The sequence below is a fragment of the Cetorhinus maximus genome, chromosome 6 (assembly GCF_964194155.1).
Source record: "Cetorhinus maximus chromosome 6, sCetMax3.hap1.1, whole genome shotgun sequence".
NCBI classification, from domain to species: Eukaryota; Metazoa; Chordata; class Chondrichthyes; order Lamniformes; family Cetorhinidae; genus Cetorhinus; species Cetorhinus maximus.
The window spans coordinates 991,491-1,045,453 of record NC_135884.1 but is presented as its reverse complement, the minus strand read 5'-3'; the positions used below and the strand labels follow the sequence as shown (position 1 = coordinate 1,045,453).

At 44.5% G+C, this 53,963-nt stretch overlaps 1 protein-coding gene across 1 annotated transcript; it reads left to right on the top strand.

The window, feature by feature from the left end:
* Positions 1-17,283: 17,283 nt before the first annotated feature.
* On the top strand, positions 17,284-47,743 carry LOC144681438 (transcriptional regulator QRICH1-like). Its single transcript, XM_078543026.1, has 7 exons — positions 17,284-17,356; positions 20,681-20,835; positions 28,310-28,424; positions 29,159-29,267; positions 31,916-32,067; positions 42,260-42,350; positions 46,921-47,743. The coding sequence occupies exons 1-7, from the start codon at positions 17,284-17,286 to the stop codon at positions 47,108-47,110; spliced, it is 885 nt and encodes a 294-aa protein (XP_078399152.1). The 3' UTR covers positions 47,111-47,743.
* The last annotated feature ends 6,220 nt before the right edge of the window (positions 47,744-53,963 follow it).

The following is a 53,963-nucleotide window of genomic DNA, read 5'->3' as shown; positions in this document are numbered from 1 at the left end:
GAGAATAGCGCAGATGAATACGTGGCTTAAGAGTTGGTGCAGGAGGGAGGGTTTTAGATTCCTGGATCACTGGGACCATTTCTGGGGAAGGTGGGACCTGTACAAGTGGGACAGTCTACATCTGAACCAGAGCGGGACTAACATCCTTGCGGGCGGGTTTGCTAGTGCTGTTGGGAGGAGTTTAAACTAATTCGGCAGGGGGAGGGGACACAGAATGTTAGCAGAATAGGGACACATCATAATACAGTAAAACAATCAAGTCAGGGTGGGTATAGCTGCATTAAGTTTCAAGGGAGTAAGGCAAGGCTGGATGGCCTCTACTTTAATGCCAGGGGCATTACAGGTAAAATGGATGAGTTAAGGGTGAGGATTGACACGTGGAATTGTGATATAGTAGCTATCATTGAAACGTGGTTGAGGGAGGAGCAGGATTGGCAGCTCAACATTCCGGGATATAGAATGTTCAGGTGAGACAGGGGAGGGGATAAAAGAGGAGGAGGCGTTGCATTATTAGTTAAAGAGTCAGTTACTGCAGTAAGGAGAGATGATACCTTGGAGGGGACATTGAATGAAGCTTTGTGAGTGGAGCTTAGGAATAAAAAAGGGGCAGCAGCATTGTTAGGTGTTTATTATAGATCCCCAGATAGTCAGTGGGAAATTAGGGAGCAAATATGTGCACTATTTGTGGAAGTGTGTAAAAACAATAACAATAGGGTAATTATATTAGGTGATTTCAACTTTCCCAACATTAATTGGGATTGACATAGTGTTAAGGGCTTGGATGGAGTGGATTTCTTGAAATTTGTATAAGATAACATTTTAGGTCAATATGTAGAGGGTCCAACAAGGGACGGCACAGTGCTGGACCTAATTCTGGGGAATGAAGCCGGACAGGTGGCTGAGGTGGTGGTGGGGAGCATTTTAGCGATAGCGACCACAACATGGTACAGATTAAAATTAAAATAAAAATACCTGGAAAAACTCAGCAGGTCTGACAGCATCTGCGGAGAGGAACACAGTTAACGTTTCTAGTCCGTATGACTCTTCAACAGAACAGAATGGTACAGTTTAAGTTTGTTATGGACAAAGACATAGATAAGTTGCAAAAGAATGTTTTGGGTTGGGGGAGAGTGGATTTTAGTAAAATAAGTCAGGATCTGGCCAAGGTAAACTGGGAACAGCTACTTGTGGGGAAATCGACAGAGGAGCAATGGGTTCAAAAAGGAAATGGGGAGGGTACAGACTCAACATGTTCCCTCTAGGGTGATAGGAAGCAGTAACAAGCCCAGAGAACCATGGCTGACCAGAGATATTCAGGTTACGATGAGAAGAAAAAGAGGCTTTTAGCAGGTACAAGGGAAGCAAATCAGTGGAGGCATTAGTGGAGTACAGAAAGTGCAGGGTGGAGTTTAAGAAAGCAATTAGGAGAGCAAAGAGGGGATATGAGAAAGCTCTGGCTGGTAAAAGTAGGGGAAATCCCAAGATATTCTATAAGTATATCCATGGGAAGAGGATAACCAGGGAAAGAGTAGGGACCAAGGGGGCAATCTATGGGTGGAGCCAGAGGACATTGCTGGAGTGTTGAATGAATACTTCACGTCCGTCTTCACCCAAGAGAATGAGGATGAAGGAATGGAACTCGGGGAGAGAGACTGCCAGGTTCTTAAGCAAATTGATATCAGGAGTGATAAGGTATTGGAGGTGTTGGCAGGCTTAAAAGTGGACAAATATCCAGGTCCAGATGACTTGTGTCCCAGACTGCTGAGGGAGGCAAGGGAGGTGATTGCAGGAGCTCTGACCCAATTTTTAAATTCCTCTCTGGCCACAGGGGAGGCGCCAGAGGATTGGAGAACAGCTAATGTGGTTCTGCTATTTAACAAGGGTTGTAGGGATAAGCCAGGGAACTACAGGCCAGTGAGTAGGGAAACTATTGGAGAAACTTCTGAAGGAGAGTATCTATCTCCACTTGGAGAGGCAAGGTTTGATCAGGGATAGTCAGCATGGCTTTGTCAGAGGGAGGTCATGCCTAACAAATTTGATTGAATTTTTTGAGGAGGTGACCAGCTGTGTAGATGAGGGTAGTGCTGTTGATGTAGTTTATATGGATTTCAGCAAAGCCTTTGACAAGGTCCCACATGGGAGACTTATAAAGAAGGCAAAGGCACATGGGATACAGGGTAATTTGATAAGGTGGATTCAAAATTGGCTTAGTTGTAGGAGGCAGAGGGTGTTGACAGAAAGCTGCTTTAGTGACTGGAAGCCAGTGTCCAGTGGCATACCACAGGGATCTGTCCTGGGTCCCCTATTATTTGTCATTTATATAAATGACATAGATGACTATGTGGGGGGTAGGATTAGTAAGTTTGCAGATGACACTAAGATTGGCCGGGTGGTTAACAGTGAGGTTGAATGTCTTGGGCTACAGGAAGATATAGACGGGATGGTCAAATGGGCAGATAAGTGGCAGATGGAATTTAACCCTGAAAAGTGTGAGGTGATACACTTTGGAAGGAGTAATTTGACAAGGAAGTATTCAATGAACAGCATGGCACTAGGAAGTTCTGAGGACCTTGGCGTGTGTGTCCATAGATCTCTGAAGGCGGAGGGGCATGTTAGTGGGGTGGTGAAAAAGGCATATGGGACACTTGCCTTTATCAATCGAGGCATAGATTACAAAAGTAGGGAGGTCATGTTGAAGTTGTATAGAACCTTGGTGAGGCCACAGCTGGAGTACTGTGTGCAGTTCTGGTTGCCACATTATAGGAAGGATGTGATTGTACTGGAGGGGGTGCAGAGGAGATTCACCAAGATGTTGCCTGGGATGAAACATTTAAGTTATGAAGAGAGGTTGGATAGACTTGGGTTGTTTCCGTTGGAGCAGAGAAGACTGAGGGGAGACCTGATCGAGGTATACAAGATTATGAGGGGCATGGACAGGGTGGATAGGGAGCAGCTGTTCCCCTTAGTTGAAGTGTCAATCACAAGGGGACATAAGTTCAAGGTGAGGGGCAGGAGGTTTAGGGGGGGATGTGAGGAAAAACCTTTTTACCAGAAGGTGGTGACGGTCTGGAACACGCTGCCTGGGAGAGTGGTGGTGGCGGGTTGCCTCACATCCCTTAAAAAGTACCTGGATGAGCACTTGGCATGTCATAACATTCAAGGCTATGGGCCAAGTGCTGGTAAATGGGATTAGGTAGGTAGGTCAGGTGTTTCTCACGTGTCGGTGCAGACTCGATGGGCCGAAGGGCCTCTTCTGCACTGTGATTCTGTGAAAAATACTGAGCCAGAAGTGCCGAGTGGATGATCCATCTCAGCCTCCTCCGGAGGTCCCCAGCATCACAGATGCCAGTCTTCAGCCAATTCGATTCACTCCACGTCATATCCAGAAATGGCTGAAGGCACTGGATACTGCAAAGGCTATGGGCCCTGACAATATTCCGGCAATAGTACTGAAGACTTGTGCTCCAGAACGTGCTGTGCCCCTAGCCAAGCTGGTCCAGTACAGCTACAACACTGGCATCTACCCGGCTGTGGATAATTGCCCAGGTATGTCCTGTACACAAAAAGCAGGACAAATCCAACCTGGCCAATTACCGCCCCATCAGTCTACTCTCCATCATCAGTAAAGTAATGGAAAGTGTAATCAACAGTGCTATCGAGTGGCACTTGCTTAACAATAAGCTGCTTACTGATGCTCAGTTTGGGTTCTGCCAGGGTCACTCAGCTCCTGACCTTGGTCCAAATATGGACAAATGAGCTGAAGTCCAGAGTGAGGTGAGAGTGACTGCCCTTGACATCAAGGCAGCATTTGACCATCTCCAACAAGAGAGAAACCATTGCCCCTTGATATTCAATGGCATTGCGATCGCTAAATCCCTAACTATCAACATCCTGGGGGTTACCATTAACCAGAAACTGAACTGGACTAGCCATGTAAATACATATGGCTACAAGAACAGGTCAGGGGCTAGGAATCCTGTGGCAAGTAATTCCCCTCCTGACTCCCCAAAGCCTGTCCACCATCTACAAGGCATAAGTCAGGAGTGTGATGGAATACTTTCCACTTGCTTGGATGAGTGCAACTCCCACAGCACTGAAGAAGCTTGACACCGTCCAGGACAAAGCAGCCTGCTTGATTGGCACCACATCCACAAACATTCACTCCCTCCGCTACTGACTCACAGTAGCAGCAGTGTGTATCATCTACAAGATGCACTGCAGGAACTCACCAAGGCTCCTTAGGCAGCACCTTCCAAACCCACGACCACCACCATCTAGAAGGACAAGGGCAGCAGATAGATGGGAACACCACCACCTAGAAGTCCCCCTCCAAACCACACACCATCCTGACTTGGAAATATATCACCGTTCCTTCACTGTCACTGGGTCAAAATCCTGGAACTCCCTCCCTAACAGCACTGTGGGTGTACCCACACCACATGGACTGCAGCGGTTCAAGAAGGCAGCTCACCACCACCTTCCCAAGGGCAATTAAGGATGGGCAATAAGTGCTGGCTTAGCCAGCAACGCCCACATCCCATAAAATTAATTTCAAAAACTAGGCTATTAAACTAACAATGTTTCAAAGTAAGAGCCTAACTCATAAGCTAAAAAGTTTAGCAGAATTTACCACCTGATCCAACTCACTCAATCCACATCTTAGGCATTTGTCTCATGACCCTGCCTCCATCTATTGAATTTAAATTCCACCAGCTGCTGTAGTGGGATGTGAACCCAAGTCCCCAGAGCCTTTGGATTACTAATCCAGTGAAATTACCACTGCTCCACCATCTTCCTATGCTGTTGATAAGGGAAGGGGGGTGGGGGGAATTCAGCAATGGTAATGCAATTGAATGTCAAGGGGCAATGGCTAGATTCTCTCTTGTTGGAGATGGTCATTGCCTGACACTTGTTTGGCGTGAATGTTACTTGTCAGTTGTCAGCCCAAACCTGGATATTGTTCAGTTCTTGCTGCATTTGGACCTGGACTGTTTCAGTATCTGAGGAGTCGCGAATGGTGCTGAACATTGTGCAATCATCAGCGAACATCCCCACTTCTGACCTTATGATGGAAGGAAGGTCATTGATGAAGCAGCTGAAGATGGTTGGGCCGAGGACACTACCCTGAGGAACTCCTGCAGTGATGTCCTGGAGCTGAGATGACTGATCCCCAACACCACAACTATCTTCCTTTGTGCTGGGCATGACTCAAACCAGCGGAGATTTTTCCCCCTGATTCCCATTGACTCCAGTTTTGCTAGGGCTCCCTGATGCCACACTCGGTCAAATGCTGCCTTGAAGTCAAGGACAGTCAGCCTTGAGTGTTGTTGGAGCTGCACTCATCCAGGCAAGTGGGGAGTATTCCATCACACTCCTGACTCGTGCCTTGTAGATGGTGGACAGGCTTTGGGGAGTCTGGAGGTGAGTTACTCTCCGCAGGATTCCCAGTCCCAGTCTCTGATCTGCTGGAATTTCTGATTTTTGTTGTTGCATAGGCTGAGAATTTCTCACATTCCTCCTGATTTTTCTGTTCAATTTTTGAATGCTTTTTCTTAATTTATCAATCCCAGTGGTGAGTCAACAAATTGGGACTGGCCCATCTGTCCTGGTGGTTTGTGTTTAATTTAAAATCTTGTAACAGTACGGATTGTTTGAGCCCTTTTCCCAGGTCAGTCCTTCCTTGGTCACGCAGGTTAAATGATTAAATGTAGATTTCCGTTTTCTGAATGTTTATTTCCAATTAGATGCAGTTTTCAGCAGTAAACTGGCTTCTTTTATTGACTGGATGTGTGTTGTTGTGTATGGGACAACTCAACCTGTTTAAATATTAATCACTTAGTCATGGTTTAACTGCCTAAATGGAGAACAGACAATATGCCCATCACTTTCTCCTGACCATTTTGAAGGTTGATAAACTTGTCCCTTTGCAAACCAAACCCCAGGACAAGGTTCCAAACTGCAGCTATGTCCAGAGGATGCTGGAGACTCACTTTGAAGGTCAGGGAGCAGAAGCCAGGATTCACCGGTGATGCATTGTTCAAGGTCTACACACTCCATGACAAGGTGATTGGCAAAGCAAATCAGGCTTTTGAGCTAAGCAGGAGGATAGGAGGTTTTATTTTAATTTATGTAGATGTTAGGACTTGGAACATTTGCGCAGAGACAATGGTGGGAGCAGAATCTAGAATATCTTTCAAATGGCCAAAGGAAAAATATTTAGGAAAAATCAATTTTCCCAGGTTGTGGGGAAAGCTCCAGCTGAAACACAAATAGGCCATTCGGCCCCTCGGCCATGCTCCACCATCACGATCACGACTGATCCTGGATTTCAACTCCATTTCCCGCCCGCTCCCCGTACCCCTTAATTCCCTGAGACCAAAAATCTGTCTATCCCAACCTTAAATATATTCAACGATGGAGCTTCCATAACCCTCTGGGGTAGAGAATTCCAAGGATTCACAACTCTTTGAGTGAAGTAATTTCTCCTCATCTCAGCCCTGAATGATCGGCCTCTTATCCTGAGACTGTGCCCCCGTGTTTTAGATTCCCCGACCAGTGGAAACAATCTCTCTATCGAACCCCCTCAGAATTTTGTATGTTTCAATGAGATCGCCTCTCCTTCTAAACTCCAGAGAATATAAACCCAATTCACTCAGCCTCTCAGCATAGGACAGCCCCCTCATCCCAGGGACCAATATAGTGAACCTTCACTGTACAGCCTCCAATACAAGTATGTCCTTCCTTAAATGTGGAAACCAAAACTGTGCACAATATTCCAGATGTGGTCTCACCAAAACCTTGTACAACTGTAGCAAAACTTATTAGATACACTGAATCAGGCTCTACAGTCTCAAACGAGAAACATTCCAGGAGATGACAAACGTTTCAAAGACACTCTGAAACTCTCCGTGAAGCGCGGCAGCATTGACATTAATGACTGGGAGCTGTTTGCCACCAATCATTCAAAATAGCAACAACTTGCCCCTGAAGCTACATCACACTTTAAATCACAATGTCTTAATGATGAGGCAGAGAGGTAGCGGAGGAGAAAAGGAATCAAATCCTGCACTCGGGAGCCCACTAACCCATGGGACGTCCTGCCCCATGTACCCAAAGATCTGTGGGTTGAGAGTCGGCCTGTTCAGTCACAAGACGACCGCGGCAGAAACTCACAACCCTGAGTAGATGTTATCCTCAAATCGAGGGACAGACAATAACAACATGATAGCGGTCAGCCTCTGATTGGATATATTGTCTCGGCCTCTGGTCAGATACACTGTCTGGGGCCTGATTGGTTACAGTATCTCGGGCTCTGATTGGTCACAGTCTCTCGGGCTTTGATTGGATACACTGTCTTGGGCTATTTTTTATTCATTCACGGGATGTGGGCTTCGCTGACTGGGCCAGCATTTACTGCCCATCCCTAGTTGCCCTTGAGAAGGTGGTGGTGAGCTGCCTTCTTGAACCGCTGCAGTCCATGTGGTGTAGGTACACCCACAGTGCTGTTAGGGAGGGAGTTCCAGGATTTTGACCCAGCGACAGTGAAGGAACGGCGATATATTTCCAAATCAGGATGGTGAGTGGTTTGGAGGGGAACTTCCAGGTGGTGGTGTTCCCATCTATCTGCTGCCCTTGTCCTTCTAGATGGTCATGGTCGTGGGTTTGGAAGGGGCTGTCGAAGGAGCCTTGGGAGTTCCTGGCTCTGATTGGATACACTGTCTCGGGTTCTGATTGGATACACTGTCTCGGGCTCTGATTGGATACACTGTCTCGGGCTCTGATTGGAAACACTGTCTCGGGCTCTGATTGGATACACTGACTCGGGTTCTGATTGGATACACTGTCTCGGGCTCTGATTGGATACACTGTCTCGGGTTCTGATTGGATACACTGTCTCGGGTTCTGATTGGATACACTGTCTCGGGCTCTGATTGGATACACTGTCTCGGGCTCTGATTGGATACACTGTCTCGGGCTCTGATTGGATACACTGTCTCGGGTTCTGATTGGATACAGTGTCTCGGGTTCTGATTGGATACAGTGTCTCGGGTTCTGATTGGATACACTGTCTCGGGCTCTGATTGGATACACTGTCTCGGGTTCTGATTGGATACACTGTCTCGGGTTCTGATTGGATACACTGTCTCGGGTTCTGATTGGATACAGTGTCTCGGGTTCTGATTGGATACACTGTCTCGGGCTCTGATTGGATACACTGTCTCAGGTTCTGATTGGATACAGTGTCTCGGGTTCTGATTGGATACAGTGTCTCGGGTTCTGATTGGATACACTGTCTCGGGCTCTGATTGGATACACTGTCTCGGGCTCTGATTGGATACACTGTCTCGGGTTCTGATTGGATACACTGTCTCGGGCTCTGATTGGATACACTGTCTCGGGTTCTGATTGGATACACTGTCTCGGGTTCTGATTGGATACACTGTCTCGGGCTCTGATTGGATACACTGTCTCGGGCTCTGATTGGATACACTGTCTCGGCTTCTGATTGGATACAGTGTCTCGGGTTCTGATTCGATACAGTGTCTCGGGTTCTGATTGGATACAGTGTCTCGGGTTCTGATTGGATACACTGTCTCGGGCTCTGATTGGATACACTGTCTCGGGCTCTGATTGGATACACTGTCTCGGCTTCTGATTGGATACAGTGTCTCGGGTTCTGATTGGATACAGTGTCTCGGGTTCTGATTGGATACACTGTCTCGGGTTCTGATTGGATACACTGTCTCGGGTTCTGATTGGATACAGTGTCTCGGGTTCTGATTGGATACACTGTCTCGGGTTCTGATTGGATACACTGTCTCGGGTTATGATTGGATACAGTGTCTCGGGTTCTGATTGGATACACTGTCTCGGGTTCTGATTGGATACAGTGTCTCGGGTTCTGATTGGATACAGTGTCTCGGGTTCTGATTGGATACATTGTCTCGGGTTCTGATTGGATACACTGTCTCGGGTTCTGATTGGATACAGTGTCTCGGGTTCTGATTGGATACAGTGTCTCGGGTTCTGATTGGATACAGTGTCTCGGGTTCTGATTGGATACACTGTCTCGGGTTCTGATTGGATACACTGTCTCGGGTTCTGATTGGATACAGTGTCTCGGGTTCTGATTGGATACACTGTCTCGGGTTCTGATTGGATACAGTGTCTCGGGCTCTGATTGGATACACTGTCTCGGGCTCTGATTGGATACACTGTCTCGGGTTCTGATTGGATACACTGTCTCGGGTTCTGATTGGATACACTGTCTCGGGTTCTGATTGGATACACTGTCTCGGGTTCTGATTGGATACACTGTCTCGGGCTCTGATTGGATACACTGTCTCGGCTTCTGATTGGATACAGTGTCTCGGGTTCTGATTGGATACAGTGTCTCGGGTTCTGATTGGATACAGTGTCTCGGGTTCTGATTGGATACACTGTCTCGGGCTCTGATTGGATACACTGTCTCGGGCTCTGATTGGATACACTGTCTCGGGTTCTGATTGGATACAGTGTCTCGGGTTCTGATTGGATACAGTGTCTCGGGTTCTGATTGGATACACTGTCTCGGGTTCTGATTGGATACACTGTCTCGGGTTCTGATTGGATACACTGTCTCGGGTTCTGATTGGATACACTGTCTCGGGTTATGATTGGATACAGTGTCTCGGGTTCTGATTGGATACACTGTCTCGGGTTCTGATTGGATACAGTGTCTCGGGTTCTGATTGGATACAGTGTCTCGGGTTCTGATTGGATACAGTGTCTCGGGTTCTGATTGGATACACTGTCTCGGGTTCTGATTGGATACAGTGTCTCGGGTTCTGATTGGATACAGTGTCTCGGGTTCTGATTGGATACAGTGTCTCGGGTTCTGATTGGATACAGTGTCTCGGGTTCTGATTGGATACACTGTCTCGGGTTCTGATTGGATACAGTGTCTCGGGTTCTGATTGGATACAGTGTCTCGGGTTCTGATTGGATACACTGTCTCGGGTTCTGATTGGATACAGTGTCTCGGGTTCTGATTGGATACAGTGTCTCGGGTTCTGATTGGATACAGTGTCTCGGGTTCTGATTGGATACACTGTCTCGGGTTCTGATTGGATACACTGTCTCGGGCTCTGATTGGATACACTGTCTCGGGTTCTGATTGGATACAGTGTCTCGGGTTCTGATTGGATACAGTGTCTCGGGTTCTGATTGGATACAGTGTCTCGGGTTCTGATTGGATACAGTGTCTCGGGTTCTGATTGGATACACTGTCTCGGGTTCTGATTGGATACACTGTCTCGGGTTCTGATTGGTCTCTGGGAGCGGATTTCCGGTCCTTTCCCTCGTGTTTCTCCCCATGTCGGAGCCGCTGATTCCCGGATCCGACCCCGCGGGCCGAGCCCCCACCCCCGGGACCCAGTTCCTCATCAGCGGGGGGACCGGCTACGTCCCGGAGGATGGACAGAGTGGACAGCAACTGTTCGGGGCCGGAGAAGGGCTGACCTACAAGTGAGTGCCCGGGGGGCGGGAGCGGCGGCGGCGGGTCTGTCTGTCTGGGGGGGAGGTTTGGGGGGGGTCTGTCTGTCTGGGGGGGGGGGGTGGGGGGGTCTGTCTGTCTGGGGGGGGGTGGGGGGGTTTGGGGGGGGGGTCTGTCTGTCTGGGGGGTTTGGGGGGGAGTCTGTCTGTCTGTCTGGGGGGGGGTTTGGGGGGGGTCTGTCTGTCTGTTTGGGGGGGGGTCTGTCTGTCTGTCTGGGGGGGGGTTGGGGGGTTTGGGGGGGGTCTGTCTGTCTGTCTGGGGGGTTTGGGGGGGGGGGGGGGTCTGTCTGTCTGGGGGGGGGAGGTTTGGGGGGGGGGGTCTGTCTGTCTGGGGGGGGGTGGGTGTTAGTTTTTCAGAACCTGGGTGGAAAGTTAGTCTCACATTGTCTCCGGTCAGTCATTAATTATCATAAAAACCCGTCAGAGTCACTGATCCCTTTTACGGAGGGAAATCTGCTGATGTGGGAGTTACACAGAATCAGTGAATTTTAACAGCACAGAAGGAGGCCATTCGGCCCATCGTGTCTGCACTGGCTCTCCAAATGAGCATTATGACCTCGTGCCATTGCCCTGCCTTTTCCCTGTACCCCTGCGCATTGTTTCTATTCAAATAATCATCCAATGTCCTCTTGAATGCCTTGACTGAACCTGCCTCCCCCACACTTCCAGGCCGTGCATTCCAGACCCGAACCACTCGCTGTGTGAAAAAGTTGCCGTGGTGGGATTTGAAACTGTGCCTCTGGAACACTAGCCCAGTGACAATACCACTACACCACCGCAACCCCCCCTTTCACCCACCATTTCATTATTACCTACTATTAGCTCCCCACTCTCTAGAGGACCAACACTCACTTTACCCTTTTTCCTTTTTATGCACCTGTAGAAACTCTTGCTATCCGTTTTTACATTTCTAGCCAACTTCCTCTCATACTGTAATCTTTCTCCTGATTAACCTTTTAGTTATTTTCTGCCGTTTTTTATATTCTGACCCCATCTGTCCTGCCACTTATCTTTGTGCAGTTATATACTTTTCCCTTAAGTTTGATGCTTTCCTTAACTACTTTAGTTAACCACGGATGGTGGGTCCTCCCCTTAGAATTTTTCTTTATAGTAGGAATATACTTATTCTGAATACTCTGTCCCCTTAAATGTCTGCCCCTGCTGCTCTGTTGATCTATCCTCTGGCCTAGTTTCCTGGTTAACTTCAGCTAGCTGAGCTTTCATCCCCACATAGCTGCCCTTATTTACGTTTAAGATACTAGTCTTAGACCTGCTCTTCTCCCTTTTAAACTGGATGTAAAATTCAATCATACTGTGGTCGCTGCTACCTAGGGGTGCCTTTACTCTGAGGTCACTAATTAATCCTGTCACATTACACAATACCAAGTCTAATATAACCTGCTCTCTGGTTGGTTCCAGAGTGTGCTGCTCTAAGAAACTATCTCAAAGGCATTCTAAGAACTCCTCATCCAGGCTACTACTGCCAATCTGATTTTTCCAGTTTATGTGTAGATTAAAGTCACCCATGATTATTGTTGTCCCTTTATCACAAGCATCCAATATTTCTTCTGTATAAAAACAAAAATGCCTGGAAAAACTCAGCAGGCCTGACAGCATCTGCGGAGAGGAACACAGTTAACGTTTCGAGTCCGCATGATTCTTCAACATGCTGTCAGACCTGCTGAGTTTTTCCAGGTATTTTTATTTTTGTTTTGGATTTCCAGCATCCGCAGTTTTTTGCATTTATTTCTTCTGTATAGTTTGTCCTACATTGTGGTTACTGTGAGGGGGCCTGTAGACCACTCCCACTAGTCCCTTCTTTCCTCTACTGTTCCTCATCTCCACCCAAACCGATTCTACATCCTAATCTCTTGAACCAAGGTTGTCTCTAACTATTGCATCAATGTCATCCTAGTTCTCACTAGAACACCGGTCCCAGCTCTGTTCAGGTGTAAACTGTCCCAACTGTACAGCCCCTACTTTCCCCAAAACCTGGTGCTGGTGCCGGTGCCCCACAAACTGGAACCCACTTCTCCCACACCAGTCTTTGAGCCATGCATTCATCTCTCTCTAATTTTATTTACCCTCTGCCCATTTGCACCTCTCTCCGGTAATAATCCAGAGATTATTACCTTTGAGGTTCTGCTTCTTAATTTAGTGCCCAGCTCTAACTATGTGGAACCTCTTTCCTAGTTCTACCTATGTCGTTGGTACCTACATGGACCACGACAACTGGATCCACCCCCTCCCACTGCAAGTTCTTCACCAGCCCTGAGCAGATGTCCTGGACCCTGGCACTGGGCAGACAACACAGCCATCTGGAATCTCGCTCTTTGCTGCAGAAAACAGTGTCAATCCCCCTAACTGTGCTTTTAAAATATTATTTGTTCATAGGATGTGGGCGTCGCTGGTTGGGTCAGCATTTATTTCCCATCCCTAATTGCCCTTGAGAAGGTGGTGGTGAGCTGCCTTCTTGAACCGCTGCAGTCCATTTGGTGTAGGTACACCCACAGTGCTGTTAGGGAGGGAGTTCCAGGATTTTGACCCAGTGGCAGTGAAGGAACAGCGATATATTTCCAAGTCAGGACGGTGAGTGACTTGGAGCGGAACTTCCAGGTGGTTGTGTTCCCATCTATCTGCTGCCCTTGTCCTTCTAGATGGTAGTGGTCATGGGTTTGGAAGGTGCTGTTGAAGGATCCTTGGTGAATTCCTGCAGTGCATCTTGTAGATGGTACACACTGCTGCTACTGTGCGTCGGTGGTGGAGGGAGTGAATGTTTGTGGATGTGGTGCCAATCAAGCGGGCTGTTTTGTCCTGGATGGTGTCAAGCTCCTTGAGTGTTGTGGGAGCTGCACTCATCCAGGCAAGTGGGGAGTATTCCATCACACTCCTGGCTTGTGCCTTGTAGATGGTGGACAGGCTTTGGGGAGTCAGGAGGTGAGTTACTCACCGCAGGATTCCCAGCCTCTGACCTGCTCTTGTAGCCACAGTATTTATTTGGCTAGTCCAGTTCAGTTTCTGGTTAATGGTAACCCCCAGGATGTTGATAGTGGGGGATTCAGTGATGGTAATGCCATTGAACATCAAGGGGCGATGGTTAGATTCTCTCTTGTTGGTTATGGTCATTGCCTGACACTTGTGTGGCGTGAATGTTATTTGCCACTTGTCAGTCCTGACCCTGGATATTATCCAGGTCTTGCTACATATGGACATGGACTGCTTCAGTATCTGAGGAGTCGCGAATGGTGCTGAACATTGTGCAATCATCAGCGAACATCCCCACTTCTGACCTTATGATGGAAAGTTGTTGCAAATGCTTCAGCCTTATCTTTTGCACTGATGTGCTGGGCTCCTCCATCATTGAGGATGGGGATATTTGTGGAACCTCCTCCTCCAGTGAGTTGTTTAATTGTCCACCACCATTCACGACTGGATGTGGGAGGACTGCAGAGCTTAGATCTGATCTGTTGGTTGTGGGATCACTTACCTCTGTCTCACTTGCTGCTTATGCTGTTTGACACGCAAGTAGTCCTGTGTTATAGCTTCACCAGGTTGACACCTCATTTTTAGGTATGTCGGGTGTTGCTTCTGGCATGCCCTCCTGCACTCTTCATTGAACTAGTGTTGATCCTCTGACTTGGTGGAAGGGTCAGTGCTGAGGGAGAGCCGCACTGTCGGAGGGTCAGTGCTGAGGGAGAGCCGAACTGTCGGACAGTCAGTGCTGAGGGAGTGCCGCACTGTCGGAGGGTCAGTGCTGAGGGAGTGCTGCACTGTCAGAGGGTCAGTGCTGAGGGAGTGCCGCCCTGTCGGAGGGTCAGTGCTGAGGGAGTGCCGCACTGTCGGAGGGTCAGTGTCGAGGGAGTGCCGCACTGTCGGAGGGTCAGTGCCGAGGGAGTGCCGCACTGTCGGAGGGTCAGTGCCGAGGGAGTGCCGCACTGTCGGAGGGTCAGTGCCGAGGGAGTGCCGCACTGTCAGAGGGTCAGTGCTGAGGGAGTGCTGCACTGTCGGAGGGTCAGTGCTGAGGGAATGCTCCCTCAGTAATGCAACAGAATGGGTTCAGTTCCATTCCGGCTGGGGTAGGCTTGGGATACTTGCCTGCCCTATGCTTATTGTGGAGTAGATGTCCATCAAACTATACAACCATGTCTCTCTCTCTCACTCATGGAGAGAGATACCTCTGGTCCCTTGTGGACTCGGGCTCATTACCCACCTAATCATGTAACTGTTCATCAGAACATAGGACTTAGGAACAAGGAACAGGAACAGGCCAATCAGCCACATTGTGGGATCTTGCTATGTACAAAGTGACGATCACTGGAATGCCCTTATGGACGCTGCCATTTGTCCTGAGGCTTTGAATGTGTTCAGTGTGGGTTAACATTCTGCCCCATTTGTGAATGTGGAGGAAAGGTCTGGCTGCAAAGATTGACTCTGCTAAATATAACTTTGTGTTAATGTACACTGTGTGACTTCAGTAACTGAATTAAATGTAGTTACACTGCGGGGAATTGATTGGAGTCTCCTTCCCAGAACTAACTCCTGACCTCGCTCTCCGATTAAAACAGCTGCTGCTGTCTCCATAATCCAGTAATCGGGGAGCCTGTGATCCCTTCCCCCCTCCCTATCCACCCGCTGTCGTGTGGGGGCCGAGAGAGGAGTGTGTGATTAAACTCACGCCCCCTGAATCCCATTGACCTGATCTCCCAGTGCCTCACTGGACTGGGCCTGAACCACAGAGCCCAGCTCCCAAGTGGAGTCAGTTTTTAAAAACCATCAGGACATGACGGAGATGCAAGTTTCTGAGGGTAGAGGAGTTGTGGGGAGCAGCAGAGTCATCAGTGCCTGCTCTGAATTACAGCCTGTGAGTGCTGAAGCTGTGTGTAGGTAAGGCTGTGAGTAACCTTCTCATTCACTGAGCCTCCGGGTGGTGATTTCAGTATGGAATTGGCTTTAAATTTCCCACAGGCGGCTTCCAGGCTGGGTCCAGAGGCTGCTCTCTATTCCCTCCCCAACCCGAGGACCCTGGGTCCAGAGGCAGCTCTCTATTCCCTCCCCAACCAGAGGACCCTGGGTCCAGAGGCAGCTCTCTATTCCCTCCCCAACCAGAGGACCCTGAGTCCAGAGGCTGCTCTCTATTTCCCCCCCCCAACCAGAGGACCCTGAGTCCAGAGGCTGCTCTCTATTTCCCCCCCCCAACCAGAGGACCCTGGGTCCAGAGGCAGCTCTCTATTCCCCCCCCCCTGCTCCAACCAGAGGACCCTGGGTCCAGAGGCTGCTCTCTATTCCCCTCCCCCCAACCAGAGGACCCTGGGCCCAGAGGCTGGTAAAACTCATTTGGTTAGGCTGGTTACTGCCTGACACCCCCAGTGACATTGGGACCAGGCTGAACCCCTCCATTTTCGGACACCTTCATGGGCTGAAGGACTGAGGAGCAGCCAGAGCCTGTAGAACCCATTCTCTGTCTGTGTGTCTGGCTTGGGGCTGCTCTGGTGACAGGTCTGATTGAAATTCCAGTGAGCTACGTGTTGAAGTCAGGCAGAGCTGACTGACAGGATTGATTGTTCAGTGTCACCTGGTTCTATAACCAGCCATGAAGAGAACACTAACAGGAAATGCAATCATGTGAGGAAACTGTTTAAATTAAATCCATCTCAGCTAATGCTACAAAACTCTTTCAATGGGTTGATAATCGATTCCGTGAGGTTACATGAGACCTGTCACAGGACCGTGACCGTAAAAATCAGAACCTCAAAGGTAGTAATCTCTGGATTATTACCTGAGCCACAAACATTGGCATTGGGCAAGATTAAAGAGATGAATGCGTGACTCAAAGATTGGTGTGAGGAAAATGGTTTTTGATTCATGGGGACAGGCACCAGTACTAGGGCAAGTGGGATCTGTACCGTTGGGGCGGCCTTCATCTGAACCATGCTGGGAAGTGTGTTCCAGTAAGTCGTATAACTGGGGTGGCAGAGAGGGCTTTAATCTAAATAGTGGAGGGAAGGGATCATGCAAGAGGAGATGTAGTAAATCAAAGGTAATGATGCGATAACAGAGCAGGTTATCCACTTGGGTAATGATATCCAGAGTGTGGCAGGAAGGGACAGAGTGTACAAACTTAAAAGTGCACCAGTAGATAAGGCCATAGATTGTAAAAATGGTAAAAAGGCAGAGTTAAAGGCTCTGTATCTTAATGTTACGAATGCTGCATGTAAAATGGGTGAATTATTAGCACTAATAGCCATTTCGGAAACATGGTTGCAGGGTGACCAAGGCTGGAACCTGAATATTGAAGGGTATTTGACGTTTCAAAACAATAGGAAGCAAGGAAAAGGTGGTTGGGTGGCTTGTTACTTACGGATGTCATTAGTACAGTAGTGAGAGGTGACCGTGGCTCAAAAGAGCAAGATGTAGAATCAGTTTGGATTAAGATAAGAAATAGTAAAGGTCACTTGTGGGAGTAGCTTATAGGCCCCCAAATGGTAGTTGCACAGGAAGAAATAAATGGGGCATGTAAGAAAGGTACCGTAGTAATCATAGGTGACTTTAATCATCTTGTTGTTTGGGTGAATTACATTGACAAAGGCAACCTGGAAAATAAGTTCATAGTGTATTTGGGACAGTTTCTTAGAGCAGTACGTTCTAGCACCAACCAGGGAGCAGACTATTCTCGACCTGGTGGTGAGCAGTGAGACAGGATCAATAAATAACCTCAGAGGAAAGGAGCCTCTAGGCAACAGCAATCATAACATGATAGAATTTCATCTTCAGTTTGAAGAGGAGAAGTGTGGGTTTAAGACTGGTGTATTAAACCTGAATAAAGGTAAGTATAAGGGTATGAAAGCAGACTAGCTAAAGTGAATTGGGAAACTAGGTTGAAAGGTAGGACAGTAGAGATGCAGTGGCAGATTTTTAAGGAAACATTTAATAACTTTCAGCAAAGAGTTATCCCAGCAAGAAAGAAAGACTCTTTTGAGAAGGATACACCATTCATGGCTGAATAAGGATGTGAAGGATAGTATCAAATTGAAAGAAACACTGTATAAATCCACACAGATTAATGGTAAGTCTGTATATTGGTCAAATTTTAAGAACCAGCAAAGAATGACTTAAAAAAAAAAGGGAGAAAGAAGAGTGAGAGAAAGCTAGCAAGCAATAGAAAAGCAGATAGTAAGAGTTTCTAAATAGGAAAAGAGTAACTAAAGCTAGTGTTGGTCCACTGGAGAGAGAGCCTGAGGAATTGATGATGGAAAACAGGCAGAGGTGTTGAACAGGTATTTTGTGTATTCACTGTAGAAGACTTAGAAAGCTTCCCAATTATGCTTGAAAATTAAGAGGTGAACGGAAGGGAGGAATTTTAAAATTGCCATGACTTGGGATAAGGTGCTGGGAAAACTGTTAGACCTAAAGGCTGACAAGTTCCCAGGACCAGATGGCCTGTATCCTAGGTTCTTAAAAGAATTGGCTGCAGAGATAGTAGATGCATTGGTTATAATCTTCCAAAATTCCTTAGATTCTGAAAGGGTTGCTGTGAATTGGAAAATGGCTAATGTCACACATTTATTCAAGAAAGCGGGGAGACAGAAAGCAGGAAACTACAGGCCAGTTAGCCTAACAGCTGTCATAGGGAAATTGCTGGAATCCAGCATTAAGGAGGTTATAGCAGGTTACTTAAAGAATAATAATTTGATCAGGCAGAATCAACATGGCTTTGTGAAATCGTGTTTAACTAATCTGTTCGGGTTTTTTGAGGAAACAACAAGCAAGGTGGATAAAGTGGGACCTGTAGATGTGGTGTACTTGGATTTCCAGAAGGCATTTTGATAAGATGCCACACCAAGATTACATAGTGTAGGGGGTAACATATTAGCATGGCTAAAGGATTAGCTAGCTAACAGGAAGCAGACAGTATGGATAAATGGCTCTTTTCCAGGTTGGCAAGCTGTTACTGATGGAGTGCCAAAGGGATCAGTGCTGGCGCCTGAACTATTTGCAATCTACACCAATGCTTTGAATGAAAGGGCTGAATGTATGGTAGCTACATTTGCTGGTGCCACCAAGATAGGTAGGAAAATACATTGTCAAGTGGAAGTTGAGAGTCTGCAAAGGGATATAGACAGGTTAAGTGAGTGGGAAAAATTTGGCAGATGGAGGGAGTACAATGTGGAAAAATGTGAACAAAAACAAAAATACCTGGAAAAGCTCAGCAGGTCTGACAGCATCTGCGGAGAGGAACACAGTTAACGTTTCGAGTCCGAATGACTCTTCGTCAGAACTAAGGGAAAATAGAAAAGAGGTGAAATATAAGCTGGTTTAAAGGAGGGTGGGACAGGTAGAGCTGGGTAGAGGGCCTGTGATAGGTGGAGATAACCAAAAGATGTCATAGACAAAAGGACAAAGAGGTGTTGACGTTGGTGATATTACCTAAGGAATGTGCTAATGGGGACATTAAGGGTGGAAAGCAGAACGAGCAAGGGACAGATAGCCCTAGTGGGGGTGGAGTGGGGGGGAATCAAAATAGGCTAAAAGGTAGAGATAAAACAATGGATGGAAATACATTTAAAAATAATGGAAATAGGTGGGATAAGAAAAATCTATATAAATTATTGGAAAAGGGGGGATCGGAAAAGGGATGGGGAAGGAGGAGAGAGTTCATGATCTAAAGTTGTTGAAAGATGTCAACTTGCTCACTTTGGCAGGAAAAATAGAAAAACGGTATGCTATTTAAATGGAGAGAGATTGCAGAACTCAGTAGTACAGGGGGATCTGGGTGTCCTGGTACATGAATTACAATAGGTTAATACGTAGCTACAGCAAGTGATTAGGAAGGTAAATGGAATGTTGGTGTTTATTGCCAGGGCAATGGAATATAAAAGTAGGAAGATTTACTGCAGCTGTGTAGAGCCATGGTGAGACCACATCTGGAATATTGTGTACAGATTTGGCCTCCTTGTTTGAAAAAAGGTATTAATTGCGGTAGCAGTTCAGAGAAGGTCCAATCGACTTATTCCTGGGGTGAGGGGCTTGTCTTAAGTAGAAAGGTTGAACAGGTTGGGCCTATATCTATTGGAGTTCAGAAGAATGAAAAGCGATCTTATTGAAATATAAGATCCTGAAGGGATTTAATAGGATGGACACTGGAAAGTTGTTTCCACTTGTCGGGGAGACTAGAACCAGGGTACACAGTTTAAGAATAAGAGGTCGGCCGTTTAAGATGGACATGAGGAGAATTTATTTTTGAGGGTCAGTCTAAAATTAGTCGGTGGAATCCTCTTCCCCAGAAAGCAATGGAGGCTGGGTCATTGAATTTATTGAAGGCAGAATTAGATTTTTGATAGACCAGGGTAATGGGGGGGGGGATGTTGCGGCAGACAGCAAAGTGGATTTGAGGCATAATCAGATCAGCCGTGATCTTATTGAATGGTGGAGCAGGCGTGAAGGGCTGAATGGCCTGCTCCTGCTCCTAAGTCCTATGTTCCTAAGTCAGCCATTTTTTGGAGTGGGGCGGAAGGGACAGCTGACTCATTCCAGGCCCTTCTATTGAACCCTCTGGCCTACCCTTTAGTTCCCCACCATTTCATCTCCGAATAACTGGCATATTGTTTTTCCTTTAGGTTTACATAGGGTACAGTGATGAACTATGAAGCAGTTCTAGCTCCCTTACAGTGTTTTGCGCAAAAATTGTTGTAAGCCCACTGCACAAACATGCTTGCACATACACCTTTGTTTCTTCAACTTGTTTGTTACCTTGACTAGAATCAATAGAGATGAAAAAAAACTAATGCTACAGGGGGAGGGTTAGCATGTAGTTGAGGTCCCTTTGGGCCATTTCTTTGCGGCCACTATTTTGGGGAAAGATCTTCCTGCCAAAACATTGATCTGTCGTTTTCTCTCTTTAGATAGTGTAAGTTCCACTTCTACTTTAAGCAGAGCTAACATTTGATGATATGTGAAATTGGGACATCCAAAAAAGATTTGATTAATGCATTTGTTCACTATTAATTTGTTTAAAGAAACACTTCCATTGTATCATGTTCATCTTTTCCACGTGCCTGTGACATGTGATAGCAGCAATCTTGCATGTTGACCATAAAAGTTGTGACTGATAAGTATGCTGGGTAATCATGGTGTTTCCTTCCCCTCTAAGGGCGTCAGCCATTGCGCTTCCAGGAAGACCTTCTATCATCAGCAGTGGCAGAACTAAATTATGGTCTGTGTCTCATGCTAAAAGAAGCTCGCAATGCAGAGGGTGAGGCATACAACCCGGACATGGTGTATTATATATGTCTCTGCATACAAAAGGTACAGCCCGTTGACTGAATATATGCATAGCAATTCAGAATTTTCAAACAACTGTGACATTCAATAGGAGGAATTGATTGTTAAAATGGAGAGTATATGTGTGTATACATTGTGAGTGAAAAAGGATATAGAATGCAATCCCTTTTATCAGGTTACAGTGGCAGTTTTCACATTACTAATGTTTCCTTTGTAAAATAAAATTGGGAATGCCAGAAATCAATAATTAATGGCAAATTGTTAAATATGCCCGGCAGGCCAGTCTGTAAATGTGAAGAGAAAAAAATGAGTTAGCATATGCACATTTCAAAACAGTACACAAAAGTATTGCACCCAGGACATAAAACTGTCTTTCTCTTGACCGAGATCTGTGTATATCCATATATTTTGGTTTTGAACTGCATTTTTAGTGTATCCATTTCTCTGACAAACATGTGACTGCACTGTCATCAGCAATGTGCCTGGGTTACTGCAGCTGGAAGTGCTGCTGAATGGCAAAGCAAAATGGTGTTTCTGTCTTACCTTCCATCTGGGGTCTGTCCTCTTGAGACAACTTTTAAATGCCTACAGCTGTGCACAACCAGGGTTACATGCAATGTACAACACACAAACAGGCCGTTGAGCCCAACTGGCCTGGGCCCATGTTCATGCTCCAAATGAACCTTCTCCACTAGTTACTTCATCTCACCCTTTTGGCATATTCTATTTCTTTCTCATTCATGCATTTATCCAGCTCCTGGGGGAATAGTGGTATTGCCACTGGGCTAGCAATCCAGGGACTCTGGGGACCTGGGTTTGAATCCCACCATGGTGGAATTTGAATTCAATCGATAAAATCTGGAATTAAAAGTCTAATGATGACTGTTGTCAACTCATCATAAAAGTCCATCTGGTTCACTAATGCCTTTTAGAGAAGGAAATCCGTTGTCCTTACCTGGTCTGGCCTACGTGTGACTCCAGACTTGCAGCAATGCAGTTTTTTAAAAATTCATTCACAGGATGTGGGCTTCGCTGGCTGGGCCAGCATTTATTGCCCATCCCTAATTGCCCTTAAGAAGGTGGTGGTGAGCTGCCGCCTTGAACTGCTGCAGTCCATGTGGTGTAGGTACACCCACAGTGCTGCTAGGAAGGGAGTTCAGGATTTTGACCCAGTGACAGTGAAGGAACAGCAATATATTTTCAAGTCGGGCTGGTGAGTGACTTGGAGGGGAACTTCCGGGTGGTGGTGTTCCCATGTGTCTACTGCCCTTGTCCTAGATGGTAGTGGTCATGGGTTTGGAGCCTTGGTGAATTCCTGCAGTGCACCTTGTAGCTGGTGTACACTGCTGCTGCTACTGTCGATGATAGAGGGAGTGAATGTTTGTGGATGTGGTGCCAATTGGATGGTGTCAAGCTTCTTGAGAGTTGTGGGAGCTATACTCATCCAGGCAAGTGGAGTATCCCATCACACTCCTGCCTTGTAGATGGGGGACAGGCTTTGGGGAGTCAGGAGGTAAGTTACTTGTCAGAGTTCCTGGCCTCTGATCTTATTTTTTGATTAGTTTAATGCATTTCAATAATTTAATTTATTGCCCATTCCTAATTCTAAGAGTCATAGACCAGATGAGGTAAGAATGGCAGATTTCCTTCCCTAAAGGACATTAGTTTTTACAACATTGGTTTCATGGGATCATGGCATTAATTTTTATTGAATTCAAATTCCACCATCTGCCGTGGGATTCGAACCCGGGTCCCCAGGGCATTACCCTGGGTCTCTGGATTACTACCACTACCCAATCGCCTCCCCAAATACTTGTAGCCACAGTATTTATATGGCTAGTCCTTCATTTTCTGGTCAGTGGTAGCCCCCAGGATGTTGATATTGGGAGATTCAGTGATGGTAATGTCATTGAACGTCATGGGGTGATGGTTAGATTCTCTTGTTGGAAATGGTCATTACCTGGCACTCGTGTGGTATGAAATTACTTGCCACTTGTCAGCCCAAGCCTGGTCTTGCTGCATTTGGACATGGACTGCTTCAGTATCTGAGGAGTCGCGAATGGTGCTGAACATTGTGCAATCATCAGCGAACATCCCCACTTTAAACCTTATGATGGAAGGTCATTGATGAAGCAGCTGAAGATGATTGGGCGCAGGACACTACCCTGAGGAACTCCTGCAGTGATGTCCTGGAGCTGAGATGACTGACCTCCAACAACCACAACCATCTTCCTTTGTGCTAGGTATGACTCTAACCAGTGGAGACTTTTCTTCCTGATGCCCATTGACTCCAGTTTTGCTAGGGCTCCTTGATGCCACACTCGGTCAAATGTGGCTTTGATGCCAAGGACTGTCACTCTCACCTCACCTCAGGAGTTCAGCTCTTTTGTCCATGTTTAAGCCAAGGCAGTAAAGAGGTCAGGAGCTGAGTTGCCCTGGCAGAACCCAAACTGGGTGTCAGTGAGCAGGTTATTGCTAAGTAAGTGTCACTTGATAGCACTGTTGATGGTTCCTTCCATTGATGATGATTAAGAGTAGACTGATGGGGCAGTAATTGGCCGGGTTGGATTTGTCCTACATTTTACCTGTGCAATTTTCCACATAGCTGGGTCGACGCCAGAGTTGTAGCTGTACTGGAACAGCTTGGCTAGGGGCGCAGCAAGTTCTGGAGTACAAGACAATGTCAGAACATTGTCAGGGCCCATAGCCTTTGCAGTATCCAGTGCCTTCAGCTGTTTCTTGATACCGTGTGGAGTGAATCAGTGCTCTCTGCAAGCCACTTGGTTGTATCAAACCGCTAGAAAATCAATAAGGAATGAAACCAGACGGACTACCCGGCATCGACCTGGGCACCGGAAGCGACAACAACAAACCCAGCCCTGTCGACCCTGCAAAGTCGTCCTCACTGAAATTGGGGGATTGTGCCAAAATTGGGAGAGGTGCCCCACAGACTAGTCAAGCAACAGCCTGACATAGTCATTCTCACGGAATCATACCTTACAACTAACAACCCAGGCACCACCAACACCATCCCTGGGTATGGCCTGTCCCATCGGCAAGACAGACCCAGCAGAAGTGGCAGCACCGTGGTATACAGTTGGGAGGGAGATAACCTGGGAGTCCATATCATAGACTCCAGACCCCATGACATTAGCAAGGAAGCCTCCTGCTGATAACCATGCACTGTTCTCTGCCCCCCACCAGCTGATGAATCAGTACTCCTCTATATTGAAGGAGGAAGCACCAAGGGTGCAGAATGTAATCTGGATGGGAGGGCATCAATGCCCATCACCAAGAGTGGTTCGGTAACACCGCTACTGACCGAGCTGGCCGGTCATAGGACATAGCTGCTAAACTGGGTCTGCGGCAGGTGATGAGGAAACCAACAAGAGGGAAAAACATACTTGACCTCATCCTCACCAAACCTGCCCGCTGCAGATGCATCTGCCCATGACAGTATTGATAGGAGTGACCACTGCACAGTCCTTGTGCAAACCAAGTACCGCCTTCACATTGAGGATACCCTCCATTATTGTGTGGCACTAACACGGTGCTAAATGGGAAAGATTTCAAGCAGATCTAGCAACTCTAATGGACATCCAAGAGGTGCTGTGGGCCATCAGCAGCACCAGAATTGTACTCCACCACAATCTGTAACCTCATGGCCTGGCATATCCCCCATTCTACCATTACCATCAAGCCAGGGGATCAACCCTGGTTCAATGAAGAGTGCAGGAGGGCATGCCAGGAGCAGCACCAGGCTTACCTAAAAATGAGGTGTTAATCTGGTGAAGCCACAACACAGGGCTACTTGCGTACCACACAGCATAAGCAGCAAGTGATAGGCAGAGCTAAGCGATTCCACAAGCAAAGGATCAGATCTAAGCTCTGCAGTCCTGCTACATCCAGTTGTGAATGGTGGTGGACAATCAAACAACTCACTGGAGGAGGAGGCGTCACAAATCTCCCCATCCTTAATGATGGAGGAGCCCAGCACAGCAGTGCAAAAGATAAGGCTGAAGCATTCGCAACAATCTTCAGCCAGAAGTGCTGAGTGGATGATCCATCTCTGCTTCCTCTGGAGGCCCCAGCATCACAGATGCCAGTCTTCAGCCAATTTGATTCACTCCACATGATATTAAGAAACGGCTGAAGACACTGGATACTGCAAAAGCTACGGACCCTGACAATATTCCAGCAATCGTACTGTAGACTTGTGCTCCAGAACTTGCTGTGCCCCTAGCCAAGCTGTTCCAGTACAGCTACAACACTGGCATCTACCCGGCTATGTGGAAAATTGCTCAGGTATGCCCTGTACACAAAAAGCAGGACACATACAACCCGGCCAATTACTGCCCCACCAGTCTACTCTCGATCATCAGCAAGGTGATGAAAGGCAGCATTTGACTGAGTGTGGCATCAAGGAGCCCCAGCAAAACTGGAGTCAGCAGGAATCGGGGGGAAAAACTCTCTACTGGTTGGAGTCATACCTAGCATAAAGGAAGATAGTTGTGGTGGTTGGGGGTCAATCATCTGAGCTCCAGGACATCACTGCAGGAGTTCCTCAGCCTAGTGTCTGAGCCTCAACTATTTTTTAGCTGGTTCATCAATGACCTTCCTTTCATCATAAGGTCTAAATTAGGGATGTTCGCTAATGATTGCGCAATGTTCAGCACCATTCACGGTTCCTTAGAAACTGAAGCAGTCCATGTCCAAATGCAGCAAAACCTGGACAATATCCAGGCTTGGGCTGACCAGAGGCAAGTAACATTCACGCTGCAGAAGTGCCAGGCAATGACCATCTCCAATAAGAGAGAATCTAACTATCGCCCGTTGACATTCAATGGCATTACAATTGTTGTATCGTCCGCTATCAACATCCTGGGGGTTGCCATTGACCAGAAACTGACCTGGGCCAGTCATATAAATACTGTGGCTACAAGAGCAGGTCAGAGGCTAGGAATTCTGCGGAGTGTAACTCGCCACCTTACTCCCCAAAGCCTGTCCACCATCTACAAGTCAGGAGTCTGATGGAATGCTCTCCACTTGCTTGGATCGGTGCAGTTCAACAACACTGAGGAAGCTCAGCACCATCCAGGACACATCAGCCCCACTTGGTTGACACCCTATCCACAAACATTCACTCTCTCCACCACCAACGCACAGTGGCAGCAGTGTGTACATCTAGAAGATGCACTGCAGGAACTCACCAAGGCTCCTTTGACAGCACCTTCCAAACCCCTGACCGCTACCGTCTAGAAGAGCGAGGGCAGCTGACACATGGGAACACCACCACCTAGAAGTTCTGCACCAAGCCACGCACCAGTCTGACTTGGAAATATATCGCCATTCCCTCACTGTCGCTGGGTCAAAATCCTGGAACTCTCTCTCTCTCTCTCTCCCCCGCCCCCCCCAAACCAAACAGCACTGTAGCTGTACCTACACGACATGAACTGCAGTGGGTTAAGGGAGGCAACTCGCCACCACCTTCTTGAGGGCAACTAGGAATGGGAAATAAATAAAGGCAAAATACTGCAGATGCTGGAAATCTGAAACAAAAACAAAAAATGCTTGATGGTGACATCCTGTTGGTGGAGAATACCACTCATGTTGCATAGTAGCAGCATGAAATAGCTAGTTTCATCTGTTGCTCAAATTTTTGAAATACCTTTGCCCTTCCAAGATAATCTGAGGTGGACTGGGCACTTTCCAGGGCCAAAAGTGACAGCCTTGGGCCCAATCATGAGTTTAGGTGATATACAGTGCAAAAAGATCGGATCAGGGTAGCTATTATCCTGCAGGATGTCTTTGGATATCATAGCGATCTAGACCTGCCACCATGAATCAGTATTCATTGAGCTTATGAACGCGGCAACTCGCGCAGTTGAGCTCAGCTTTAACGACACCATGTCTGCCCAAATAGATAGTGTTGCCATGGGATCCCCTCTAGGCCCAACTCTCGCAAACATCTTTGTTGGGTTCCATGAGAAAAGTGTCTTCGATGGAATGACACCCAACCTCCCACCCCTCGCATATTCCCGATATGTGGATGATACGTTTGCTATATTTAAATCTGCAGCTGCATTTAATAATTTCTTTGCATATCTTAATGGGCTCCATCCTGTGGTCAAATTCACCTTTGAAATGGAGTGCCAAATGAACTCCCTTTCCTTGACCTAGTTAAGAAATCTACCAAGGGGTTCTCTGCCATGGTCTACCGCAAGCCTACCTTCACTGGTCAATACATGCATTGGGATTCATACAGTTCCACACGCTATAAGATTGGCCTCATCAGAAACCTCGTAAATAGAGCTGAGCCATTTGCTGCTAGTGCAAGCTTGATGCTGAAATTGGGCACATCAAAGAAATCCTGCAGGACAATGGCTACCCCGATCAGACCATTTTATGTTGTATATCACGTAAACTCGTGAATGAGCCCAAGGCTGTCACGTTCAGCCCTGAAAAGTGCCCAGTCTACCTCAGATTACCCTGGAAGAGCAAAGGTATCTCAAAAATTTGAGCAACAGGTGAAGCTAGCTGTTTCACGCTGTTACTATGAGTAGCAGTATGAGTGGTATTCTCCACTAACAAGATGCTGCCATCAAGCCAAAAATACGTTCTGCCTATCGCACACAAATAAATAATGTGGTATATGAATTTCAGTGCCAGTGTGATGCTAGGTATGTAGGCCATATGTTCCAAAGACTGGCGGATCGTATCAAACAGCATGTCCCAGCCGCTGTTCACAACAGGCAAGGTACAGACCATACCCAACCAGCCGTGCTTGCAAAACTCAAAATAGTGCCCAACATTAGATGTGATTCCACGATTGGACGACACTTGCTAAATAAAATTCAGTGTGCTCAGAATAACGCTGACAACCTATTTAAGATTTTCAGTCGGGCTCGCATTGTTACACATAAGCTTGTACTGGAAGCTACTTATATTAATATACAAGGTCCTGTTCTTCGCAGACAGAAAGAGCATGTACATACATTGTGCCTGTTTCAGCTAAATAAAATAAGTGACAGCCATTCGTTGGTTCATTCTCCAGGGAAATGCGTTGACCAGTCGGAGTCAAGCTGCCTGGTTTGAATTGCAAACAATGCTTGGCAGTTAACTGTCAGCCACCATCAACTGGTGCATTCTCAAGGCAATACCTCTTGCAATAACAGTCCACTTGCTAACCAATCAGCACTTCTCATACAATATAAATTTGTTGTTTTCCCTGGCATTGATGTTTCCTTTGCAAATTGTCCTGATGAGTGCAAGACGAAAAGCTTCAACCAAACATGTTTCTTTTTCACAATACTCAAGTTCTGTACCACCAAATATTTTTTAAAAAGCACCTTCCACTCCAGTTTACCCTGCTCCATATATCTGAAGCACAATACAAGTTTTACACATGGCTGATTTCAGTATGAACAAAGATTGTAGATGTGCTAAATGTTATTTATTTCATTTTTATGGAAAATTTATTTTTTGAAATTTTTTTCAGTACCTATTTGAAAATGGCAGGGTAGATGATATATTTTCAGATATCTACTATACAAGGTTCACTGAGAAATTACAAGAGGTGTTGAAGGATTGGCAACCTCAGATCAGCTCTTTGGGTAAGTGAATATTTATGTCCATATATTCCTCCATCAGGTAGTACATGAGATGGGTATGGGGGGCAGTTTTAAGCAGCATTTGTGTTGTAGTTATTTTTGCTTAAAAACAGTACTTAATGCTAAACCAATGACACCAAAAGACATGTCCAAGTGTTTAAGGGCTTTGTTAGATTTTCATATGCTATCACCCAAGACTGCAATAATTTTTCTGCTCTACAGATTGGGGAATTGAGAGTTTATCTCTTGATTATGCTACCAAATGCATTCTGAATGTGCATGTACGCTTTAGTAAGAAGCACATTTATATTTCCTCTGTACGAACATCAATTTGATTAGAAACATTGCAAATATAAAACCCAATCCTTCCTATTTAACAATTGCTGTGTACCTCTTGTTTCTTGCATCCTTATTAATCATCAGAACACCTCGAGATTAGCTGAAAAACTGCCAGGATATTTTGAGAATGCTTTATTTCAAATAAAAGACATCTCATTTCAACATCTCAGTGGCATCTTATTAACCGCTTCTTTGTGCTCTGAGTTGTGATGGTTAATTCAGCCACTTGATTGAGAACTAACTGAATTCCCTCTGAAAAGAATGTTAATCAAACATTTAGGGGGGGCATTGATATTCACAACCAAGCTGGGAGTTCTTACCAGTTAAATATATAGCGCTGCTTGCAAAATAGTTAATGTCAAGTCTGAAAGTAAATACAGCACTGTATTGTTTAATAGGTTACCTGATCCCCAGCCACATCACAGAGGAGATGCTGTGGGAATGCAAGCAGCTCGGTGCTCATTCACCTTCCACCCTCCTTACAACTCTCATGTTCTTCAACACCAAGTGAGTTTCCCTTTTAAGTTACTTGAACCTGAAATTCTTAATCCTTGAGCATTTGCTTATTCTGGATGCGAGCAACCCACGTGTATTATTCCCTGGTTTTCTCCTTCAGGAGCTATGAACTGTTGAGTATTTTAGCATTTCTAACTTCATCTGAATTATTTTTTAAAGAGCACCAATGGAATGAGGGGCCATCTTTTAGCTGTTTCACTTAATATAGGCTGCATCTTTACAATTGCAGAAAGTCACAGAAATAATCCTGATTAAACTTGTCCTTGATTAAAAAACTGAAGCTTCTTTTTATTACAACCATTCCCCTTGGTGTTTAATTTTTTTCCCCTATGTTAAACTGTACGATTATCCAAAATGATTCTCTTCCTTTTGTCCACATTCCTGTTTGAACAGAAGTTATAGAATAGAATTTATATTCTTTATTATTCTTTATTTCCTCCTTCAATGTCCTTTAGGGAAGGAAATCTGCTGTCCTTACCTGGTCTGGCCTACATGTGATTGCAGATCCACAACAATGTGGTTGACTCTTAAATGCCCTTTGAATGAGGGTAATTAGGGATGGACAATAAATGCTGGCCTAGCCAGCAACGCCCACATCCCATGAATGAATAAAAATTAAAAAAAGAATGTTAAGTAGTAGAATGATGGAGTTGATGATCCAAACCGCTTACCTTGTTCGTCCTATAAATAGGGCCTCAGTCTAATCCATTACACTTATTTTCTGATATTTAAATAAGGTTTTAAGTCTATAAAGTAATTGGATAGTTTCAAATGCCTTGCACAAGCTTGGAACCTTTATCTCTGACTCTGTGCATTCCTATTAAACGTCACCAGAATAGATTGACTTTCTTTTGTGAAGGGCTTTCATCTTGAAGTTGCATCCCATAGGGTACCAGAATCCATTAGTTAGGGGAATGCTAAATGAATTGCCAATGTAATAAGTTCCCGAAAAGTTAGTGATCAGTTGTAGGTGCACTTGTAAGAATGGCAGCTTGCTGTGAACCAGAGAAGCTGGCTTATGAAAGGGAAATCAAGTGTGACCAATTTATTGGGGTTCTTTGAAGGAGTAACATGCACTGTGGATAAAGGGGAACCTGTGGATGTACTGTACTTGGATTTCCAGAAGGCATTTGATAAGATGCCACATCAAAGGTTATTGTAGAAAAATAAAAGCTCATGGTGTAGGTGGTAATATATTAACATGGATAGAAGATTGGCTGGCAGAAAATAGAGCATGCATAAGTGGGTATTTTTCTGATTGGTAGGATGTGATGGGGCCTCAATGTTTTTACAATTTATATCAATTACTTAAATGAGGGGAGCGATGGCATGGTAGCCACGTTTGCAGATGACGCTAAGATATGTAGGAAAGTATGTTGTGAAGAGGACATGAGGAGGTTGCAGATGGATATAGATAGGTTGAGTGAGTGGGCAAAAATCTGGCAGATGGAGTATAATGTGGGAAATTGTGAAGTAGTTCACTTTGGCAGGCAGAATGAAAAAGCAGCATAATACTTAAACGGAGAACGACTGCAGAATTCTGAGGTGCAAAAGAATTTTGGTGTTCTAGTGCATGAGTCACAAAGTTAGTATGCAGGTACAGCAAGTAATTAAGAAGGCTAATGGAATGCTATCCTTTATTACGAGAGGAATTGAACATAAAAGTAAGGAAATTATGCTTCAGTTATACAGGTCATTGGTGAGACCACATCTAGAATACTGTGTGCAGTTTTGGCCTCCTTATTTAAGGAATGATGTAAATGCGTTGGAGGTGGCTCAGAGGACGTTTACTAGATTGATACCTGGAATGAGTGGGTTGTCTTATGAGGAAAGGTTGGACAGACGGGGCTTGTTTCCAATGGAGTTTAGAAGAGTTAAGGGGTGATTTGATTGAAGTCTATAAGATCCTGAATGGTCTTGACAAGGTGGATGTGGAAAGGATGTTTCCTCTTGTGGGTGAGTCCAGAACTAGGGGGCACTGTTATGAAATTAGGGGTCGCCCTTTTAGGGCAGAGATGAGGAGAAATTTTTCAGGGTTGTGCAACTTTGGGACACTCTGCCTCCAAAGGTGTTGGAGGCGGAGCCATTGAATATTTTTAAGGCAGAGGTAGATAAATTCCTTTAGGCAGGGGAATCAATGGTTATCAGGGGTAGATGGGAACGTGGCATTCAAAACACAAACCAATCAGCCATGATCTTATTGAATGGCAGAGCAGGCTTGAGGCCCGAATGGCCTACTTCTCCGATTCCATATGTTCGTATGAAATCCTTGTTGTTGCTTGGAACTAAGGAACATATCTATAAAATCAGGAAATGTAAAAACCTGTTTTCAATGCCATAAGCACGATGAGATGGTGTGGATTGAGCTAGCTGAAAGTGTTGATCTTCAATCTTTTTTAGTACACGTTGTAGCCTAAGCTGAGTAGATAAATAATGTTTTTGTCGTCCTTTAGCTGGAACGCTGAATTATTTTTTTCGAGCTTTGAAGACATATCAGGTGGGCTTAAGTGCTGGTGAACCTTGACTTAACATCAGCTTCTGGCTGGGAAGCAAATGGCCTGCTCCTTGCACAGCTAGCCTGTTTGGGACAGGAGTGTGGAAATTTTTACAGCCATGTGATTGTTTTTCTTTCCGCTCAGGTACTTCCTATTGAAGAGTGTAGAACAACACATGAAACTAGCATTCTCGAAAGTAGTTCGACAGACAAAGAAAAGCCCTGTGAATCCGAAGGATAAAAGCACAAGTATTCGCTATCTGAAGGCATTGGGCCTGCATCAAACAGGGCAGAAAGGTTGGTGTCTTTTTGAGTTTACTGTTAACTATGCATCAGATCAGCAGCAAAGTGGATTGAAGAAAAGATCTGTATTTTTGCATATCTCCTGACTGGTTCTACTCTGTATCAAAACAGAAGCTAAATATTGGAGATCTGATTTTTCTTTTTCAAAATCCAACCGGTGTTGAATATACAACTGGGGGGTCTTAACGCTGGGAAAGGTAGATTAACATTTCGGGTGGATCCCTTCTTGGCAAAACATTAACCTGCCATTTGTTTCAGTTACTGAATTCCAGAAATTTTATTTTGTTTCGTAATCCATTTCACACTGACAATCTCTGCCTGAGACGTTTATCACATGGGTAGTGATCATTTGCTGCCACAATACTAAAGGTTTGGAGAAAGTACTGCGAGATTCATAGGAAGATTTGTCTGCTAATGTTCATTGTTAGTGGGATCCCATTTTACTGTGTGCTGCAGAACTAGGTCACACCATGATCAATTTGTGTTCAAGAAATGCAATTGACACATTTTTCTGTGCTTTCTCCCTTTGCATCAGAGGCAGGACTGGAAATGCCAGCAATGCTCAAATGTTTTAATACACTGCATCTGAAAGGAAACCATCAGAGTTCTTCCATCTCATGAAATATTTCTGCTGCCCCTGTAAATGCTGTTTTTAGAGTGAACTTCATTTGTGTGTTGTAGGTTCACGACGAGCCTTAGAATATTCAAAGAATATGCACCAACCCAGTAGGTTGAAGACATTGCAATTTAGTACTAGTGGTCTCTAAGTATAAGCACATTATAAGTTTCTCTCCAGGACAGCCTCATGCAAGCATTGATTTGGCACAGTCAATTGTGTTGTTCAAGTACACGAGCTGGCTGAATAAATAGCTCTCTACACTTGAAGTGTAAGTACTGAAGGGAGAATGAATCAGAACCAGTTTTTGAACTAATTGAACTTCAAACTATGGGAGATTGGCCACAGGAACATGAGATTAGTCAATTCTGGAGGTGCCAGAGGGTTTCAGGAGCTGAGGGAGTGATGTTTGAGGCAGGAGAGATGGTCTTTGCGGTGAATTTATAAATGCGCTTTCCAAAAGGGTGGTGGAAGCAGATTCAACAGTAACTTTAAAAAGGAAATTGGATAAATTAAGTGGTTGAAATGGTAAAACATGGTCTTTAAAATAGCTGGCACAGACGCAATGAACTGAATTGCCTCCCTTGCTTGTACACTTTTCTGTACTGTCCCCAGCACTCGTGCTTGCTGACTTGCATGCATCCAGTGTATTAAAGTCTTGATTTTAAAATTCTCATTTTTGTTCAAATACCTTCATGGCCTTGCCCTCCTTTTTTCCCTCTTTTTCTACCATCCTCCAAATCTCTCTCTCTAATTTCCTCCAGTCCTCAATTCTCCCAGATCTCTCTGCTGCTCCATCTCTAGCCATGCTTATTCCTAAATTTAATCATTCCGCCATTGGCAACCATGCCTTCAGTTGCCCTCGCCCCAAGTTATGGAATTTCCTCCTTAAAGCCCCCGTCTCTGAGCACCTATTCTAATACCTCCTTGTATTGCTTGGTGTCACATTTTTATCTGTTCCTGGTTCTCACTGTTTACAAGGATGGTGGAAGTGGACACATTGAATGATTTTAAAAAGACAATTGGATGGACACTTGTGGAAAATAAACTTGCAGGACTACAGGAATAGAGTAGAGGAATGGGACTAATTGGATTGTTCTACAGAAAGCAGGCATGGGCTCAATGGACCAAAAGACATCCTGTGCTATAATGAGGCTGGTTCTATAATGCTGCTATGGAACACTTTTGGGAAGTTTTTCTGTGGGCGTCAACTGTTGCTCAATGGGTCGCTCACTTGCCTCAGAATCATATGGTAGTAGGTCCAAGTCCTACTCCAGAGACTTGAGCGTAAAATTTTAAGCTAACACTTCAGTGCAGTACTGAGCAAGTGCTGCACTCAGAGGTTTTGTCTTTCTGATGAGATGTTAAGTTGTGGCCCCATCTGTACAATCCCGTGGTACTATTTCAAAGAGCGAAGGAGTTATCTCTGGTTTCCTGGTCGGTAATTAACCCTTGATCAAAATTATCTGGTCATTATCACATTACTGTTTGCGGGAGTTTGCTGTCGACAAATTAGCTGCTGTAATTCCTACATTACAACAGTAACTGCACTTCCCAAAAATCTTTTCAGCCAGTGAAGTACTTATGAAGTCCTGAGATGATAATAAGTGCTCAATAAATTTATGTTTCTATGAAAATAGGGCATTGGAATCAGATAAATGGGGGGTGGAGGGAGGGGGTAAGAACTGATCTTTGGGAACCTAAGAAGTGCATGGTCAACAAGAGAAGCCATTGCTGGAGATGCTCTGGCTTCAATCTGATACTTAAGGACCAAATGCTGGCAGTCACTCTGAGTTGGACAGTGGTTCCCAATTTGAGAATACAAGCCAAGTTTCTGCAGCCTTCTCTTATAATTTAACCCTTCAAGCCTTCTATCATTTTTGGTGAATCTGTGCTCTATTTCTTCCAAAGCCAGTATACCGGTCTGAGGTGTGGTGTCCAGAAGTCAACACTACTCCAGACGGATCCTGACCAAAGCTCTGTGCAACTGAAGCATCACTTGCTTACCTTGAATGCCAGTCCTTTTGCATTAAAGGTCAACATTCCATTAGCTTTCTCTACTTGTGCACTAGCTTTTAATGATTTGTGAGCATAAACACCCAAATCACTTTACTACTCCACAGTTCCGAGTTTCTCCCCAATTATGAACCAATTCTGATTGATCTATCTTGGATCCAAAGCAGATAAGCTTGCACTTCCACCATGGAGCTCTTGGCTGGCATAGTTTGACCACTCAATCCATGTGTGTACCTTTTATAACTTCAATCTGCAAAGTTTAGAGGGCCTAGAAACTTACTGCGAGTTAGGATATGTGGCTTTGTTGGAAGATCTGAAAAAATGTTATTTCCCTTTATTTCTTAACCCCCTCCAAAAAAAAAATCTTAGTTAGGATATGTGGCTTTGTTGGAAGATCTGAAAAAATGTTATTTCTCTTTATTCCTTAACCCCCTCCAAAAAAAAAATCTTGCTTGGAAACCCAATGGGCACCATAGGTTTCAAGTGTCATGCTGACGTGCCATACACCTGAGGCAAAACAACGTTACAATAGGTTTAGCCACTTTGCTCCCATTTCGTATGTTTGTATGTATAGCTGAGGTAGGCCATTTGGCTCCTCGAGCCTACTCCACCATTCAATAAGATCATGACTGATCTGGTTGTGTTTCGAATTCCACATTCCTATCTACCTCCGGTAACCTTTGATTCCATCAGCTAACAAGAATCTATCAACACTGCCTTAAAAATATTCAATGACCCTGCCTCCACCAGGTTCTGAGGCAGAGAGTTCCAAAGTTGAGAACCCTCAAAACTTCTCATCTCTGTCCTAAAAGGGCGACCCCTAATTTTAAAACAATGCCCCCTAGTTCTGGACTCGCCCACAGAGAAAACATCCTTTCCACATTCACCTTGTCAAGGCCATTCAGTATCTTATACACTTCAATCAAGTCACCCCTCACTCTTCTAAACTCCAGTGGAAACAAGCCCAGTCTGTCCAACCTTTCCTCGTAAGGCAATCTGCTCGTTCCAGGCATCAGTCTAGTAACCTCCACTGAACCGCCTCTAATGCATTTATATCCTTCCTTATGTAAGGAGGCCAAAACTGCACACAATATTCGAGATACAGTCTCACCAATGCCCAGTGTAACTGAAGCATAACATCCTTACTTTTATGCTCAATTCCTCTCGTAATAAAGGATAGCATTCCATTAGCCACCTTGGTTACTTGCATAATAACTTTGTGACTCATGCAGTAGAACACCTAGATCCCTCTGCACCTCGGAATTCTGCAGCTGTTCTCCGTTTAAGTAATACTCTGCTTTTTTATTCTTCCTACCAAGGTGAACAACTTCACAGTTTCCCACATCATATTCCATCTGTCAGATTTTTTGCCCACTCACTCAACCTATCTATTCCCTTCTGCAACTTCCTTATATCCTCTTCACAGCATACTTTCTTACCTACCTTTGCACCATCTGCAAGTTTAGCTACCATGCCTTCGGTCCCCTTGTCTTAAGTCATTGATATAAATTGTAAAAAGTTGAGGCCCCAGTACAGACCCCTGTGGGACTCCACTCATCACATCCTGCCAATCAGAAAATGACCCATTTATGCATACTCTGTTTTCTGCCAGCCAGTCAATCTTCTGTCCATGCTAATGTTACCCCCTACACCATGAGCTTTTATTTTCTGCAATAACCTTTGATGTGGCACCTTATCAAATGCCTTCTAGAAATCCAAGTGCAGTAAACCTACAGGCTCCTCTTTATACACAGCACATGTTACTCCTTCAAAGAACACCAATAATCGTTTTTTCTTATTCATTCATGGGATGTGAGCTTCGCTGGCTGAGCCAGCATTTATTGCCCATCCCAAGTTGCCCTTGAGAAGGTGGAGGTGAGCTGCCTTCTTGAACCCTGCAATCCAAGTGGCATAGGTACACCCACAGTGCTGTTAGGGAGGGAGTTCCAGGATTTTGACCCAGCAACAGTGAAGGAACAGCGATATGTTTCCAAGTCAGGATGGTGAGTGACTTGGAGGGGAACATCCAGGTGGTGGTGTTCCCATCTGTCTGCTGCTCTTGTCCTTCTAGGTGGTAGTGGTTATTGGTTTGGATGGTGCTGTCTAAGGAGCCTTGGTGAATTCCTGCAGTGCATCTTGTAGATGGTACACACTGCTGCTATTGTGCTTCGGTGGTGGAGGGAGTGAATGTTTGTGGATGTGGTGCCAATCAAGCGACTGCTTTGTCATGGACAGTGTCCAGCTTCTTGAGTGTTGTGGGAGCTGCACTCATCCAGGCAAGTAGGGGAGTATTCCATCACACTCCTGACTTGTGCCTTGTAGATGGTTGTCAGCTTTGGGGAGTCAGGAGGCAAGTTACTCATCGCGTGATTCCTAGCCTCTGACCTCTTTGTAGCCACAGTATTTATGTGACTAGTCAAGTTCAATTTCTAGTCGATGGTAACCCCCTAGGATGTTGATAGTGGGGGATTCAGTGATGGTAATGCCATTTAACATCAAGGGGTGATGGTTGGATTCTCTCTTGTTGGAGATGGTCATCGCCTGACGCGTGTGTGGCGCGAATGTTACTTGCAACTTGTCAGCCCAAGCCTGGATATTGTCCAGGTCTTGCTGCATTTGGACCTGGACTACTTCAGTATCTGAGGAGTCGTGAATGGTGCTAAACATTGTGCAATCATCAGCGAACATCCCCACTTCTGACCTTCTGATGGAAAGAAGGTCATTGATGAAGCAGCTGAAGATGGTTGGGCCGAGGACACTACCCTGAGGAACTCCTGCAGTGATGTCCTGGAGCTGAAATGACTGACCTCCAACAACCACAACCATCTTCCTTTGTGCTAGGTATGACTCCAACCAACAGAGAGTTTTCCCCCTGATTCCCATTGACTCCAGTTTTTCTGATTTGTTAAACATAATTTCCCTTTCACAAAACCATGCTGATTCTTCCCGATTACCTTGAGTTTCTCTAAGTGGCCAGCTATAACCTCTTTAATGATCAATTCTAACACGTTCCCCATGACAGACATCAAGCTAACTGGCCCAAAGTTTCCTGCCTCCCTCCTCCTTGAATAGAGGGTTATATTTGCTACTTTACAGTCTGATGGAACCTTTCCAGAATCTAGTGAATTTTGGAAAATTAACACCAGCGCATCTACTACCTCATTATCCACCTCTTTTAGGACTCTAGGATGAAATCCATCTGCTCAATACCGCTTCCTTAGTGATTGTAATTTCACCAAGTTCCTCTCTCCCTTCCACCACCTCATTTACAGCTATTCTAGAATGTTTTTTGTATCCTCTAGTGAAGATGGAAGCAAACTATTTTTTTATTTTATTCACCATTTCCTTATACTCGACTATTAACTCCCCATCGTTGCTCTCTGGAGGACTGACACTCACTTTACTTTTTTCTTTTTTAAATACCTGTAGAAACTCTTGCTATCCATTTTTACATTTCTAACCAACTTCCTCTCATACTGTAATCTTTCTCCTGATTAACCTTTTAGTCATTTTCTGCCTTTCTTTATATTCTGACCAATCATCTCACCTGCCACTAATCTTTGTGCAGTTATATACTTTTCCCTTAAGTTTAATGCTTTCCTTAACTACTTTAGTTAACCACAGATGGTGGGTCCTCCCCTTAGAATTTTTCTTTATAGTAGGAATATACTTATTCTATGTATTCTGAAATATCCCCTTAAATGTCTGTCATTTCTCAATTAATCTCTCCTCTAGCCTGGTACCCTGCTTCACTTCAGCTAGTTCAACTTCCATGCCCACTTAGTTGCCCTTATTTAAGTTTAAAAGACTAGTCTTAGACCCACTCTTCTCCCTTTCATGCTGGATGTAAAATTTAATCATACTGTGGTCGCTGCTACCTAGGGGTGCCTTCACGATGAGGTCATTACTTAATCCTGTCATATTAAAGAATACCAAGTCTAATATAACCTGCTCTCTGGTTGGTTCCTGAAAGTTTCTTGGAGCAGCACAATCTCGAAAGCATTCTATTAACTCCTCATCCAGGCTACTACTGCAGTCTGATTTTCCCAATTTATATGTAGATTAAAGTCACCCATGAGTATTGTAGTCCCTTTACCACAAGCACCCAATATTACTACCTGTATAGTTTGTCCTACATTGTGGTTACTGTTAGGGGGCCTGTAGACCACTCCCCATAGTGACTTCTTTCCCCTACTGTTCCTCATCTCCACCCAAACCAATTCTACATCCTGATCTCCTGAACCAAGATCATCTCTAACTCTTGCACCAATGCCATCCTTGATCAACAGTGTTACCCCATCACCTTTACCTAGCTTCATATTCTTTTTGAATGTCATGTACCCCTCAATATTCAGGACCCGTCCTTGTTATCCTGCAGCCATAGGGAACAAAGGAACAGAAGGAAGCCATTTGGCTCTTTGGGCCTGTTCCCCATTTGATGAGGCCACAGTCAGATCAGCTATCGTCTTAACTGTCAACTCCACATTCCTGTTGCTGCCACCCCCCACCTTAACCCTTGACTGTCAAAAATCTGCCCCTAGTTCTAGTCTCCCCCACAAAGAGGAAACATCCAGTATCTACTCTATCAATCCCCCTCAGAATGATCTTTGTTTCCATAAAATCACTTCCCACTCTTCTAAACTCCAGTGGGGATAGGCCCAACCTACTCCACCTTTTCTCATAAGATAAGCACTTCATCCCAGGAATGAGTCGAGTGAACCTTCTCTGAACTAATTCGAACGCACTTGGTCCTTTTTCAAATAAGATCAAAACTGTGTACACTACTTCAAATGTGGTCTCACCGAGGCTGCGGTAAAACTTCCCTCCTTTTTATATTCCATTCCCCCTGCAATAAAGGCTAACGTACCATTTGCTTTCCTAATTACTTGATATACTCACATACTATGTACCAGAACATCCCGACCCCTCTATATCACTGAGTTCTGCAGCCTCTTTCCATTTAGTTAATATATTGCATTTTTATTCTTCCTGCCAAGATGGATAAGTTCACATTTTCCCACATTATATTCCATCTGCCAAATTTTTCCCACTCACTTAGCCTATCTATATCCCTTTGCAGACTCTGTACCTCCTCTTGACAGCTTACTTCCTGACCTATCTTGGTGTCATCACCAAATTTAGCTACTGTACATTCAGTCATCCATGTCATTGATATCGATCGTAACTAGTTGAGGCTACAACGCTGATTCCTGTAGCACCCTATTAGTTACAGCTTGCCAACCTGGAAAAGACCCACTTATCTCTACTCTGCTTTCTTTTAGCTATCCAATCCTCTATCCATGCTAATATGTTACCCCCTCCATTGAGTTCTTATATTGTGTGGCACTTTGTCAAACACCTTTTGGGAATCCAAGTATTGTGTCCAATCTGGGCACCACACTTTAGGAAGAGCCTGAGGGCTCTCAGCAGGATACGGGAGAAGATGTATTAAATGGTTCCAGGCATGAGGGGTTACAATTATATGGATAGATTGGCGAAGCTGGTAGTGGTTTGCTAAGAGCAGAGATGGGCAAGAGCAAGGAAGAAAGACTTACATTTATATAGTCACAAAAACAGAAAATGCTGGGAAAAACTCAACAGATCTGACAACATCTGTGGAGAGAGAAAGAGTTAACATTTCGAGTCCATTTGACGCTTCTTCAGAGTAAATACAGACCAACTGCTGTAAGTATATTATTTAAATGGAAAGAGATTGCGGGTCATACTGACTCAAAATGCTAACTCTGTTTCTCCCTCCACAGATATTGTCAAACCGGCTGAGTTTTTCTAGCATTTTCTGTTTTTGTTTCAGATTTCCAGCACCCGCAGTATTTTGCTTTTATTTGTGCATTTATATAATGGTTTCCATGACCACTAGACGCCCCGAAGTACTTTTGAAATGCAGTCACGGTTACAATGTAGGAAATGTGGCAGAAATTTGCTCCCACAAATTGCGATGACCAGATAATCTGTTTTAGTGATTTGAGGTTACTATCAGATCAGCCAAGATCTTATTAAATGGCGGAGCAGGCTCAAGGGGCTGAATGGCCTACTCCTGCTCCTTGTTCCCATGTCCATATGATCTTTTACATCCAACTGAACAAGCAGTCAGCAACTCAGCTTTAGGTCTCATCTGAAAATTGGCACCTCCAGTAGTGCAGCAGCACTTCAGTACTGCGCTGGAATGTCGGCCTGGATTTTTGTGCTCAAGTACTGGTGTGGAATTTGAACCCAAACCTTGTGACTCAGAGGCAAGAGTGCCACCCACTGAGTCACAGCTGACATTGAAGAGCAGGTTTGATTGAGGTGTTTAAAATCAGGAAGGGTTAGATTGAGTAAATAAAAACTGTTTTCAGTGACTATAGGGTTGCTAACCAGAGGGCACTTATTTAAGGTGATTGGTAAAGGAACCAGAGGCAACACAAGAAAAAGCTTTTATGCTTTTAGGATTTGGAATGTGCTACCTGATGGTGGTGGATACAGGTTAAATAGTAGCTTCAAAGAGAATTTGACAAATACTTGGAGGAAAAAGTTGTACCGCTATGGGGAAAGAGCAGGAGAGTAGGACTACTAGGAAGAGCTGGCATAGATTTGATGGACCAGGTGGCTTCCTATGCCAAGCTATTCTATGCTTCTACAATAGTTTGTAATGTTACAACCGGGATGGGAGGAGTGCACGGTTTGACTAACCCCATGCCTCCACAGGTCGTCCCATTAGCTTAAAAGTTTGATTCACTCACCAAAATGGCAAATTGCTTACCTTTACCACTGTTTCTCAGAATAAAAGAAACTTTAACCAGAACAAACTTACTAGTTTATTATAAAACCAGACTTGTCAAATAGAAAGGCAAAGCTTATTAACGTACACTATGGAATATGAAATTATGCTAATTACTCTTTCGCGATACCTTAAGCGTGTCTGTCTCATTCACACACACCAAAAAATAAAAATAGAGGAATTCTGCCAAAGGTTAAAAGTCAATGATTCAATGGAAAAGGAAAGATGGTGGAGACCTCGAAATGGTGCCTGGGTTGGTGTCTCAGTACGGGTCGGTCAAACCATCAATGACTCTTTCACTGCTTTTCAGGTGGACTGGAGGAACACTCGCAGGTACTCAATTCCAGCATGTAGAACAACTTAGAAGCAGCTTATATTCACTTTGGCTGTGGACTGGCTCTGGACTGCAAAAAGGCTGCTGTCGCCTTCTGAAGCAGTTGGTGGTGGTCCTCCGCAAAACCAAAACCAACTTGAAACACAGTTCCAGGCATGGATTTTTTCCCCAGAGCCACAAAGTACCATGTGACCCCTTTTGTACACAGTTCACTGGGGTCAAGAGGTTTCCAGCTTCTTTACAGTTGCTCAATTACCTTTTCTTGTAAATGGATGCCTCTTCCAAGAAAAGCAATCGAGAGTTTTTGCATTAACCCTTTAAGGAACAGTGTCTTTTAAAACACAAATTCTTCCAGAATGTTCTTAGCCCTTGAAGATGAACTATTTTCTGTGATTAAAATGTTCATCACAGTAACCTGAAATCTCTCGTTTCTAATTTTCAGTTACCGATGATATGTATGCGGAGCAGTCTGAGAACCCAGAGAATCCACTGCGGTGTCCCATCAAACTCTATGACTTCTACCTCTTTAAATGGTGAGAATATTTCCATTCTCAGTAACTTTTCAGTTTATGGCTGTACGTAAGGGATAAGTCATAGACGTCTACAGCACAGAGAAAGGCCCTTCGGCCCATCAGGTTTACGCCAGTCAAACAGGTACCTAACTATTCTAATCCCATTTTCCAGCACTAGGCCCATAGCCTTGTATGTCATGGCATCGCAAGTGCACATCCAAATACTTCAATGTTATGAGGGTTTCTCCCTCTACCACCCTTTCAGGTAGTGAGTTCCAGATTCCCACCACCCTCTGGGTGAAAAAATTCTTGCTCACATCTCCTCTAAACCTCCTGCCCCTTACCTTAAATCTATGCCCCCTGGTTATTGATCCCTCCACCAAGGGGGAAAGTTCCTTCCTGTCTACCCTATTCATGCCCCTCATAATTTTATACACCTCAATCATGTCCCCCCTCAATCTCCTCTGCTCCAGGGAAAATAACCCCAGTTTATCCAATCTCTCCTCATAACTAAAACTTTCCAGCCCAGGCAACATCCTGGTAAATCTCCTCTGCACTTTCTCTAGTACAATCACACCCTTCCTATAATGCAGATTCCAGAACTGCACGCAATACTCTAGCTGTGGCCTAACCAGTGTTATACACAGCTCCAGCGTAACCTCCCTGCTCTTATATTCAATGCCTCGGCTAATAAAGGTAAATATCCCATATGCCTTCTTAACCACTTTATCTACCTGTCCCGCTACCTTAAGGGACTGGTGGACATGCACGCCAAGGTCCCTCTGATCCTCGGTACTTCCCAGGGTCCTACCATTCATCATATTCCTGTGCCTTGTTTGTCCCAAGTGCATCACCTCACACTTATCCGGATTAAATTCCATTTGTCACTGATCAGCCCATCTGACCAGCCCGTCTATATCCTCCTGTAATCTAAGGCTATCCTCCTCACTATTTACCACCCCACCAATTTTCGTGTCATCCGCGAAATTACTGATCAACCCTCCTACATTCAAGTCTAAATCGTTTATATATACCACAAACAGCAAGGGACCCAACACCGATCCCTATGGAACCCCACTGGACACAAGCATCCAGTCACAAAAATACCCCTCGACCATCACCCTCTGCTTCCTGCCACTCAGCCAATTCTGGATCCAATTTGCCAAATTGCCTTGGATCCCATGGGCTCTTACCTTAACTGGTCTATAATTTCTATGCCCTCCAGACTCACTTGCTCTCACTTCTAATTTTGGCTGTGTAATTCCCCCTGCTGAACCTCCTCTGGATCCCATCCCCCTGCCAAGTTAGTTTAAACCCTCTGCAACAGCACTAACAAACCTCCCCACAAGGATGTTGGTCCCATTCCGGTTCAGGTGCAACCCGTCCGCCTTGTACAGGTCCCACCGCCCCCAGAAACGGTCCCAATGTCCCAGAAATCTAAAGCCATCCCTCCCAAGAGGGGTATAGAATGTGTAGGGAGGAACTTAAAAAGGAAATTAGGAGAGCAAAAAGGGGGCATGAAACACATTGGCAGGTAAAATAAAGGAAAATCCAAAGTTATTTTACAAGTACATTAAGAGTAAGAGGATAATTAGGGAGAGAGGAGGGCCCATTGAGGACCATCGTGGTAATTCGTGTGTGGAGCCGGAAGATGTATTTAACTTAAAGGGTTAAAGAAAAATTAGAACTCTTACCTTTCCTTAGCTTAATCTATTTTAAACTGGAGAAAAACACTTACCCATTACTCACCAATCAGCTCTCACCTTTGTGCTGACGTCACTTTTTGAAGCTTCCCCGCACTCACGCTGGTTCTGATCTCTCCACCGCGCTGTCTTGTTATGTCACTCTTGTTCAATAAGCTGCTAAAACTCACTACTTATTGCCACTTGTGACTTACATACGAAATAGAAGCAGAAGGCGGCCATTCGTCTCCTTGAGCCTGCTCCGTCATTCATTAAGATCATGGCTGCTCTCTTTTGAATTCCACATTCTCATCTACCCCTGATAACCTTAGATTCTTGTTAGGCAAGGGAATCGATCTACCTCCACCTTAAAAATATTCAATGACCCTGCCTCCACCGCCTTTGGAGGCAGGGTGTTCCAAAGTCGCACAACCCTCAGAAAAAAAAGCTCCTCATCTCTGTCCTAAAAGGGCAACCCCTAATTTTAAAACAGTGCCCCTCGTTCCGGACTCACCCACAAGAGGAAACATCCTTTCCATGTCCACCTTGTCAAGACCATTCAGGATCTTGTATACTTCAATCAAGTCACCCCTCACTCTTCTAAACTCCAGTGGAAACAAGCCCAGTCTGTCCCACCTTTCCTCATAAGACAACCCGCTCATTTCAGGTGTCAATCTAGTAAACCTCCTTTGAACTGCCTCCAACGCATTTACATCTTTCCTTAAATAAGGAGACCAAAACTGCACACAGTATTAAACTGGATCAGATTTATTAATATCTCCTTTTATGCTTCTGGATTTTTGCATTAGAGATATCCATTGTTCAGCATCATTAGTCACCCCATAAACAAGCCTCATCCCTTATGAGCGCTCCTTTACCTGTCCAATTTCTGGGGGGTAAGTGTAGTGAGACCCGGGCATTGAACAAGGGAACCCTTGCCGCTGTAATGTAGTTTACTGGAATATATTGAGTACTGTCATGTGGCCAGATTCTGAATGGCTCAGGTGATGAACCAAGAGGTACATTTCTCATTTTAAGTACAGGGATTTGATTATATTAATGCAAACATTTTTCCATGTGAAAAACATTTCCATCTTCCGTGTTAATTCCCAATATGAGCTTGATCTTTGTAACACGGTCATTCATCTTCACAGAATCACAGTGCAGAAGGGGCCCTTCGGCCCATCAAGTCTGCACTGATACATGAGAAACACCTGACCTACCTACCTAATCCCATTTACCAGCACTTGGCCCATAGCCTTGAATGTTATGACATGCCAAGTGCTCATCCAGGTACTTTTTAAAGGATGTGAGACAACCCGCCTCCACCACCCTCCCAGGCAGCGCATTCCAGACCATCACCACCCTCTGGGTAAAAAAGTTTTTTCTCACATCCCCCCCTAAACCTCCTGCCCCTCACCTTGAACTTATGTCCCCTCGTGACTGACCCTTCAACTAAGGGGAACAGCTGCTCCCTATCCACCCTGTCCATGCCCCTCATAATCTTGTACACCTCGATCAGGTTACCCCTCAGTCTTCTCTGCACCAGCGAAAACAACCCAAGTCTATCCAACCTCTCTTCATAACTTAAATGTTTCATCCCAGGCAACATCCTGGTGAATCTCCTCTGCACCCCCTCCAGTGCAATCGCATCATTATCGGGTTAAACGCTCCCAACAAGCCTCTGAATAACATTGTATCTCTGCTAGCATCAGACTTCATGCCAGCTAGGAGAATGTTGACCACATAGAATTACATTGAACATACAGCACAGAAATGGGTCATTTGGCCCAACTAGTTTGTATTGGTGTTGACACTCCCCGTGTGTCTCGTGCTATTATAACTATCCCATCTCAGACTTTCAGCGTTTTTCTTTCTATTCCCTTTTCTCATGTACTTAAATTTCCTTTTGAAAGCCTCTATGCTGTTTGCTTCAAGCATTTCCTGTGTTCGGGAATTGCACATTCCAACCACTCGAATTTATCATTTTCCTGTTTGATTTATTAATTAGTTATTGCATTTATGACCCCTAGTTCTGGGTTCTCCCATATTCTGTCCATAACTATCCTGTCCAACCCATTCATTATTTTAAAAACCTCTTATCAGCTCACCCCGTAAGTCTTCCTTTTCTAATTCAATAAGCCCAAACCTGTTCAATCTTTCCTGATGTCTGTGTATCTCATCTCTAGTATCGTATCTGTACATCGGTTTTGCACTCTCTCCAGTGTTTGTATGTCAATTTTTCAATAGGATGGAGACCAGAACTGCTCCAGTGACTGAGTCAGTGGGACCAACCCCACCTCTGCCACCCAAACACTCTGGTTTTTTAATTCATTCATGGGATGTGGGCTGCGCTGACGCTGACTGGGCCAGCATTTATTGCCCACCCCTAGTTGCCCTTGAGAAGGTGGTGGTGAGCTGCCTTCTTGAACCGCTGCAGTCCATGTGGTGTAGGTACACCCACAGTGCTGTTAGGGAGGGAGTTCCAGGATATTGACCCAGTGACAGTGAAGGAACGGCGATATATTTCCAAGTCAGGATGGTGAGTGACTGGGAGGGGAACTTCCAGGTAGTGGTATTCCCATGCGTCTGCTCCCCTTGTCCTTCTAGATGGTGGTGGCCGTGGGTTTGGAAGGTGCCCAAGTCTGCCTGGCACTAATCTACTGCCAGTTATTATGAGGTCTGCTCTCAGCAAACTGAGCAAGATGCCTCACATCATTGGAGGGGAAAACAATGTTCATCTCTTCCTGGAAATTTGTAGTTTATCTGCTGAACACACAGTCATTAAATATGTGCGGAAACTATTGCACTAAATGCAGTAATACAGAAACCTGAGAGTAAAATTTGTGTTAAGTGATGAGGGAAGAATTCTGCTTTTCCCAAATAACCTTCAATAATATTTTGTTTAGTCCCCAGAGTGTGAAGGGCAGGAACGACACCTTTTACCTGACACCGGAGCCCGTGGTGGCACCAAACAGCCCAATCTGGTACTCCACTCAGCCAATCAGCAAAGAGCACATGGAACAAATGTTAACTCGGATTCTGACAGTGCGAGAGATCCAAGAAGCTTTTGCCATTGCTGCTGCGAACCTTCACTAAAGCCTGGCTCGAAACAGAGGGGAAAGGAATGCACCTTGTGCACTATGAGCAACCCAGAGAACGCTCAGCCACATATCAGTGCAGCTTCAACAAAGTCTTCGGAGGTTTCAGAAAAGTGTCATCAGATGTATATCTGTGGATAATATAGTATAATCGGGTTTCGCTACCAGATACGAGGAGTCTGGCAACTATTCTCAAGTGGGCGATTTGATTTTTATTTTGTTTTGAACCTGTAGCAGCGTTTTTTTTTTGTTTTGGAGGCAGAAAGGCCTGTTGACATTTGGAAACCCCTGTCATGAACTCCAACACACAGACTGCTGAAACCCTCAGGGTGAACTCATCATGTGATTGGTGTGAGACAGACCTGTAGTAATCTTTATGCCAATTGCTGGCTTAAACTGGGCCTCCACTGAAGAGAATTTAACATGAAAGGGAGAATGAAAAGCTGATGAAGGTTTATAAAATTAAAAAGTTTTTCAATACTTAAAAAAAAAAATGATGTTTTTAGACAGTGACTAGAACTGAAGACTTTTCACACACCTGGGCCTTGTGCAGAGGCCTCAACTCCAGGCAAAGTGCACAGAGAAATTATTGTAATATACTCGTGTACCATTATAAAGAGACCTTTCTGTTTCTCTGTATTTCTGTTCTAATAGTCTGTACAAAACAGCAAGCAACTCTTTCAGCCTAGGATTATGCAAAGAGGTGTCATTGTGACAAAATGAAGTAAACACCCTGGGGAATAGGGAGGGGCCAACTTGCACTTGCTCATTTCCTGTGTACAGCGCTCATCACTTTGTTAGGCTGGTGGTATGCCGTTTGGTATACGTATGTTAATCGTTAAAATTATTAGTGAAATGAAGTTACCGATCAGGTCAAATCATTTCAATTACTTTCTGAACATCAATTTGAGTCCGCTAGTTTATCTCCTCATTACTGCCATGGTTAGGCTAAGGCATTATTGATATGAGGATGTTGTAACATTATGACTTAGTAATTTGGCATTAATCCTAGTACTGTATTTATTGTGATATTTAAATATCACAGTTGTGGTGTAAAGATACAGTAACTTTATTTTGGAAAAAAATTGATTTTATACTTTTTTTGCTAGAAAGGAGATGATTTGTTATTACTATATTGCAATATTTGGCATGTCACATGGTCCAAAATTTGCAGTGTTTCCCAATTCTATGCAGGGTTATAGAAGTTGAATTACAATCTACACCTGCCTATACTGTGAAGCTGATATTGACGAACATAACCCATAATGTAGGAGACAAACTGTCATAATGTTTTCTAGTGGCTTTGGATTAACACTAGGCTTAGCTGATCTAGTTTTAGGCATTAAGAGTATTTTGGAAATGCAGAATGTTCTATGATCCATGTTTCGGTTTGTGTTCAGAAAAACAGACTTTAGACTGAATGCTTTGGTACAGAGCTGAAATTTGTTTCTCTTAGTTGCGTTTTGTTCTTGGTATGACTGCATGCTCAGATTCTAGCAGAAGGTGAGTTTTGTTAGTCAAATAAGGGGGCAATTTGTTGAACTTTTTAAGATTTCACCATAAGGTTTGGTCGTCCATAGTTAATAACTGTCCAGCAGCACCTCCTGTTGATTAGTTTGGGTATGTGCATCAGATTGGGTGCTCTGAGAGAGGTTGAGGTGCCCCTGCTGATTCACCCTCAATCTAGCAATTTGAGTGCCTTCTGACCCTTAGTATCTATATTATTAGTGATGGATGATGTGACAATCAGGGAGTCGAGATCTACAAGCCTAGTGTACTTGCTACCGGGAGATGTGAGCATAGCCCCAGTAGAGCATGGAGGTGTGACTAGCAACCCTGCTTGGATCTGTGGAACTCATTTCCAATGTACTGTTACAGCTGTTTCTTTAACCTGCCTCCCCTCCCCATTCCCCAATGACTAAATTGATGCTGTTAATTCACAGCAATGTAATTTTCATTCACATTTTGTGAAAGTGAGTCTTTAAATCAAATATAAGAATTTTTTAGAAAATGGTGCTTTTGGCTTTAAAAAAATTATGGTTTTGCATATTGGATTCTGGAGGTTGACAGAAAACCTGTTGAAACTATTTTTAAATGGAGGTTTTTTTTGGTAAAGGAGCTGCTCTGTAACAACACATTCCCTGTGTGATCAGCCCTGACTGGGAACAAAGCATGGCTGCTTATATCTGACTCTCTCTTCTGTATAAATGTTTGCATTGCAGGTAATTTTTATTCTGAATTTATTCAGCTTTGTATGGAAAGTATGGCACCATTGAGATTGTGATGTGTGCGATATTAAAAGGGTTGTGTTAAAGTTAGTAACATCAGTTGTAATGAAAGTGGACTTGGAAACGAAGAAATGAGACAATCAGTTCCATTGTCACAGTTATTCTGATTGTTATATGCCAATATCTATTAGCAACTTGATCAATTTACTCAGTACACCACCTGCTTATACTTAATAGCATCAAGGCCCAGTAACTGAACTGCAAATATCCATTGTACATTTCCATTTAGTTCAGTGGGAGGACCTGCAAACTGACTGACTTTGTTCACTTGCTAGCATAGCTCCAGACACACACACTCAGCCCGTATGTAATCTTATATTTTGGCTTGTTTAAAATCTCGTCTACTTAAAAGAATCGTGATCCTAAGGAACTTTGACTATCTAAAATAGCTTTTTTTCTCAGTTTTAGTTATTCATATTGTATTCAGTGAGAAAGCACAGTAGGGTCTTGAGGCTTTCAGCATTTTTAACTCTATTCCAGCCCAGTTTCGATCTATTGACCTGTGATGAAGTGAGCTGTGCCCGCTGCTCCTAGGGCAGCTTCAAAAGCACAAATTAAAGTTACATTATATTTCCAACTTTCCATGTTTTATTCAGAATGTTCTCAGGATAATTTTGATTTTGCGATTGTTGGCTTTCTAAATTCATGAACTACACAAACTAGTTAAAGGCAACTCATGTTATATTTTTAACATGGAGAGCCTTTTCCTCCACATTCCTAGACTGTCTGTCCTGCAGTATTGTGGTGCCCAGCACCACCACACCCCCACCCCACGCCCCCCCATACCCACAAGGTCGGGGGGGAAGAGAGAGAGAGAGCAATTTCCAAATTTTCAGTGTGTGAAGCAGTGATATCTGTCATCACTCCTAACAGGCCTGGCTCTAGTTTTAAAGTTATGCCCCCACCATGTTCCAGGCTCCCCTGCTAATAGGGTAGGTATAGAGAAGCTTTCAACTCCTTTAACTGTACATATTTCAGTTAGATCATCGCCCCCTAATCTTTGATACTTGAGTCTAGCCTATGCAACCTGTCGTCATAATTTAACCCTTTTTAGCCCTGGTATCATTCTGGTGAATCTGCACTGCACCCTCTCCAAGGACAATATATCCTTCCTGCATTGCAGTTTGAACTGACAGTGCTCCAGATTGCATCTGATCAGAGCTTTATAGGGACTGTAGCATAACTTTCCTCCCCTGACTGGATTCACTTTGATTCCTGTTAAAACAGTAATAAAATCTCAAACAAAAACAGAATTACCTGGAAAAACTCAGCAGGTCTGGCAGCATCGGCGGAGAAGAAATCAGTTAACGTTTCGAGCCTTCATGGCCCTTCGGCAGAACTGGAGCATAGTTAGAAGAAGGGAGAAATAAAATCTCAAACTGGGCCCAGTGAATAATACAAGCATTGAGGCAGTGATATTGGGTGCCAAGAGTAAGGGGGTAGCACGCTTGACACTTTGTGCAGTGACCCTGCCCAAGGACTGATGTAGGAGCCTGAACCAAAAAAGCTGTTCATTTTCACCCTAGAGTTCCCAATCTCATCCCTCTCTCTTTGGGTAAAAGAGAACTTGCAAAATAAAAAGTTGAATTTTTTTTTAAGCTATGCTCCTTGGATCACTATTGCTAAGTCCCTGAATCACTACAGCTCTCGTCTAAGCATTACTGGCTAAGAGAATATCCTTCAACCTTTCAGTGTTTCTATCTATTCTTAACCTGTGAGGTGTTTTTATTGCTGGTCAGAAATACTTTAGAGATTTGTTTTCTTGGTTTTTCTCTTTTCTCTCTCCCCCCCCCCCCCCGACTCCTGCCCACTGACCATGCATTACCCCTATCCAACCAAGCCTAGTCCTTCACCTGCCACACCAGAACCATTACTAGGAGGTCCTGAGCCGGCTGGGGCAATTCCTCTTTTCCCCGCACCCACCTCTCTGCCACCACCTTTCTTTATATCAAGGAGCCTCCAAGGGCCAGTGTGCTAATCTCCATGAACAAACTTCAGTCAGTTCACTGAAAAGTCATGTGGCCTGATTAATTTCTGCAACAATATAATCTATAAGTACAGGATCAAATGAGGAACAGCAGCGAGCAGACTGGTGTCTCCCTTGAACCACTAACATAGCTTGTCAGAATAATTCAGCCCTTTCAAAGTGCATCCTTGTTCCTCCTTCCTAGCTTCCCCAGGTCCCCTAGATCTGGAAACATGTCACCATCTCTCAACCTGGCATAATCCGCTTGAGAAGGGTGTAGATTACAGAGGTGGGTTCTATGTTAATTTTTTTTTTAAATTTAAAAGGGAAGTTAAAACTTGTACAATGTTCTTTTGATTATTTTACTCTTGTGATACAGTTTTAAGCATTTTAAATAAAGTTAAGAGATTAAATGCTTTTTTTAAAAAAGAGCAATAAGTTTGTAGAAAGTTATATGTACATTAGGCTTTTTCCCAAAAAACCTCTAGAATGGACTCCAGACCATGTTAATAAAAGCAAAGCAAAATACTGGATGCTGGAAATCTGAAACGAAAACAAAAAATGCATGTAAGAACTCAGCAGGTCTGACAGCCTCTGTTATACAGACAGCCTCTGTTATAAGAGTCATTCGGACTCGAAACGTTATCTCTGTCTCTCCACAGATGCTGTCAGACCTGCTGAGTTTTTCCAGCATTTTTTTTTTGTCGTTCCAAACCATGTTGCATCGTTTAAATTTTGTCCTCATCTGTTTTCTGTCAGCGTAATGTGTCTACCATGCCTCCTTTCAGTTGAACTGTAAATTACTTGCAGCCCCCAAATCACTAAAGTAAATATCCCAAGGCTAAGAAGCTGTCACTAAAACAGAAAATACAATTCTCCAACCATTTCACATGTATACACTAGCATTGCTGCCTCTAATTCAGAAATTAGTTTGTAATCCTGTTGTATTTCTTGTTGAAATTTGGAATTATCGGAGATATCTTTGGGAGATTGACTAAGCTAAAGTCCATATTATCTTGTGTGACAGTAAAACGCACCAGTATTCTGCCTCTGCATTATATCAATATAATTTATTATTAGCTTTTAATTTCTCTCCTGGGGCCCACCCCCATCCAAAATACACAGACATAGCCTTTCTGTTTTCCACATCAGCCACCTTCCATTGGATTAATATAGTTTTCATATGGATTTGCATTAACTGGCATCTGTCTCCAGCTCAGGTAAAATATGTCCTTGCCTATAATTTCTCAATGCCCTATCATCAGCATTGTGGCAAAGTCGCATTTGTGCCAGTTGAACTGACCAGTAGCAGGTGAAACATTCTTCACCCAAAGAAAATCCTGGACTACAGAGCAACCAGCTACAGTGTGAGGCTCAAAGGCAAGAGCGGACCAAACCATGAGATGGAACTATACACAGAAATAACTTGCATTAATATAGCATCTTTCATGGTCTATGGAAACAGCTTCCACCCCCCTTTCAGGCAGTGCATTTGTTGCATAAAAGCTAATAGTACAACCACCACCATCTGCAAGTTCCCCTCCAAGCCACAGACCATCCTGACTTGGAAATACATTGCTGATTCTTCACTGTCGCTGGGTTAGTAACCTGGAACTCCCTTCCTAACAGCACTGTGCGTATACCTACACCACATGGACTGCAGCGGTTCAAGAAGGCAGCTCACCACCATCTTCTCAAGGGCGACTAGGGATGGGCAATAAATGTTGGCCTGGCCAGTGACACCCACATCCCATTAAGAATAAAAAGATAATCATCACCCTGTAGTTGTTCTACTTGAGTTTTTCTTCCTCATTCATTAGTGATGCTGTCCCTATCTTCATTTTCTGTTATTACTTATTTGCCCATTTAAAACTTTATGGAGCTCATCTATCCTGCCATCCTTTCTCTTTTCCATTGTTTCGCAGCTCAAACAGTGGATGCATTTTTAGTGCTCACCACAAGTTTAACTGCTGGTTAAAGTTAGTTAGGCTCACTGACTAGTTAGTTAGGCTCACTGACTATCCCTGACTATGCCTCTAAGCACTGGATGTTTGTTTAAATGGCTTCCAAGTTCCTCTGTCAAGACTGCTTCTCTACTGGGACTACACTTAAGAACTGTATCTCTGAACTGCTATTCAGCTGTTTAAATTTAAATAGCTTTGCCTAGCTTACAACCCATCCTGCACTGCTGCCATTAACTACTGAGCCTGTAACTGTGTGACTTGTTTTTCAGCTACAGTCTGATTCCTGGTTGGAGATTCACTCTCCTAGGCTGAAGTCTATTTCTCTGCTGCTTCTGGATTTTAAGATGACTTCCAACCTTGTTATTGTCTTTCTGCCCAACAGTCAATTTTTACACACGACTTGAATCTTCATTTCCGTGCGAATACTTCCAGCACTACCTTTCAAATAGCTTCAGGATTCACTCGTCCTTCACCCCTCTCTCACAACATAAGAATTAAGAGCGGGAGTAGGTAATTTGGCTCCTCAAGCCTGCTCTGCCATTTGATACAATCTACCCCTATACCCTCTGACACTCTTGTCAGTCGAGTATCGAACTCTGCCTCTAATATACCCAATGACCCAGCCTCCACTGC

What these genes read in the sequence shown, in the direction of transcription:
- LOC144681438 (XM_078543026.1), top strand. Translation starts at nt 17,284, where the DNA reads ATGATAGAATTTCATCTTCAGTTTGAAGAGGAGAAGTGTGGGTTTAAG. An exon ending in CTCATGTTCTTCAACACCAA is followed by an intron (nt 29,268 to 31,915) that starts GTGAGTTTCCCT and finishes CTTTCCGCTCAG; the next exon opens with GTACTTCCTATTGAAGAGTG. An exon ending in GCATCAAACAGGGCAGAAAG is followed by an intron (nt 32,068 to 42,259) that starts GTTGGTGTCTTT and finishes TCTAATTTTCAG; the next exon opens with TTACCGATGATATGTATGCG.